At 47.5% G+C, this 51249-nt stretch overlaps 1 non-coding gene across 1 annotated transcript; it reads left to right on the top strand.

Annotated features, from left to right (window-relative positions):
* The first annotated feature begins 24744 nt into the window (after positions 1 to 24744).
* Positions 24745 to 24852, top strand: LOC126030004 (U6 spliceosomal RNA). The gene has a single exon (XR_007503064.1). It is a non-coding gene; the product is annotated as a U6 spliceosomal RNA (small nuclear RNA).
* Positions 24853 to 51249: the final 26397 nt, after the last annotated feature.

The following is a 51249-nucleotide window of genomic DNA, read 5'->3' on the forward strand; positions in this document are numbered from 1 at the left end:
TAAAATATTCTTGGGGAGTCCTGAGAAAGCAACCTGGGGTGTCGAGACAAGCTTTGGTAGCCTGGGAAACCATGTTTTCTTTCAATTTGCTAAGAGAGCAAGGCATGGGGGTGGGGTGGGGATTTCTGGAGGAAGGGACGCCAGGGGGAGAAAAGATTTTTGTGAGAGGCTTAAGGGCAAAGTTTCCGGGCTTTAATGCACCAGGACAGATGGCTGAATCAGTTCCCCAAAATGTTCACCAAAGGTGAGGAAGTAGGGAATAGAGAGCAAGTCCAGCCCTTCTTCATAGGACCTGGCGGTCTTCCCAATAAAAACAGGGCAAGAGGAGGTCAGAGTATTGGAACCAAGGAAACAGTTCCTGAGGCTGTGGAATTGTGGGATTATGGAATTAGGGGCAAGATGAGCTGGGTTCAGACTCTTGGTGCCTCTATTCCGAGGGATGCTCCTGAGCCTCTGTCTGCCTGACTGTGAAACAGGCAGAACTGACCATTATGAACGTAGGGCAGTAAATCTCACAAGCTTCTCCGTTCTTGCTTAATCCATTTAACCTTGAGCAGCTCTGCCTCTCCCTCTACCTGCCCAGTCACGACCACCCTCACCCAGACTGTGCCCTGGTTGCCCCCAACACAGGATCCTTAGTGCAGCTCTTAACCTGGGCATAGCCCCATGTGGCCAGCACTGGGCAGAGGTGCTGAGTAGGCCCTATAGGGCTTGCTGGCTCTGCCCTCCCCAAGTATCTGAACCTACCACCCCATGGAGGGGGGTTCAGAGCTCCGCTCTCTTCCCTGGGGGTCCAGGGGCCTCTAGGGGTTGCAGGGGACACAGAGACATCCTGTCACTGGAAGGCACTGCCCAGACTTCAAGTCCCAAGGGCTCCCTATCTCTGTAGCCATTCGCAGAGGCAGGAACAGGGTTGGGGGTCCGGGGCCCCCTCCTCCTCCTCCAACAGGCTTCCCCAAACGCCTTCCCAGGCCCATGCTGCTATTGAGGGGTCCCTGCCCACCGCCCTCTGCAGCCCTGCCTGGCGGGCGCCAACGTGGAGCCGGCGCAGCGGCGGAGACAGCGCGGCCGGGACGGACGGACGGAGACGCCGGCGATAAGGCGGCGGCGGCTCGGGGTCCGGAGCCCAAACTCAAACATCCGCCGGGCGGGCGGCGCGGGAAGGGGCGCGGCCAGCGCCTCTCAACCCGGGCTGTGCAGGGCGCCCCGCTGGGGCATAGGCTCCCTTTCGCCCCCAGAAGCACAACCCTGAAGACACATCCAGATGTGCAACCCTGAAGACACATCCAGATGTGCACGTGCAGATGCAGCAGGAGAGCAGAGGGAGAAGGGGGAGGAGAGGAGAGGGGAGAGGAGACTGGGGTATATGGTATACTGGGGTGCTGAAGCTGAGAGGATCTCTAGAGGCTTGGGGAGACCCCACCCCACCCCCAGAGGCTCTGTGAGAGTGCAGGAGCCCGGAGCATGACCAGGGACTGACCAATAGGTAGCCCCTGAGTGACAGATACCAGGTGTAGGGGGGAGTGCTGTGAGCCCACTATGGGCCCAGATGAGCACTAGCGTTCTTGGACCCTGGGTTGAGAGAGCAAGGCCAGAGGGTGGGCACAGCTCAGCTATGTCTGTCCCAGCCTGTCTTGCTCTGCTTTTTCAGTGCTCCTTCATCCCCTCTGCCATGTTTTCATCCCTTAATATTCCTCCCCACCAAGGCCTCCAGAAGGCATTGATGCTCACAGAACTCCACATGCTAAAGAGAGAAACTTAGGCCAGAAGGAAAGAAAGCATGATGGCTATTGTATCTGAGAGGTTCGGCTTCCATCCCTTGCGCCACCTGGTCCTAGGGCCAGGAATAACACCTGACTGTTAATGGGAGGAGAGGGAGAGGAGAGAGGAGAGGAGAGGAGAGGAGAGGAGAGGAGAGGAGAGGAGAGGAGAGGAGAGGAGAGGGAGGAGAGGAGAGGAGAGGAGAGGAGAGGAGAGGAGAGGAGAGGAGAGGAGAGGAGAGGAGAGGAGAGGAGAGGAGAGGAGAGGAGAGGAGAGGAGAGGAGAGGAGAGGAGAGGAGAGGAGAGGAGAGGAGAGGAGAGGAGAGGAGAGGAGAGGAGAGGAGAGGAGAGGAGAGGAGAGGAGAGGAGAGGAGTAAAAGGAATAGCAGGACGGAGGGGAGGAGAGCAGAGAGGAGAACGGGGTGTGAAGAGAGCAGAGAGAGAAGGGAGAGTAGAGGAGAGGGGAGAGGAGACTGGGGTATATGGTATACTGGGGTGCTGAAGCTGAGAGGATCTCTAGAGGCCAGATGGAAGCTCAGTGATAGAGCTGGTGGTCCTGAGTCAGGGATGGAGATAGAAGGTCAGTGTTTTGTTTTGTTTTTTTGTTTTGTTTTTGTTTTTGTTTTTGGGTCACAACCGGCTGCGCTCAGAGGTTCCTCCTGGCTCTATGCTCAGAAATCACTCCTGGCAGGCTTGGGGGACCATATGGGATGCCGGGATTCGAACCACCATCCTTCTGCATGCAAGGCAAATGCCTTACCTCCTTATTATCTCTCTGGCCCCAACAGGTCCGTGTTTTCATGAGGCCTGCCTGGTGTGGGGCACTGAGGGCTGTTAAAGACAAGGACACGGCAGGAAAGTGCTGAGGGCCTGAAGAGATTGCTTGCCTCCTCCATCCACGCTGTTCACTCCAAATTCCTTGTGACAACCCAGTGCCAGCCCACAACATCTTTGGCCCACACTCAACAGTGCTCAGGGGCTGCTGCTGTGCTGAGGATCAACCTGACAGTGCTCTAGTGACTGGTGCTGGGGATTCAAACTGAGGTGTCTCTCCAAACACACACACACACACACACACACACACACACATAGTACACCTTCATTGTCCACTAGGTGGCCTGGCCTGGGCTGCCCTTCTGGGTCCTATTCTCCAGGTTCAGCCTGTGCCTTTAGCTAAGACATTCCCAGTCCCTCATCCACTGTCCACCCCCTCCCACAGTCTCAGCGTACCCCCACACTTGACATAAAATCACACCCTTATACTCCCTATGCTTCTGCCCACTGGACACCCCATCTTTATTTCCTGAGGCTTCTAGAAGCACCATGTTGCCATTCTCCTGCATTTCCCCAACTGGAAACTTAGAATCCTCCTGGACTCAAATATCACACTCAAATACCCCCAACTCAGGTCCCCTTCCTGTCCCAAACTCCAACCCCCAGAATCACTGCATCACTTTCACCACTGAAATTCTTTGTTCATACTTAGTGAAATCTTCTCCTCTTCCTTGGTGGCTGTAGAAATGTGCCTGGGTCACACAGCCAGGGTGATTTATACTTGCTAACACACACACACACACACACACACACACGCACACACGCACACGCACACGCACACATACACGCGCATACATAGCTGCTTTTTCGGCAGAACTAATTTTGTTGAGTATTCTGGGATCACTGAAAAAACCGAGAGCATGAGCAAACAAAATTAAGCTCTGGAAGTCTTCATAAGACATTAACTTCAATTCACTTATTCACCCACTCATTTAATTCACTCATCTATTCAATCACCCACTCCTTCATTCACTCACTTACCTACTCATTCATTCCTTTGCACACTCACTCAACTTCACTCAGCTACTAACTCACTCATTTATTCACACATACACTTACCCATTCACTCAACCACTCACTTACTCACCCACTCCCTCATCCATTGTTTCAATTTGTTCACAGAACACTATCTAAATAAATGTAAGGCCTGCAGCTAGTGTTGAGGGTTCTGAATGAGCCAAAGAGCCTCTGCTTGCAGGCCGGGCTGAGCACTGATGTCAGATCTGAGCACAGTGAGGTGAGTCCAAAATAAAGTCTGGGCCCTTCTTGTCTGTGAGAGCAGGGCAGACTTCCCAGTAGCCCTTGCAGGTGCAAGGGGAATGGCAGGCCAGACAGAAGCAAGGGGTAGGAGGGGTGCCCTGGCGAGCAGTGGGAACAAGACTGAGGGTTGTTGGCTTGATCAGAGTGAGCCTGAGATAAGCTGCAGAGAATAGTTGTCATCCCACCCACCCTCTCCCGGAAGACTGAAGCCTGGGTATGTGAGGTTCAAGGTAACTGAACACAGCCCTGCTCTTCACAGAATCCTCTGGGGGTACTAGTTGAGGCGAAACCTGACATTGTTCAGGGGTTACTCCTGGCTGTGCTCAGGAACCCTTCTAGCAGTGCTCAGAAGGACACAACCAGTAGGGAATCTATCTAGATGTGGCTGCAGTTAGTGCAGATTCACTCTCCCTCCAGCTCCCCAGAGATAAATTTCTCTTCTTTTTGTGTTTTGGGTCACACCCAGTGGTGCTTAGGAGTTACTCTTGACTCTGTGCTCAGAAATCGCTCCTGGCGGGCTCGGGGACCATATGGGATGCCGGGATTCGAACCACCATCCATCTGCATGCAAGGTAAATGCCCTACCACTGTGTTCTCTCTCTAGCCCCTCCCCAGAGATAATTTATTTGTGGAGAGAGCCCATACCCAGAAGCACCCAGGACTGACTTCTGACTCTGCGCTGAGGGGTGATGCCTGATGGTATGTAAGGGATGCTATGTGGTGCCAGAGATTGAATTGGGGGTGGCTACATGCAAGGCAATTACCCCTACCTACATTCCCTCTGCTTTTTTTGTTTTGATCGTGGTTTGTGCCCACTCGCCCCAGCAATCCTGAGAATTTAGTTCTGACTTTGTGCTCAGGGGTTACTCCTATTGGTACCTAGGAGACCATATGTGATGCTGGGTATCAAACCAAGGTCTGCTGCATGAAAGGCAAATGCCCTATTCATCAAACTATACTGCCCTACTGCTCCAGACTCCCCAAAGACCCTTTTAAGAGGGGTGTGTGTGCTATTTCTTGAGCCTTCCTTTGATCAGCTCTGACTCCCAGTGAGGGAGTCAGACTCAAAGGCCCCTGATCCTTTGTGCACTCACAGGGACATAAGGGCAAGGGGACAATGTTCCTGTGCTTCTCCAACAACATGCTGCAAGGAGATGGAAGGACAGTGGAGAACGTCAGGGAGAGTCCCACAGACATACTTGCCAAGCACTCAGGGAGCCGGGTGTGTGAGCTCATGGACCCTCAAGAGAGCCTGAGCCCGGCTCAGCCAGGAAGGCTTTGCCTTTCCAGCTTTCTCCAGTTGCCATGGGGTGCAGAGTCCCCAGTACTATCTTTAATCCCAGTGTGATAAGAAGAGCCTCATGCTATGTGGGTCCCCACCAGTAGCTCTGTGGTTTAAGTGGCCCTAGCCACAGTGTCCTCATGAGAACAGATGAGACAGAGACAGCCAGCATGATGCCAGTGACTGAGGGGTCCCAGGCTGTGTGGTGTCCCTTCTTGCTCCTCCCTGTGTGGTCTCCAGCACACAGTGAGGACCACATAGGACAGAAGGGCCCAGAGACCTTCCTCATGCCTGGAGGTGGCTCTATCACTTCCCATGGTAGAAAAAGACACCTGAAAGGATGTTGGAGGAGACATGAGCAAAGAGGAGTGAGAATAAGCTAGGTGTGGTGTCTGCAAGCTGCCATTTCCTCTCTCTGCTTCTGTCCCACCCCAGCACCTGGCATACTTTAATATCTTGGCTCTACCTGGCACTTCCTTCTGCTCTTTTGCACCTGAGAAAATGTTACTAAGCCATCAAAATCCAAACCCAGGGGTTTGGTGCAATACTACAGCAGATAGTGTGCTGATTTGCTCATAGCCAACCCAGGTTCAATCCCTGACATTTCATATGGTCCCCTTAGTACCACCTGGAGTCATTCTTGGGTAAAGAATCAGGAGTAACCTCTGAGCATTGTCGGGTGTGACCCAAAAACAAACAAACAAACAAACAAAATCACCCTAAAAGTTCCCTCTTCTTTAGCTTGTACAAATATGCCCTGACTCAGTGGTCCTCAAACTATGGCCCGAGGGCCACATATTGTATTTGTATCTGTTTCGTTTCTTCATTGCAAAATAAGATATATGCAGTGTGCATAAGAATTCGTTCATAAGTTTTGTTTTTACTAGAGTCAGACCCTCCAATGGTCTGAGGGACAGTGAACTGGCCCCCTGTTTAAAAAGTTGGAGGACCCCTGCATGCCTCACCTGCCCCAGTGCTGTGGTCTCACCCAGGCCCACTCAGCACAAGGCCCCACCAGCTGCTGGTCCTCCAGAAGAGAAACTGGAACACAGCCCTCACCGCACCCTGACCTGAGGCGCAACTTTGTGACTTTGGGCAACTTTCCAACAAGTGATAGTTTTTCAGGGTCAAAACCTGGGCGAGTCCATGCCCAGAACTCTAGCTTTGCCTACCTGAGCCAGAACTCTGAGCCCCAGTTCTGCCCCACATTCTAGCTGTAATCACCACGGCCATAAACTGAACACTCCAAATACAAAGCAAAAGACAGACGTTTGGGTAGTGCCACCGCCCAGTCTAGTTTTGATTTTTTTTCTTTTTTTTTTTTTTTTGGTTTTTGGGTCACACCCGGCGGTGCTCAGGGGTTACTCCTGGCTGTCTGCTCAGAAATAGCTCCTGGCAGGCACAGGGGACCATATGGGACACCGGGATTTGAACCAACCACCTTTGGTCCTGGATCGGCTGCTTGCAAGGCAAACACCACTGTGCTATCTCTCCGGGCCCGATTTTTTTTCTTTCTACTTTTTGGGGGCCATACTGGGTGATGTTCTGGGTTTACTCCTGCTCAGGAATTTCTTCTGGAGGGCTTGAGAACCATAAGGGCAGTTCAGGGGATCAAACCCAGGCCAGCAACTGATGCAAGTTAACCATGTCACCTACTGTACTGTCTCTGCCTACCTCCAGTCTGTTTTTAAGATGAATCATAAACTGATTCTTGTATGTATGCCTGGAGATAGGGACATGTAGCTTTGCGTTTCAGGTTTCATCAAACCGAGGACCCTATATATGCAATGTAAGAATTCTACCACATCCCAGGCCCAATAGCTGGGCCTTTTTTTTTTTTTTAGGGGGCAGGGAAAAGGTGGCTGTAGATTGGGCCACATCTGACAGAACTTAGAATTAGGCCTGGCTCTAGGGCCGTAGAGATAGCATGGAGGTAAGGCATTTGCCTTTCATGCAGAAGGTCATTGGTTCGAATCCCAGCATCCATATGGTTCCCAGAGCCTGCCAGGAGCGATTTCTGAGTGTGGAGCCAGGAGTAACCCCTGAGGACTGCCGGGTGTGACCCAAAAAACAAACAAACAAAAAAAGAATTATGCGTGGCTCTGTGCTCCAGGATCATTCCTAATAGCATGTCCCTTACCTGTGTGCAGCCATACCTCTCCAGTGCCTCAGCCGGGTTTTTGGTTTGTTTTTATTTTTATTTTTAGACCACATCATCTGACTCTGCGCTCAGGAATCACTCCTGGCAGTGCTCGAGGTACCATATGGGGCACAGGGATCAAACCCAGCTCGGCTTTGCACAAGGCAGGCACCGTACCTGCTGTACTAAGCCGATTCTTGATTTCATTGGAAAGTGTGGGCTGGGAGAGCCCAGCTGGCAAAGGGGAAGACAGAACTGAGCTTGATCCTGACCTGGGCTCCTCAGCCTTGTGTTTCAGTCTTGCCTTCAACCAACCAAGAAAACTTTGGTTTTCTCAAACATGTCTGTCTAAAGCCGTCTATTTAATTACTGTGTTATGGTTTATGGGGGGGGGGGCAATGACCCAAGTGATGTTCTAACAGCCTGGGCCCCCACCTCCTTGGACAACCAGATGAAGTGCAAGGGCCTCAAGCGTGCACCCAGAAATGCAAGTATTGTCCTAGCATGCATTATAACCATCACACTAACCCAACCCCTGATTATTTTACTTGCAGCAGGGGTGCTTGGCTTAGGACTTACTCCTGGCTCAAACTTGGGGCTTTTATCCTCCCTGCACAACTTCTACCCCTCAGCCCAGCAGTGAGGTCACTCGCCCCAAGCTAGCCACAGAGCGGCTGTGGGGCGCCATTAGGTCCACAGGGAGCTGCAAGGGACGAGTGGGAGGCCCAGGGGCTCTCTCAGAGCAGACTCAACCCTCCTTGTCCTGTTTGCAGGGGGTGAGGAGTGTGGGGGAGTCCCACTTAGGGAGCCCTTCTCTAGCTGGGTCGAACTTCCTGCCCCAGGGCCTCAGTTTCCTTTCTGCCAGAGGGAAGTGGTGAGTCCTCTAAGAGGGAGGCTGGCAGTGGACAGTGGGACTGGTAAAAGGCCAGGCGGGACTGCTGGGGTGGCCAGGCCGGGGGAGGGGTGACCACACAGTTGGGGGCCCCTCAGACAGGCCCGCTCTCTGGCGGCCTCCCAGGGGTGCACGGCTGGGAGTCTAGCTGGCCCTGGCTCTCCCCAGGGCATGATAAAGCAGAGAACAGAAAGCGGCTGTGAAGGAAGGAAGCTCAGGCAGACAAAGGAGGGAAGGGCAGAGAGATCCCATCGGCTCCAGGCTCTCAGCCACCCTGGCGGGCTGGGCAGGGCAGGGCAGGGTAGGGCAGGACTTGCAGACAGCGGCCTGGGGAGCTGGCAGCAGGATGCAGGGACTGGCCAGCACTGTGCCCAGGTCCTGCTGCCTAGGCCAGTGACTGGGTCTAGCCACAGGGATGGCCGGCCTGCCCTGACCCAACCAACACACACATATGCTGACCCATGTCTAGGAGGGATTTCTCTGACCACAGCCAGGCTTCCCTCTGCCCTGGGCTCTGTCCTCCCCTCCCCAGGTCTACCTGGACCCAGCTGGACACCAAACCCCACTCTCACTGACCCTCCTGCTCAGTTCTCTGCATCTCTGCACATGTCACTGCTGTTTGACACATGAGTTCACTGAGGCTGGTGAGAGGGCTAACAGCAGCTAACCTGGCCCCCAGAAACCTTCATAAGTCTCAAAGGGACTAGCTGAGTGCTGGGAAGAACAAGGAGCCGCTTTCCTGAAATTCAGCAAAATGCCTCTGAGAGAAGGGAGAAGGGGGTGAAACTGGCCCTTTTGGAGACCTTGACAGACCCTTTATGCTTAGAGGCCTCCCATATGCACCCACTCACCCCTCCCCAGGCAGGAGGAAGCTGGGACAGACCATAATGAAGGCCAAACCCTGACCTGGGTCCCTCGTGCTCAGGACCACCCTGGCCACTCCCTTTCCAGACGCACAGTGGAGCCCCACAGCCCCACAGAGTGTACCCCTTAGTGAGAGCTGGGGCCCAAGACTAGAGAGCTGGAGGGGGCCTCACGCATGTCTCCTGAAGGTGATCCTTTTAAATTTATTTTGGTTTTCGTGCCTCTTCCAGCAATGCTCAACGCTTACTCCTGATTCTGCACTCAGGAATTACTCCAGGAACTCTATGGGAAGCTGAGGATTGAACCTAGGTTGGCCATGCACAAGGCATGTTCCCTACACTCTATCCTATTGCTCCAACCCTCTTATTATATATATGTATATATAATATTATATTTAATATATATAATGCTGTGATTTACAGTGATTCAGAGACAAATTTTAGGAAAAGATTCCCATTGCCAATATCAGGGATTACTTCTGGGAGATCAAAGGACCACATGAGATAAAACCTGGGTTGGTCATGTGCAAGTCAAGTGCCCTCCCTACCCACTGTGCTGTCACCCATCCCCACCCTCTCTCTTCTTCATGGGCCTGATCCAGGATTACAGAGGACAGGACAAGCCCCTCAGGGAACTCAAGCTGCTGAGGAGAGTCAGGTCCTTCTCCCCTGGATTCAGATCAACCTACCCCTGGTGCTAAGGTGGCGGCAGCAGCCTCAGCCTCAGGAACGTCTCCATTTGATGGAGAAGCACTTGGTTCCTTGAAGAATCTTCTCCAAGTTCCTGTCCAGGACCCTGTTTCTGGAGCAGGTAGGCCTCAGAGAAGAAAGGCTGCCTGGAGGAGGTGGCCCTTCCTCCAGCTCCCCACCTGGACTCCCCAAAGGCCCAGGTCAAAGGCCACACAGTTTATCAGGCAAGTGGGACTCAAGGGCTGACTCCTAACTCCTCCTATCCTAAGAAGGTGTCTGAAAAGGTTCCTGCTGGGCAGAGGGTGCCCCTGGGCCTGACCTCTCCCCAGGCTCAGAGTGTCCCGGGCCTGCTGACACACAGGAGGAGAGTCCACAGGGTGACTACATCAAGCACTGGGCTCCTGTTCTAGGCCTGCCTCTCCTTCCTTGGGGTGTCTTTAGGCGAAGGCTGTATGCAGGGAGCCTGCCCAAGACCCCAGACCAGGGCCTGGCAGAGGTAGGAGAGGGAGAAAGAGCCTGTGGGGCCCAGGTCCAGACCAAGGGGTGCCTACTCCTTGACTCCCCAGGGCCCCCTGGTGGGCCCCTCGCCTTCCAGGGTAGTGAAATCAGGGTTGGAGTTACCTGAGCCCCGGGAACCTGCAGTTCCCAGAGATCCAGAGATAGGGGCTGAGGAGGGGAATCCAAAACACGAAACAAACACAGACTCGCCCCCGGAGGAAAGTCCAGAGTCTGAATTTTAAACAGGAAGAACTAGGCGTCAGAGGCGTGGAAGAGAACAGGCCTGGCTGAGCAGAGGGACAACAGGGAGGGGGAGGAGGGCTGTGCCTGAAAGGTTGGCCACGCCATATGGGACACTGCCCAGGCACTGCTGTGCTGGAACTCTGGGGATCCACGTGGGGGGCCACCAAGGTCTGCAGTAAAGAGCCTGGAGACCAGGCTGACCTAGGCTGCATTCCTCAGGCTTGGAGTCAATGTGTCTCAGTGTCAATGACTGAAAGATCTGAGATGGGCAGAAGGCAAGACCCAGCATCCAAAGCAATCAAACAACTTCTGTTGGAAGGATGAAGAGAACTGGGGAGAGGGGGCTTGCAGTGAGTTTTCTCCTTTTTGACCATCCACAGACTGACACCAGCAATGGGCTCTTCCAGGGGCTCCAGAAGGCTTGTCCACACACAGCTAGGATATCAAAGCCAGATGGGCAGAACACCTCTAACTTGGTATCTGGCTTGGGCTGCTATGACAGAGAATCACAGACAAGCCTGCTTAAATGTGCAAGATTCATTTTCAGAGACTCAAGTGATAAGACAGTAGGTAGGGTGTTTGTCTGTAAGTAAGTCTGTAACTGTAAGCAGTTAAATTGGGTTCAATTCCTGGCATTCTATATAGACTCCCAAGTCCACCAGCACTGATTCCTGTGTGCAGAGCCAAAGGTAAACCCTTAGAGCTGCTGGGTGTGGTCCAAAATGAAAAGGAAAAAGATGAAATTAATTTTCAGACCAGAGAGATAGTATGAGTAAGGAATTTGCCTTGTACATAGCCGACCCAGGTTCAACCCCTGGTACCCTATAGTGTCCTCCGAGAATGTTCCCAGGAATGATCCCTGCAGGAGTTAAGCTCTGAAAGCACTACAAACAAACCCTCCCGCTTTAACTTTTATATTAAAGAGATAGTGAAGGGATAAGGCATTTCCCTTACATGCAGCCAACTCTGGGCCAATCGCCAGCATTTTGAGTATCACCAGAAGTGACTTCTGAGCACCACCAAAACTTGGCTCAAACCTCCCCTTGCCCACCAAAGAGAGAAAAAGAGAGAGAGAGAGAGAGAGACAGAGAGAGAGAGACAGAGAGAGAGAGAGACAGAGAGAGAGAGACAGAGAGAGAGAGAGAGAGAGACAGAGAGAGAGATCCAGTTTCTCCTCAAGCAAGCAGCTTCTGATCTAGGGATGGTGGTTAAGGATGGTTTTCTCATGAGGTCTCCTGTGCCAGTCTGGATCCTTTCCTGAATGACAGTGGATCTCCCTGGATGAGGGTCCTCTCAGATGACCTCGTTTTGACTGGATTTGCTCTTCAAACACCCGTGTTCTAGTCGAAGCACACCTGAGCAAGTGTGGGTCGGGCCTTCTACATACTGAGCTAGTGGTGGGGACAAGGCACATTCCAGTCAAATTCACGTTGCCCCTCAGTCCTCCCTGTTCAATGGGTGCAGCTCAGAAGCCTCTGCACTGTGCAGGCAGATGCTGTTTTTCAAGAGTGGGGATGTGACAGGATGCAGTGCAGACTACTGTGTCCTTGGGGTCAGAGATAGGCAGGACACCTGAGTCTCTGCCCAGATATTTGTTCTGGGTTCTTTACTCTGAGCTTCTGTCTCTGTCTCTGCCAATTAAATACCTTTGAGATATAAGACTTGGGCGAGGACCATGGAAGCCACCAGAGAACCCAATGCCTTCCTGGAATGCAAAAGGAAACTGCTAGCCCAGGAAAGGGGGATCATTGGTGGCGATTCTTCTGACACTTTTGTGCAAGTTGACTTGCTGAAACCCTACAGTCATCCTGACACAGTGAAGAGTCTTTTTCTCTTTTTCCTTTGATTTTTTAGCACCTGGAAGTGCTCAGGCCTTACTTCTGGCTCGGTGCTCAGGGATTATTCCTGGCAGTGCTCAGGATACTGAGATCTGAACTTGGGTCTGCTGTGTGACAGGTCAGTGCCTAAATACCTATACTAGTTCTCAAAACCTCTTTCTTTCTTTTTTTTTTTTTCCTGCTCTTTTCTACCCCAGGTATGGGAAGCTATAAACTCATTACAGAGGGAAATATGAAAAGCCAGTGTAAAGTAAAAAACCTGCAGGGTCTGACACATCACTCACCACCTCTCTTTGGATTGCTTGTAACACTGAGTTCTCATCAAAAAACTTACACATGCCCTATACATGCCTTTCACAGGGTAATTTTCAGCAAGAAGTCAGTCCTGTCCCATGACCAGCAGAGGCCTGTGGTCACACTACAGTGGCTATACAAGAAAGAAATGAAGATCCAGAGACAAGTTCCACCTAATTTCAAAGTGTTCCTCATGGGGCCAAAGCAATAGTACAGCAGCAGGTGAGCATTTATCTTGCTCGAAGCCAACCCAGTTTCCAACCCTAGCACCACACCCCCAACCACCACCAGGAGTGATTCTTTCTTTGTTTTTTTTTGGTTTTTGGGCCACACCTGATGACGTTCAGGGGTTACTCTTGATGATGCGCTCAGAAATCTCTCCTGGCTTGGGGGACCATATGGGACGCTGGGGGATCGAACCACGGTCAGTCCTAGGTCAACCATATGCAAGGCAAACGCCCTACCACTGCACCACCGCTCTGGCCCCTGGAGTGATTCTTGAGCACAGAGTCAGAAGTAACCCCTGAGCATCATTAAGTATGGCCCAAAACGACAAACAAAAAAAAGTTCTGTGGCTGCAAGTTACAGGGAATTCTTCTTTGCCTGAGGCCTCTGGTTGGAAGTTAGTCTCAGGGATTAAGGTGCATAGGTCTTCGCTTTGAAACCATGGGGTGCCAATAGAAGGCACTGTTGGACTCTTCTGGACCCTCATTGAGTTATTCTTGCCCTCTGACATATTCTTCCTCAATTTCACCAGCTGCAGGAAAGCAGCTGCGGTCCTATCCCCTGTGACACTCTATAGCCCGACCCTCATCTCTCCCTCTTCTCCTTCTGACTCTGGCACCCACAGCCAAGCCTTTGAATCATCAGGGGGATACGTGGCTATGCTGTGTCCTGGATGGAAACTGGGGACTCTGGCAAGACCCCTTGGTACAAACAGGCCAGAGCTGCACCTCCACAGTGAGCACAGAGGTCAAGGAGGTGAAGCCGAATCCTGGCAAGTTCTGGAAGGAGCCCTCAGCCCGTCCACTACCCAGCAGGTCCTGGCTGTACAGCTACTTTGGGTCTCAGACTTCCTCCATGGGAAACAACTTGTGATGGTCTGATTTAAAAATCTTGAAGAATGATGGGCTGGAGAACTAATAAGGCGGGTATGATGTTTGCCTTGCACATTTTTTGAGAGTAACAGTCCTGGGCCAAGGTGATGGCCAAGGTGATGGCCAAGGTGATGGCCAAGGTGATGGCTAAGCATCCAGGTTCTAGCACCAGGCATGCACCATTTGCTAGCACTGCCAGAAGCAATCCACAAGCTCTGAGTTGGAAGTAGTCCCTGAGCACCACTGGGTATAGTTCAATAATCAAAGGGGAAAAAAATAAAGTGAGGGCCAAAGAGATGATAGAAGAGATCACTGGCCTTGCACATGCAACCTGTTTGATCAACCCTGTTTGATCCCTGGCACCGCATAAGGTCCCCCACACACCTTCCCAGAGCACAGAGTAGGAGTAAGCCCTGAGCCCCGCTGAGGAGTGGTTCTCCCCATATATAAAATAAAAATAAAGCCACAGTCTTCCTCGTGCCTTTTCTGAACTGGAGCTCAGGCCAGGGTCGCACAAATAACTAGTGTCTGCTTTAGGCAGTTTACTTCCTGTCTCAGTCTCCAGCTCCTGAGCTGTAGCTTGGGGATGGGAGGGTTCTTAGTTTTGAAACGTGTGCCTGTGAATGCTTACTGTGCTGCAGAAAGACAGGTTTCCAGTGTAAGGCTTCCTAGAAAAGGTTGAGGGTTTCCTGGATGGAGGGAATTGACAGTGAGGGAGGAGAAGGAGATGGTAAACAAAGTCCCTTCTTTTCCTCCTTCTGGATCTCCAGAGCTCCAGCCATCCTCCCACTGCCTTTCCTGTCCTGTGGCCGTCATGAGCCTGATATTTGCTTCTACTTTTGGAAAAATGCAAAACTAATAACTTTCTGGGACACATTTCCCTTGTTCATTCGTTCCTCAGAGAGTTCAGAAGACCCTGGGTACTGGGGTGGAGTCCAGGGCCTCAGGGAGGCAAGTGCCCCAGCACTGTGCCATTTCCCTGGGAACTGTTTTATTTAACCCTCACATGGGTGCGTGAATATGTGACTATGAGACTTTGTGAGTATATGGAATGTTCAAATGTGAGTGTGTGAGGGTGTGTAAGTGTGAGTCTGAGAGTTTGTGTGTATATATGGAATATGTGAATGTATGAGTGTGTGTGTGAGTGGGAATGAGTTTTTTTGGGGGGAAGTCACAGCTCGTGAAGCTCAGGGGTTACTCCTGGCTATACACTCAGAAATCGCTCCTGGCTTGGGGGACCATATGGGATACCAGGGATGGAACCAAGGTCTGTCCTGGATCAGTCGCATGCAAGGCAAACGCCCTACAACCATGCTATTGCGTGCATGTGTGCGTGCGTGCGTGTGTGTGTGTCTCTGTGTGTGTGTGTGTGTGTGTGTGTGTGTGTGTGTGTGTGTGTGTGTGTGTGTGTGTGTGTGTGTGTGTGTGACCTGACTGATCTGTCAGAGACTGGGAGCAAGGTTCGGGCAGGAGAAAAGGAAACGTGGGGTGCTCTGAAAGGCAGCACCAGGAGGGAATTGTTGAGGGGGCAATATAAGGTGTTGGGAGTGAGGGAGCTTCTAGCTTGTAGGAAACTACTGCAGGTGTGCAAAGATTTAATGAGCCCACACTTGGGAGTTCAGGAGTTCTTGTTAGCTAGCTTGTCCCCCCTCCTGTTCTCCCCTCTACACAGACCCCTGTCGATGTCCATAGTCTTCCAGCTCCAAACTACTCCAGCAGTCAAACTACCTCCAGCAGTCAAACTACTCTCCCTCCCTGTACCTGTACAGGGTACCCTGTACCCCACCATTCTGAGGTCTGGCCTGCCTCGGTGAGGTCAAGTTTGCTAGTTCTGGATAATGTATTTTGAGGGCCACTTGTGTCATCAGAACAGAACATCATAAATTCACTCTTTCAAACTCCCCCCCCCCCAACAGCCCGCACAGCTCAGTTTGCTTCCCAGACTCCCCTCCCAGACTGGTCCCTGGGAGGGAGTCGCGCCTTCCAGCCTAGGGATCCCCACCCTGGCTCGGAGCTGTCCCTGGCAGACTTCTGGGGGGCCCTTTCCCAGTGAGCTCAGCCGGGAGAGACACAGTGTCGAAAGCTGATAAGGGCCTGTTTAGGTCTGTCTGCTGCGGAGGAGGGGGTGGGCGCCGACAGTGTGGCTAGCGGGGCCTCTTCCCTTTCCGGGGCCGGTCTGAGAAAGCCTGGGGTGGCTAGGCCAGGAGGTTTGTCCTTTAGGGAGGAGTGGGTTGAGCTCAGGATCATTTTATCCTTTTTCCCTTTTATTTTTTTTTAATGGCTGTTTTTTGGGTCATACCCAACAATGTTCAGGGCTTTCTCCTGACTCTATGCCTGTTGATCATTCCTGGCAGAGATCCAGAGACCCTATGTGGTGTTGGGGATTGAGCTTGGGTCAACCTTGTGCAGAGCAATGCCGTCCCCACTGTGTCTTTGCCCCAGGACAGAGCTACAGAGCCTCACTGATCTCTTCTTGTCTACAAACTGGTCCCAGGATCTACATCTTGGAATTAATTGCTTATGCATTTGGGGGGTTGAAAACAAAAAGTGCTTCTGCATTGGTTGGTCTCACTTTTCATTCCATCCTACTTCCCATCAGAAGGCTCTGCAGCTCTTTAAAGTTTTTGTTTTGTTTTGTTTTGTTTTGTTTTTTTTTTTTGGTTTTTGGATCATACCCGGCAGTGCTCAGGGGTTACTCCTGGCTCTATACTCAGAAATCGCTCCTGGCAGGCACGGGGGACCATATGGGACGCCGGGATTTGAACCACGAACCTTCTGCATGAAAGGCAAACGCCTTACCTCCATGCTATCTCTCCGGCCCCCTCTTTAAAGTTTTGTGGCCTCTGGGACCCAGTGAGGCTGTCATTCCTTCCTGTGTGGGCACAGCCACTAATGCAGCCTCGTTTATCACTGCTGGTCAAATGATAAGTAATTGACTGTAACCTAATCAATAACTGACTATAACCTAATCAATACAATAAAATAACAAAAATTAATGCAAGAATACCCACCTGCTGGGTGGGAATGAATGTGAGCAGATCCTGGGGCAGGGTGGGGTTCAGCTCATGGACTCAAGCTACGGGTCTGCTGAGCTGCTGGGATCCCCACTCCTGAAACAGTGGTGTGTGCCTATGTGCTAGCCTCAGTCAGAAGATGGGACCATGGGGCCAGAGAGATAGCATGGAGGTAAGGCGTTTGTTTGCTTTGCAAGTAGAAGGATGGTGGTTCAAATTCCAACATCCTATATGGTCCCCCGTGCCTGCTAAGAGCAATTTCTGAGCGTAGAGCCAGGAGTAGCCCTTGGCACTGCCAGGTGTAACCCAAAAAAAACCCAAAAACAAACAACAAAAAAGATGGGACCAACACCTTCTTCACAGGGCTATTGGAAGACACACCAAGATACACTCACTCCTAAGTATACATAAAGCACTGAACCTCAGAGCTGAGTGGCCTCAGGCAGGTGTGAGAGTGTTGGGCAGCAGTTTCCTCTCCCACAGAGCCACAAAGGAGAGAGGGGAAGCAATGGTGGTTTCCAGAGAAGCACCAAAGCAGAAGCCTCACCATGGAAGGGGCAGCAGACATGCTGCTGAGGAGATGCACAAGGGTTGGGATTGGCTGTATTCGTCCTCCTGTGTGGTTTTAGCTAATTTATTCGGTTTGGCTGGGTTAGGAAGAGAGAATAAAGGAAGGAGGGAAAGGAGAAAGGAAGGAAGGGAGGTAGGTAGGTATGGTTTAGAAGAGGCCATACCTGGCAGTGGGGTGGAGGGACGGAGAAAGGGAAAGAGAAAAAAGAGAAAGAAAGAAAGAAAGAAAAAGTGTGTTGGCACTACAGACAATGTCTTGGATTGGATGATCTAGCTTGCCTGGAGCCTAGACTTGGTCTTGTGCCAGGAAACTTCAGGGGTCTGGTCTCTTTGTACTTAGGCCAACGTTATTTCTTTCCATGTCCCTCATATTTTGGTGGGCCTATGCAAACAACAATTGCCACTCTAACACCATTTTTACTGTGCTCCTTTGACTCTAATCCTTAAAAAGAACTCACTTAAAATTTGAGGTTAACTTAAGCTAATATGCATGTATATGGAAATGTAAGAAAATACTATGCCTGTAATGTTTAAGGAGTTACGTAAGTTTTATGGCTTTAGATTGCCATGTGTACTGTTAAGAAATATTATAATGTGTTACAATCTGGGGACTTGAGGGACAAAGTAATTGTACATGGATTCTGTCTTATTTATCTTAATGTTCTTTGGCTGAAATTTCAAAGTTAAGATATCAGCAAGGGGACTTCTGAGAATTATGTTATGGGTGATTGTCCTTCCACTGTAACTTCACCTTGTCCTCTTTCTTTGCACCCTTGTTCTCATAATTAAAAATAAAAATTTAAAAAAAAAGAAAGAAAGAAAGAAAGAAAGAAAGAAAGAAAGAAAGAAAGAAAGAAAGAAAGAAAGAAAGAAAGAAAGAAAGAAATTAAGAAAGAAAGAAGAAAGAAAGAAAAAGAAAGAAAGAAACACAAAGAAAGAAAGAAAAGAGAGAGAGAAAGAGGGAGGGAGGGAGGGAGGGAGGAAGGAAGGAAGGGAGAGAGAGAGAAAGAGAGAGAAAGAAAGAAAGAAAGAAAGAAAGAAAGGAAGGAAGGAAGGAAGGAAGGACGGAAGGAAGGAAGGAAGGAAGTAAGGAATGAAGGAAGGAAGGAAGGAAAGAAAGAAAGAAAGAAAGAAAGACAGAAGAAAGAAAGAAAGAAAGAAAGAAGAAAGAAAGAAAGAAAGAAGAAAGAAAGAAAGAAAGAAGAAAGAAAGAAAGAAAGAAAGAAAGAAAGAAAGAAAGAAAGAAAGAAAGAAAGAAAGAAAGAAAGAAAGAAAGAAAGAAAGAAAGAAAGAAAGAAAGAAAGACAAGATCACAGAGAATAGGGCCAATGAAAACATTTCAGTGTCTAATGCTCATGTTGCCCTCAGGAGACTGCAAGTTTAATGAATGGCATCTGATGCACTGTGTGATCCGGGCACCTGAGAGCTGCCACCCACCCCAGCTTAGGGACGGCTCTGCCACCTGACTGCTAGTCCATTCCAGGTTCCAGAACCACAACTACACAAATATGTTCTCTCTTCTCCCGGATAGCTCAGCGGGCTGCAGGAGGAGCCTTCTATGAGGGAGCCCCAGGTTTACCATCAAGCCCCAAGCTGGAACTGGTCAAGCACTGTCAGGTGTGGCATAAGTTCATCAATAAGTGATCAATTAACAATGAATGATAGATGGAAACCAGTTGTAGGTTTAATGGGATTGATATGATTCTACCTCACTCAGTATACACCTTATTACTTATTAGTTGGAAACATCTTTGAATGTAGCACCTCAGATTGATGTTTAGACCACATGTTCCCACCTCCAAGAGTGGTCATTTCCCTCAGATTAAATACTCAGGTTGGGAGGAAAACACCAGACCTCCACGGAGCTGGCTGCTTCTTAGGAGCAAAGGGAAAATGTGGAGGAAAATTCAAAAAAAAATCCTGAAAATCTGTTTCTTCCTCCATGCATGTGCATATGAATTACTCTCCAGACCACCATTTGCTTCCAGACCCGAGTTTCTCCATTGTTCTGGTGTTAGAACCCAAGAATTTTATTCTATAACCAGGACTGTGTGTGATCCCATGTAAGTACAGCAAGTGAAGGGGTGTTAAACCTGGTGAAGTTTCACAGGCAAGGGGTGTATATGAGCCCTCATCATCACCACATCAACAAAGAAAAGGGGACGGGGAAGGGGTGGAAGCAGGAAGTCATGAATCTAGTAAACCTGGGGAAAAGGATGGGAGAAAAGGGTGGAACCCCCCCCCCCATTCTTATTGGAGGCTGTGGGCATGACCAAGTGTGGCCCCAAACAAAAGAAAACAACAAAAATGGCCCACATCTAAAAACAATAATAATAAGGAGGGGATTCTGCGGTTTTAACTCACGTCCTGGCTCTGGTCCACATTTCGTCCTTGCAATCTCAGTTCACAAATATCACTGTAACCTTCAGCGGGGGAAGTCTATTGTTTTGTCATGGCAAAAGTTAGAAATAAGCCTATTGTCAAAACTGCAAACAATAGTGACAAAAGCTCCTTCAGTGCCCCCCACTGCTCAGAAGTGACCTCCAACAACAGGCCACATCCTCTCCCAGCTACTACCTATACACACACACACACACACACACACACACACACACACACACACACACACACGTTCACACAGACATATATGCATTCACACACATGCACATGTGCAAACTCTCCCTAGCTTCATTTTTAGTCTAGCGTGGCTATCTTGCATCTCTTCTTTCATTGTGTATAGTCAAACGCATTGAATCGCCTTTTTAAAAAAAAAAAAAAAAAAAAAAAAAAAACTATAATACTAATACATGTTCCAATTGAAAGAGAATAACTAAAAGGTGCACCCCACTCTGCTCCATCAAGGAATGCCCAGGACTGATCCAGAAGAGACAAAACACTGCCAAGTTTTTTAGGCTGGTAAGGAAGTGTTCCTGGTCCTCACAGGAGAGACTCCAGCATGTGAAGGTCAAGCCATAGATAAGTGGTGGGGGCCTGGAGAGATAGCACAGCGGTATTTGCCTTGCAAGCTGCCGATCCAGGACCTAAGGTGGTTGGTTCGAATCCCGGCGTCCCATATGGTCCCCCGTGCCTGCCAAGAGCTATTTCTGAGCAGACAGCCAGGAGTAACCCCTGAGCACCGCAGGGTGTGGCCCAAAAACCAAAAAAAAAAAAAAAGAAAGAAAGAAAAGTGGTGGTGTGTAATTACCAAAGTTGGACATGGAGATGGAAAGTGGGGGAAAGGAATTAAAAAGTGTAAACTTCCAGTTTTGTTTTTTCCTGTTAGTATAGTTGGTTGTTAAATTGGGGGGGGGGGCGTTGGGCTACACTGACTTGTGCTCAGGGCTTATTCCTAGCTCTACACTCAGGAATCACTCCTGGCAGGGTTTGGGTAAACATAGGATGCTGGAGATCAAATCTGAGTCATCCCCATGCAAGCAAGCACTTTACCCTACTGTACTATCTCTCCAGCCCCCTCTTATTTTAGGGGGAAGCCACACCCAGCTGTGCTCAGAATTTATTCCTGACTGTACTCAGATCACATGATGTGGGTCAGCTGTGTGTGCAAGGCAATCTCCTTAACTTCTGTGCTATCTCTCAAGCTCTCAAGCCTCAATTCCAAGTTTTATTTATTTATTTATTTTCTGTTTTGGGGACCACACCTGGCAGCATTCAAGTGTCACTTCTGACTCGGTGCTCAGAAATTACTCCTGGCAGGCACTGGGGACTTTATGGGATTAGGGATCAAACCCAGGTTGGCAAGTACAAGGCAAACAACTTCCACCACCACCCCACTTCCAGCTTTAAGATAATACATCCTGGGTCTTTAAAGAACTGCATTAGTGCCTCTAGTTAGCAACACAGCACAGTGTATGTGTAAACTGCTAAGAGAATCTTCCTTCCCATAGCACTGAGGATGAAACCTAGGATCACATGTGCTCTACTTACTAATGACTACATCCTCAGTCCTAGAAAGTTTATCATTAAAGCTCTTTTTTTGTTTTTGTTTTTTATTTTGTTTGGGTCACACCCGACAGCACTCACAGGTTACTCCTGGCTCTATGCTCAGATATCTCTCCTGGCAGACACGGGGACCATATGGGATGCCGGGATTCGCCCACTGTCCTTCTGCATGCAAGGCAAACACCCTACTTTCACGCTATCTCTCCAGCCCCTCTTTAAAGTTCTTATTACAAGGAGAACATTGGAACTATGTATGCTGATGTGTGTTAACTAAAATTAGGATGTGATCCTTTCCCAAAATACATGTACAGAATTATAATCTCAACATTGCCTCAGTAAAATCAGACGTGGGAGAAGAGTGAGCAAAATTGTCTTTTAGACTTTTTATTATGGCACTGTGATATATATAGATATGTGCATATTTGTATAAAACTTTGGAAACACATGGGGCTGGAGAGATAGCATGGAGGTAAGGTGTTTGCCTTTCATGCAGAAGGACGGTGGTTCGAATCCCGGCATCCCATATGGTCCCCCGAGCCAGCCAGGGGCAATTTCTGATAGTAGAGCCAGGAGTAACCTCTGAGCGCTGCCGGTTGTGACCCAAAAACAAAACAAAACAAAATTGAAAAAAAAAATAAAACTTTGGAAACACAATTGTACACAGTGCTGGGAATATCATCCCACCAAAATCAACTTCCCTCTGCCCATGACCTACATTCCTTTCCATCCCCCAGCCTGCCTCCTTAACAAACACATTTTTTTGTAATTAATAAAATTTTGTTTTATTTTGTTTTATTTTTTTTTCTTTTTGGGTCATACCCGGTGACGCTCAGGGGTTACTCCTGGCTATGCGCTCAGAAATTGCTCCTGGCTTGGGGGGACCATATGGGACGCTGGGGGATCGAAAAGTGGTCGGTCCTAGGTTAGCACTTGCAAGGCAAACACCCCACCACATGCACCACTGCTCCGGCCCCTAAATTAAAAAGTTTTTAACTGAATCACTGTAAGGTATATAGTTACAAAGTTGTTCATGATTGAGTTTTAGTCATACCAGTACCCATCTCTTCAGCAGTGCACATTTTCTGCTACTAATGTCCCCAGTTTTCCTCCTGTCCTGCCATCCTGCTTATATGGCAAACATTTCTCTTCTTTTTCTTTTTTCTTTGGGCAGGGGGGTGTGTGGATCACACACAACGGCACTCAGGAATTATTCCTGGCTCGACACTCAGAAGTCACTCCTGGCAGGCTCAGCGGACCATATGGAATGCTATGATTTGAACCAGGATCCGCCTGTATTGACCTTGAGCAAGGCAAACGCCTTACCACTTTGCTATCGCTCCAACCCCCTCATTTCTCTTCTTTTTCTCTCTCTCCAACTTTTTCCTTTTAGATACCGTGATTTGCACTTTTAGACACTGAAGAGGTTATCATGCATATCACTTTACTTCCTTTCACTATCACACTGGGTCCTTCTAAGATCTTCTGTGTTTTCCTTAAGTGAGTCATAGTTTTCATGGTATAGGTCTCTTTCATGACACAGATCTCTCACATCTTTTGTTACATTGGTTCCTAGGTACTATAGTTTTTGGGACACTGTTTTGAATAAAGTAGACTCTGATCTCATTCTCCCTTAGTTCATTATTTGCTTATAGGAATATGACAGATGTTTTTGTTTTGGGGCAACAATCTGGTTGATGCTCAATAACAACCTGGTTGCTCCGGGTTCTGCACTCAGGAATCACTCCTGGTAGTTCTTGGGGCACCATATTATGTGGTGCTGGAGATTGAACGAGGGTTGGTTGCATGCAAGGCAAGTACCCTACCCAGAGTACTATCTCACTGGTACCTATGACAGATTTTTGACTGTTGACTTCGTAGTCAGTTATTTTGCTATATTGTTTCTGAGAGATTTTTAGTGGACACTAGTATCTTCTATATAGAACATCATGTCATCCACAGATAGTGATAATTTGACTTTTTATTTTTCCTATTTGAATCCCTTTGGTTTTTTGTGACCACATCCGATGGTACTCAGGGTCTACTCTCGGATCACCCCTGGAAGACTCGGCATATCCTTGGGGTGCTGGGATCAAAACTGTGAGAGTCATGTGTAAGGCAAGCACTTTACCACTGTACTACCTCTCCAAACCCTCGGTTCCTTCGATTTATTTTTCTTTTTTGGGTGGGGCACACCTGTGATGCTCAGGGGTTACTCCTGGCTATGCACTCAGAAATCGTTTCTGGCTTGGGGGATCATATGGGATGCCGGGGGATCGAACGATGGTCTGTCCTAGGTTAGTGCCAGCAAGGCAACGCTTACCACTCTGGCCAATGCTCTGGCCCCTTTGTTTATTTTTCATGTGAAATTTCTGTTCTTAGAACTTATTAAAACAAGTGAACAATGAGGACATCCTTGCCCTGCTGCCCTATCTCAGAGGTAAAACTTTCCTTCAGCCTATGCACCCATCTTTCTTTATTTGGTGGGGAGGAGGAAATGTTCAAGAGTTATTTATGGTTCTGTGCTCAGAGGTCACTCCTAGCAGTGTTCAGGGGACCTTATGTGGTGCCAAGTAGCAAGCTTGGATCAGCCATGTGCAAGGCAACCTTGTTTTATTTCTTCATCCTTTTTTTAGACTCATATGAACATTACCAACAGGGTGGGGGAAAGTTGAACAGACTGAGTACTTGCTTCCTTTGCATGCAAAAGCCCATTTGAATACCAAAGAATTCCAGGAATGAATCCCCAACCCCTCAGAATAGCTCCTGAGGGTGCTGGAGAGATGAAACAGTGGCTGACATGGGTTCAATCCCTGGAATCCCATATGGTCCCCTGAGCTGAGTCCAGAGCTAGGAGTAATTCCTGAGCACTGCCAGGTGTGGCCCCAAACAAACAAGCAAAAAAGAATAGCCCTTAAGCACTACTGAGTGTAGCACCGAAACAACAGCAGAAACAACAGCAAAACCTAAAAACACTAAAGAGCAAAACAATAGGTAGGGAGAAACACTACATAGGAAATACACTTGCACACACGTGATCAATCCCTGGCACTGATTATGGTATGGCCCCCAAACAAACAAAACTAAACTAAAAAAATAATGTACTCACTAACACATAATAATGAATGCTTGGAGGTAAGCTAGGAATGTACTAGGAGACATGGGACAGGACAGGACTGGGCTTAAACTCAGGGCCTAAGTGTATCAGGCAATGATATACCAGTGAGTCACATATCTGAACCCAAAAATTAACATGATGTAATCTGTCCTTTCCTTCACGATCCTGTGAGTCTCCCTACTTCCAAAGCTATGCAAGAATTTTCCTAACTATGAGTGTTCACTTCAGCGACACATAGACTAAAATTATAACCAGGGGACAGAGCAAGAGTACAATTGGGCGGTTGCTTGCCTTGCACACAGACAACATGGGTTTGATCCCTGGCATCCCCTGAACCTGCCAGGAGTGACCCCTGAGTACTGAGCCAAAGTAAGGCCTGAGCACCGCTAAGCGTTGCTCCCAACGATAAATAAATTCAATTGAATTTTAACAATACAAAGAACATTGGCATAGCTCCTACACAAAGGTGAGATGCAAATTTGTGAAGCCTTCCACAATTAAAAAAATGTTTTTTTCTTTGTTTTTCATGTTTAAATCATGTATCCAGATGAATGTAACTTTCTTTATTCACATAATGTTTATACCCATCCTCATCAGTTTCTATCAATGATCTCATTCTCGGTAGATACTGCAGTTTCCTGGAGAGATAATACAGCAGGTAAGAGATTTGCCTCTCATGATCCCTGACTGCAGAGATAGGAGTATGCTCTGAGTCAGGGGTGGCGAACAAGCGGCTCCCGGCCAAAATGAATGCGGCTCTTTGCCTCTTATCATGATTTTGTCTACTGTGGCTCTTTGCCAAGTTTGGATTTTGTTCTGCTGCTTCTGAGGAGGGACCTCTGAGGAGAGATCTCCCAGCGTGTAGTTCTGCCCCAGGCTGCATCCTCCCGTCTCCCATCCCTCGGAAAAGGGGGACCCGTGTGTCACATGTTGGGTCTCATCTTGCCATTAGTTCTTAGTGTGGAGGACGCAGCACACCCTCATCATCACTGCAGGATTTTGACCCTCACTCAAAATGGCAAAATGCTATATGTGTTTAATAGATTATTGTTAAAATTAGATGCTTTTGTGTGAGTGTTTGTTTTGTTTTAGTTTTTGGTTTTGGTTTTGGTTTTGGTTTTTGGGTCATACCCGGCAGTGCTCAGGGTTTACTCCTGGCTCTATGTCTGTTTTGGCAGATCAGTGCGTGGTATGGCTGTCTGACTCTCACTGTTTAAAATTTTGGCTCTTTGTGTCGAACTTGTTTGCCACCCCTGATAGAACTACCTGGAATAGTTTGGCAGTTTGACAGCTTGGTTGAGAACAAAAAAAATTTTTTTTTTTTTTTTTTTTGGTTTTTGGATCACACCCGGCAGCGCTCAGGAGTTACTCCTGGCTCTACACTCAGAAATTACTCCTGGCATGCTCGGGGGACTATATGGGATGCCAGGATTCAAATCACCGATCTTTTGCATGAAAGGCAAATGCTTTACCTCCATGCTATCTTTCCGGCCCCAACAAAACAATAAGCCAACAAAATCTAGGTAGTTGGGGAAGCATTAATTAAGGTTTGGGATGATGAAGGAAAACATTTATTTTGTGACAATTTTATGAGCTAAGAATTGTGGTCCTGGGGCAGAAGGTCAGTGGTTCGAATCCTGGCATCCCATATGATCCCCTGAGCCTGCCAGGAGCGATTTCTGAGCATAGAGCAGGAGTAATCCCAGAGCGATGCCGTGTGTGACCCAAAAATCAAAAAAAAATTTTTGTGTGTGTAACCTAGAGTTGATTTGCAAAGGAATAAATCAAACTAAACCCGTATCACATTTACCAGAAAAGAAGTATAAAAAGTGATAGAATTATAAATCAGAGAGGCAATTTCAACTGATATTATAAAACTCCTACAGACTGATACTTCTAATTTGCATAAAGACAAATCTTCAAAACAGTCTGTCCAAATAGAATCCAATAGTACTCTCAGAGAATCTTTTATTAATACCACGTAGGCTTTTTCCCATGATGCAAGAGCAGTTGAGCATATGCAAATTAATGAAGTATACCTTGTCAGATAAAACGAAGATAAAACTTTGTGCTGTAGTCTTTGTGACCTAACAATCCTTATAATCATCTGTTTGGGGAAGAGGAAGAATCAGTTTCAATTCTATTTTTTCAGATATTCATAACTTCACTAATTTCTGCTGCTTTGTGTTGTGTCACAAGTATATTGATTTTATCAACCTTTAAAAAAACATATTTAGTCTCTTCACTTGGGTGCTGGATACTGGTTTGTTGGGTTATTAGAAGGTTGGTCTTGATGCCTAATGGATTAAGAACTGAGGGTGAAGAGTTTTAATATGGTGGGATATCGGGGATGGGATTGAGGGGTGAAGAGATAGTCGGATTTCTGAAGGGGGAGTGGGGATAGTCCATGGGAGGGGCTATATAGGCTATAGATGTAGGTTATTTATAATTTAGGTTTGTCTCTCAAGGAGGATTCCTATCTCTGTGTGCTCCTGCCCACATATAAACATATACAAGTTAGCTTAGGTATATATTAATGAAAAGAGGTTGGGAGAGCAAGAGATACTCTGAGTACAGAAAGATAGGTGAGTATAGTACATGTAACGTAAAGAAACTAATAGATCAACTTTTGGATACGTATAGGTTTCGTGTCTCGAGTACTAACCATTGTGTTAGTGAGGTCTATCTATATAGGTGTTTACCCTTTGCAGTATTTTCCGCAGCACCCTATATATCAGCTCTCCTTTCCTATAGAGGAGGTAACTGTTTTTATTTGACATGGATTGAATTGATAATAATGAGGAGGAGAAGGTAGAAGAAGAGGGAGACAAGAAGAGTGCAAAAACAAACAAACCAAAATATAACAAAATGAACTAACAAACAACAACAACAACAACAACAAAACCCCGAAGTAATGAGAAGAGAGGATAAAAGAGCAAGGGCATGTTAGTTTGTTTGAACGTGTTCGATGCGTAGGCCCTGTAGTATAAATCTGTAGGTCACGGTTGCTGCTTCAGTGGTCTGACTAGTTATGTGCTTCAGATCCTAAAAGAGGGCATAACTTAGAGATAAAGGGTATGTTAAGGAGTTTTATCCACACACCCATTCAAACCCACACCTCGTTCCCGGCAAGAAAATACAACCAACACTCTGACTGACTCATGCAGTGTGGCCCTCCTAATCACCTCTCCCTAAAGTGGACTGTGGCTTGATACTGGACCTAGTTCCAAAAGGATCCCCACTGCAAGAACTCTACCCAAGACCTTCCTGCCGAAAATCTTTTGTCAATCTCAGGAAGGCCAGGATATGTGATGAAAAGGTGCCCTGGAGCCCACACCCCACAAGGAAATCTCAAAAGACAATGGGGAAGCCTATACTTTCATTATAAGTATAAGACCTATATAACACTAATTCTTAACCTGCTTTTCCCCAAATGTAATCTCCTGCATAATTTTGTTCCCTTTTTTTCTTGTTGTTGTTTTTTGTTTTTGTTTTTGTTTTTTTGTTTTGTTTGTGCTTTTTTTGGGTCACACCTGGCGGTGCTCTGGGGTTGCTCCTGGCTCTATGCTCAGAGGTCGCCCTTGGCAGGTACGGAAGAACATACGGGATGCCGGGATTCGAGCCACCATCCTTCTGCATGAAGGGAAGATGCCTTACCTCCATGCTATCTCTTCGGCCCCACTTTATTCCTTTAATTACTTCTTTTATTTAATTAAAAATATTTTTCTTTAGATATATGTGAGCATTTATATATTTTAGTTTTTGTCATGTTTCTGTTTTCTTCTCTCTCCATCCCCAAATCCACCAGCATTATAATGTAGCACCACTTCTTCCTGCAAAGGCATATTTTAAAAAGGAGAAATCTTACCTATAAAAACAAGCTCTTATTTACTAGGGATAAGAACTCATACTTTTTTACAACACAGGGGCATCTCCCACCTTGAACATATGTCATGTGGAACCTACTTAGACCCCAGGGAATTAGGCACCAACCGTCCAGCCTTGACTCCTGTATTCCAGATATAGAAACGACACAGTTCTCCACAACAGCTCCAGGAACCAAATCCCCTCCGGGGCATCCATAATGCTGCTCTGACACCAACATGCACCAGTTCTAAAATGATACCCTGACAATGAGGAAATGGGAACAACTTGATATAAGAGCAAGTTGTCCTTCCTCACCAGCCAACGATAAGACAAGATCAGAAGACTTGTCACCCTTTGATCTGTGCAAAAGCCAAGATCGCTACCTACAGATGACTGGCTGTTACAAACATGACTGGACAGTATGCATCCTGGACCAACAACAACAACAACAACAACAAAAAGCTCTAGCCTAGGTTTTGATCTACAATCTGATCAACAAACAAGTTCTCCAATTCTAGAGTTCTGACTGAGACAATCGCAACTGAATGGGTCTTCCGGAAACATAACGACTCTATCCCAGGCTCCATCCTAGGAGCAGCATAATGACCAAGACCACCAACTACAGAAGATGGATTAAGCTTTCTTTCTCTGATCTGGAGGCTAGATCTAGCCAGCATGGGGTCTGGGGAGACCCCGGGTCGAACTCTTTCTCCCTAGCTTGGGCATGCTGGGAGCCTTGGTAGGCCCCAGCCATCCCCTCTCCTGCCCCCCCCCCCCCCGGCCTCCAGGCCTTCCTGAGGTGGCAGCCCAGGTAGTCAGAAAAGGTGGGTCCAAATTGAGGGTGCTTAGAGCGGCTCATTTTTACTAAGACAGTCTCTGACAATTTCTTACCAGTCCACATGTTCAAAACTGCGTGGGGCCTATGGCACGGTATATATTTATAGTATATCCTATCCTTAAGTTATATTTTGTGTATGTAGAATATCCATCTGGTATTCTGCCCTTTCGCACACCCCTGTAGAGCTCATTTTAACTTCTTAACTCTATCACCCCCAACCATCAGTCCACCCCATTTACCCTTTTTAACTTCAGTACTGCACTGTCCTAATCACACACCAAAGTGGTGCACTGGATTTAACAACCCCCAACTATTTTAAAAGACTTAAAATGGACATGTATGGCTTTTGAATATTTTATGTCTATTTTGACAGCTATAACTCTTACCAAATATTCCCTTATACAGTGAAGATTTTCCCCACTTTTATTATTTTCTTCTCTTTGTGAGCTGTTCAATAAGGAATATTCGATGAAGGAATCCCTCAGTGTAATGCTTATGTTTAACAATGTCATGGGGATTTTTGGACTTGTTCTTGCAGCCCCATATGGGCCTATAATGCCATGTGGCATTGTTCCTTGTTTGCATAGGCACATTAAAATGGGAAAATACTATACATACAAATAAGTTCTTATCTAATAGAGGTAGGAACACAGAAATCTTGTAGAGCAACGGGTCCTTACACACTGAATGAACATTGACATAATGACCTGCCACAGGCCTCAGAAGAATGGGCATTCTCCATTTATCCCTGAACCAGGGAAGCTAACTATGAAACATCCAAGGTCATTTATAACATCATCTGGAAGCAATCCTTTACTAGGGAAGACCCTACCACTGCTCTGACATTGACCTGCTCAAAAGAGACTTCCCTCAACACTAAGAAGACTTGACAACAACGAGCTGCTTACAGGACAGAGCTCTCTGCATTGCCCTTTTATTGTGAGGTGAAACTAGAGGACGCTCTACACCATCCTGACTTCAATTTAGGATATGCAGATTCCAGGATCTTTAATACAGAAACCTGATGCCAACAACAGAGACTGTGTGAAAAATAAAAGTGTAATGGCATTACAGCAATGACTTGGATTGGACAAACTAGTTTGCCTGGAGCCTAGAGTTGGTCTTATGCTAGGAAACTTCAGGGGTAGGGTCTTCTTGTATTTAGGTCAAGGCTTTTCCTTTCCATGTCCCTCATATTTCAGTGGGCCTATGCAAACAATAATTGCCACTCTACCACTGTTTTTACTGTGCTCCTTTAACTCTAATCCCTAAGAAAAACAACCCACTTAAACTTTTGAAGTTAACTTAAACTAATATGCATGTGCATGGAAATGTAAAAAAGTACTTTGCCTTCAATGTTTAAGGAGTTACATAAGTTTTACGGCTTCAGATTACTTTGTGTGCCGCTAAGAATTATTATTTATTACAATCTGGGGACTTGTGGGACAAAGTAATTGTACAAGGGTTCTGTTTTATTTTTCTTAATGTTCTTTGGCTGAAAGTTCAAAGTTCGGATATCAGCAAGGGGATTTCTGAGAATTCTATTTAAGGGTGATTTTCCTTCCTCTGTAACTTTACCTTGTCCTCTTTCTTTGCATCTTTGTTCTCATAATTAAAAATAAATTTATTGTAAAAAAAAGAAAGAAGATGAATTAAAACGACACTGAAGAAGCAGAGCTGCTAGAACCACAAAGAAAGACTTCATCATAAGCTTCATTCCTTGAGCTGCACAGACACCAAGATCTCTAGATACAGAGGTCCGATTTTACCATCCATGATGAAGCAGAAGTCTTCCATACACCACAAAAGCACCAAGGGGAGAGTAAATGAACATGCAAGGAGTCTATAGTTAATCCCATGACAGTATACTTCAAGGGTGGAGAAACCCTGTATGTATCTCCTAGAGCCAAAGGAATTTCCTCTATAATTTCCTCAATGGTTACTGTGCCTATGCAGGGGGAAAAAAAAAGAAAAAAAAGAAAGAAAAAGCACAAAATAATCCTTTTATCCACTTATATATTTATTGATTGATTTTTTTGACTTCTTTATTTTGGTGTAGATATTGAAGTTGATGTCTCCAATTTTATTTTGTTTTATTTTATTATCTTTCTCTTTCTTTTTGCATTCTGGCATGGTTTTATTTCAGGACCGAGTCTATTGTGTGGTGCTTGTCTTTATTGCTGTAGTGCTCACTGGATATTTTATTTGATATTTCTTTCTGTATTGTTGTGGTGTTTCAATTACCTTTTTCCTGTCTTCTCTCAAACTAAGGATGAAAGCCTCTAGAAGGACTCCACCCATTTTCAGCTTATTTTATTTTTTACCCCATTCTATCGCTTTTCTTCCCTTCAAAACAAAACCACATAACTCGAACTATCTAGCTCCGCCTCTCAAATAGAGGGGGAAACAAGGGAGAGTACCAGGGTCAAACAGATATATGATCACTAGTAGTAAGCTAGACACAGAGGGGACCACTTACTCTAGCAGCCCCGGGGGGTGAGGGTGGGGGATATGTGTTGCAGGAAGAGAACGGGAGTGGAGGGAGGACAAATTTGGTGATGGGAATTCCCCTGATTCAATGATACTATATACCTAAAATACTACTGTGAAAGATATGTAAGTCAATATGGTCAAAATAAAAATTAAAAAAAATAAATATGCATTGGAGATATAAAAATTTTGTACTATGTGAAATCTGTGTTTAAATAAAATAATCCTTTTAGAAAAGAAACGTATTTTGGTTTTATTGGTCTTTGTCATTAATTCTGTTTCCATATTTCCCATTTAAATTTTCTGCTTAACTAGGGATTATTGTATTTTTAAAAATTGTTGAGGTACAAGTTTAGATTTTTTGCTTTGAGCTTCTTTTTTTGTTTGTTTGTTTTGGGACACACTGGTGGTGCACAGGGCTTACTCCTGGCTTTGCCTTCAGGGCTCATTCCTAGTAGTATTAAGGAGACCATATGGAAAAATGAGAAATGAACCCCAGGTTCATTCATCCCAAGTTGGCCCAAGCAAAAAAACTGCCTTACCTATTGCATTCTCAGTCTAGTCCCTTTTTACTTTTAAACTTTATTTGAAGACCATGGTTTACATGTTGTTCATAATACAGCTGTTTCTGGCATTTAATATTCTAACACCAATCCCATCACCAGTGTAACCTTCCCTCCACTCTTGTCCCTCTTGAAACCTGCCACCATCGCAGGATCAACAACAAAGTCCTTTATATTGCTTGTTACAAATGGCTAATGTAATTATTGAAAAATGCATCAGTAAAGGAAAATTTGTGAAAATGTTTTAACTTACAAATAGGGTCAATAAAATCATTGTCTGAGGGTTTACTAAGCTGTGAGTTGCTAATGCAGCCTTCTCTGTTATTATTTTTGTTTATTGAGCTTTGTTTGCTTCTATTGCTTTTACTGGGCTGGCAGTATTGTGGAATTTGGAGGTGCTGCATGGAGCTCCAGGGTCTGTAGAACGGAGCTGATGATTTGTAGTGACTTGTCTTGGCTTATATCACTCTCTTACATCACTTGGGGGTTTGGTTTGGGCCACAACTGGTGGTGCTCAGGAATTATTCCTGGTGGAGCTCAAGGGACCCTATGGGATCCAGGGATCAAACCCTGGTCTGCTATGTTCAAGGCAAATGCCCAACTCCCTGTACTATATTGCTCCGGCCCTGATTACATTTCTTTTGAGATTAGTGATGAATCTGTGAAATTGGGCCTTTGTATATCTGGTAGCTGCTGTAGGATGTGGGTGTAGCTGTGGGGGCTTCTGGCACTAAGAGTGTGTGGAGGTGCTGGGTGGGGGAAGGCTGCCTGCTTTCACTTCGAGAACACTCCTTTAAGCCTCATTAAAAAAATCAGATTTAATGCTGTAAATGTTCCTCTAAAATACTTTTATCATAATATTTAAATTTATGGGAAAGAAATATATTGTTTAATGTTGTATTCAGAACTTTTGTGGATTTCTGTTCTTTTTTTGGTTTTTTTTGTTTTGTTTTGTTTTTTGGGCCACACCCGGCGGTGCTCAGGGGTTACTCCTGGCTGTCTGCTCAGAAATAGCTCCTGGCAGGCACGGGGGACCATATGGGACACCGGATTCGAACCAACCACCTTTGGTCCTGGATCAGCTGCTTGCAAGGCAAACGCCGCTGTGCTATATCTCCAGGCCCTGGACTTCTGTTCTTGATATAAATTTTAATTCTATAGTTTCTGGGTAGTAAAGTTTATATTAATTAATGTTAATTAATTAATTCTGAGCGATAGTGATATTAAAATGCATAGGGGAAAAAGAATAGATTGAATTTGCCTAAAACTATGCCAGAATATATCGGTATAATATCATATAATATGTGTGCCATGATATTTTACCATAGGGTTTTGGTTTTTTTTTTTTAACAGTCATAGGGTATTTCTAAGACCATGAGAATGTTGTTCTTATTTGTTGCTTATTTTGGGCCACAGCTGGTAGAATTCAGGAGCTACATCTAGCTCCATGCTCAGGGGACCAATGTCTTTCTGGTGATCAAACGAGGTTTGATTTTATGCTGGAAGGTTAGGACATGAGATCTTCATAGTCAGGATGATGCTGTGTTATTCCAGGGGAAAGGAGCTCCAGAGTAAACTGGCAGGTGGAGGGCAGTGCCCTGAAATAAAGGCAAAAACACTGAGACCACATGATGGACCCCCGAAATCTCCTTCCTGTAAACTGAAATCAGGTGTGGTCAGGTCTGGGATATAAATATGGTCAAGGAGCTAAAATTCTGAGGATGAGAGAGTCTGGAGTGAGCTTCTGTATTGAGTTTTGTTATTCTTACTTTTAGGGGAACTTGAGCAGTTGAAAAACTTCAATGTAAGGTGTCTGGTTTCCCATTTCTCAGACTGAACATTGGACTTTCACATAGAGAACATGTGCTGTGGCCCTTTGAGCCAGTTGCTGCCTGCTTTCTTGTTTTAGGAATAGTCACTCAGAAACTACTTCTGAAAAAATTCAAGTCCCTCTAGAAAATGTCATCCAATTGTTTATACAAAGAGGGGATTCTCTTGTGTATTCTCAGTGTGACTATTAAGAATGCTCCCTATACCTTTTCCATAAAGGGGAGGCTATTCCTGGCCACATCCCTGCAGAGCATCTTTGTTCTCACAGACCACAGACACTCCCCAAGGGCAGCAGGTTAATGTGGGGGTACTGACCAGCATAGAGCCTGCACCAGCTGTGGGGGACAGAGTAGGTGGTTTATGAGGAGGTCAACATACACTGGGGTCATAGGCAGAGCATCCTTCCAACCCTGCCCCACACACCCTCACTTTTCATTCTCCCAGGAGGCATTGCTTCCTCCTCTCAGTTTTAGGAGTCCTGGGGGTGCAGTGGCCGCCCTCTCAGTGTTCCTCCCCTTCTCTGAAGCTGTCTCATCATGGGACAATTTCAGAATGGGCCTCATTTCTCATGAGGGGGCCCAGCAGTTTCTTCCTTTACAAGGGTGTATCTCTGTGCTCTCCCTCCACACTCAGACATTCACAGACATTCCCATGTGCAACCCGATCTCCAATTTCATCTTGATCAGGTCCCACTTTCTGCATCCTGGATGTATCTACACCCTTGGTTCTTTTCCAATAAAGGCTCTAGTACATTGGCAGATGGGCAGGATGACTGCATCACCTTTTCCTAAAGACTGATATTACCCCAAACTTCCTCAGGAAGAGGAGGCACCAGGTATTTGGCACCAGGTGTCGTGGCTCTCTGAGCTGTTTCATCTCCCATCTTCCCTGTCCCTCACACACAGTGACAGGCAAGCCAGCACAATTAAAAATAAAAAAACAATTTGTTTTCTATTGATCATGACTCATCAATGCCTCAAATTCAATGACTTGTCAGGTATCTCAAATTCAACGAGTGTGCTTTTTGGTACATCCACAGCAACACTTGCTGAGACAATTTATCAAGGTCTTTTTCAGTGACCTGAACGAGGGCTGGTGACCAAGTGGCGTGGTGGCCCTGGTCCTGAGGAGTCTTGGAGCCTGCCCTCTGGGAACTTCTGTCGTACAAGAGGGGTGTTCTTCAATCTTGTCGAGGCCTCTGTAAAAAACAGAGTAGTTCTGTTGAGGGCAGTGCATGGAGGTGTGAGGTCAGGAGTCCCTGGCAGTGTGTCATCAGGAGTGCATGAAGGTGTGTCCTCTGGAGTTTGTGGATGTCTGTTGTCCTGAGTCCCAGTTGGTGTGTTGTTGTTAGTTGGCGATGGGGGGAGGTCCGGAGTGGAGGGCAGGCCAGGCGGAGAGGGGAGCCCTTTCCTTATGTCCTTATGTCCAAGAGGCTCTTTGACATCGGGAGGTGTTTGACTAAGAAGGGATGCCTCTGAAAGGGGACACTCAGGGCTGCCTGGGTGAGCCGACCTAGCCACAGGAGATGCCGCCGCCCTGCCCATGTTGGGTGGCGTTCTGCCCATAGGTGGTGGCGGCCATGGGGCCTGGGCCTGCGTCTGCAGAGGACAAAGAACACAGGGATGTCCCTGGTGGGGGAAGGAAAAGTCCCCAGGGCCAGGCTACGGGGGGGGGGGGACCCAGAAATCCCACTCCCACCCCCTCCCAGACTAGGGTCCATGAGGTCACACTGCCCCAACTGCCAACCACTCTGGGTGTTGCATTTAATAATTAACGATGATGGTGGATAGAGAAGGATGGAGGCCTTTGTCCTTAGGCCCCGGCCACGTGGCTTCATCCCCCATTAACTGGCGGGTCTGGGGTCCAGGAAAGCAACGGGTATTGAACTCACTCACAAGCAGGCATCAGGAAGCATCAACTTTATTCATGCCCTATTCACCACATGTGTGTGGCCTATCTCATAACCTTTCAAGCATTCAGCCATTCTTAGCTACCCTGCATCTTAATTCCTTTCAGCCATCTTCCCTTTGGGCTCCCTACTGCCCAAAGACCAGAAGCAAGAGAGCCAGCCAAGCCCTAATCCCCTTTGCTCCATACCTTATTTACCTTTTCCAAGACCCCTCCCAGGAATGGGTGGGGTCTTGCAGGTAAGGTCAAGTTACCTAGGGAGAAAGGGTGGAGGATGAGGCTTCACTGGGGTCTCTGCACCCATTTCCATGACTTCCCCTCCCATACAAGACAGGCAGTCCCAGGCCCTGAATTGGTACAGAGAAAGAGAATAGTTACCCTCTCATCAGCTGCCTCCATGTTTTGTTTTTCCCTCCTCTAGAAAAACAAATCGTCCTCCCTACAGGGATAAGGGTGTACGTCAGGGGGTGACAGCAGAGCTTCTCCTCAGAGGTACAGGGTGGCCCCGGCCAGCTCTGAGGCCCCAGTTTCCCCAAATCAACACAATCACAGAGGTTCCCACTTCTGGGCAAAGGCCTGTCCAACCATCTCCAGGGTCTCAAACTCATCCAGGGAGCCCCAAGGACACAGTTCCCTCAGGGGACCCGTCATCTACTCTCAGGGAATGTGGCTAAGTCGAGGCACAAGTTACATTTACCCATGCCCTCTGGAGGGTAGCGGCCACTGCCCAGCCTGCGCTTCATGGCTAGAGATGGGCCAGCAGGACTCCCCAAAGTCCCTCAGGATCTGTCTTTTCGCCCACTGGTTGCTCCTCTCAGGGCCTCCTCTCTCTGGGGTTGCTGTCTATAATGACACCCTCAGAGTTCATGGCCTGGGACTTGATGGTAGCAGAGGAGAGTCCCCATTAAAGGGCTCAGAAATAGGCTCCTTACCCCTCAGTGTAAGGTCTCTGGCTTTGCTCCATTGCTGGGAAGAAAAGGAAGAGTGAGGTGGGGGCTCTGGGCTACTCAGAGAAGCCTCACCAGAGCATCACAGCACCACTTCAGTGAACTTGGGGTCAGATCTCTCCCTGGATTACTTACAAAGAAACTAAAACCTTTTTGATTCTCCTCAGAGACCCTTGGTACTAGCAGAGCTCTGACAAGAAAACTCCTAGAACAAGGTCCTGATCCTTGGACTTCCTCAGCAAGGACCCTGGTCCCCTCTACTGAGGTTCTCAGAAACTCATCTCCAGTGTCCTGAGCAGCTCAAAACTGTTGACAGCCCCTGCCCACCCCAACATGTGTCACAGACAACATGTGTCACAAGCCACAGGCTTGTATTCTGCAGTGCTGAGACTCCAAAGAAAAAGCCAATTCTCAAGCAGAACTGCATGTGGGAGTTTTCTCTCAGACCAAGCCACAACACCCAAATAGTCTGCACCTGAGGGGAAATTCACTTTTCTTTAATCCCTTATTCCTGCCCTTTAGTCTATGAGAAAAAAATATTCTACCCTGCTTCAGACTTCCAATCTCTATGTTTCTCTGATGTCTTCATCTTACACACTGGCCTCTTACTAAATCCCCAGGAACTCTCCCTTGTCCTTACCTGGTATTTGTAATATTTGAGCAAGAAAGCCATGAGGTAAATCATGAAAATAATGGAGAAAATTATGAAGGCACCCAAAAGGACTGGCCAGCCCATAGAGTGGCCTATGGGGAAAGTAAACGTTTGTGAGGTCATCATTATCAATCTCTCAAATATTGCCTACAGCAAATGAGTCTAGAACCCTTAGGTCTTGTTTATATAGGCTTGGTGACATCAGAGGCCAGTGAAGTCACAATGGGCTACAGGGTGGAATAAGGGACACAATAGTCATGGAAACCATAAGCCCTGGCCCACATGGGGGCCTAAGTGTTCTATTTGCTCTTCCATTTCCTTCTTTATTTTTTAGCTCCCTGGCCCCAATTCTTGTTGTCTTGTTAAGCCAGAGTTCACTTTTGACCTCAATCTTTGATGCCATACAATAATTTTAGTTCCCTGCCTAGTAAGCCTAAAAGAGCCCCTGTATTTCAGCAGGCATCACCCTCTGGCCATATCTGTATTCAGATCCTCTTTCCTATAGATCTTTATTGCCTCATGAGTGAATATATAGGGGTGGCGAACACTCAACTCTCGAGCCGCATGCGGCTCCCGGCCAAAATGAATGCAGCTCTTTGCCTCTTATCATGATTTTGTATACTGTGGCTCTTTGCCAAGTTTGGATTTTGTTCTGCTGCTTCTGATTACCTCTGAGGAGAGATCTCTGAGCATGTAGTCCCGTCTCCCATCCCTCAGAAACAACTGCACGGGCCAGCGAGCGGGGGGACCAGTGTGTCACATGTTGGGTCACATCTTGCCGTTAGTTCTTAGTGTGGAGGACGCAGCACACCCTCACCATCACTGCAGGATTTTGACCCTCACTCAAAATGGCAAAATGTAATATGTGTTTCATATATTATTGTTAAATTATATGCTTTTGTGTGAGTGTTTGTTTTGGTAGGTCACTGTTTGGTGTGGCTCTCTGACTCTCACGGTTTAAAATTTTGCTCTTTGTGTCGAACTTGTTTGCCACCCCTGCTCTGAGTACTGCCCAGTGTAACCCAAAAATTGAAATAAGGAGGAAGGAAAGAGAAAGAGAGGGGAGGGAGGGAGGAAGGAAGGAAGGAAGGAAGGAAGGAAGGAAGGAAGGAAGGAAGGAAGGAAGGAAGGAAGGAAGGAAGGAAGGAAGGAAGGAAGGGAGGGAGGAAGGAAAAGGGAGGAAGGAAAAGGGAGGAAGGAAAAGGGAGGAAGGAAAAGGGAGGAAGGAAAAGGGAGGAAGGAAAAGGGAGGAAGGAAAATGGAGGAAGGAAAAGGGGGGAAGGAAAAGGGGGGAAGGAAAAGGGGGGAAGGAAAAGGGAGGAAGGAAAAGGGAGGAAGGAAAAGGGGGGAAGGAAAAGGGGGGAAGGAAAAGGGGGGAAGGAAAAGGGAGGAAGGAAAAGGGAGGAAGGAAGGGAGGAAGGAAGGGAGGAAGGAAGGGAGGAAGGAAGGGAAAGGAAGGGAAAGGAAAGGAAGGAAGGAAGGGAGGAAGGGAGGAAGGAAGGAAGGAAGGAAGGAAGGAAGGAAGGAAGGAAGGAAGGAAGGAAGGAAGGAAGGGAGATGGGCCCAGAGAGATAGCACAGCGGTGTTTGCCTTGAAAGCAGCCAATCCAGGACCTAAGGTGGTTGGTTCGAATCCCGGTGTCCCATATGGTCCCCTGTGCCTGCCAGGAGCTATTTCTGAGCAGACAGCCAGGAGTAACCTCTGAGCAATGCCGGGTGTGGCCCAAAAACCAAAAAAAAAAGGAAGGAAGAAGGAAAGAAGGAAGGAAGGAAGGAAGGAAGGAAGGAAGAGAAAGAAAGGAAGGAAGGAAGGAAGGAAGGAAGGAAGGAAGGAAGGAAGGAAGGAAGGAAGGAAGGAAGGAAGAGGAAGGAAGGAAGGGAGGGAGGGAGGAAGAAAGGAAGGGAGGAAGGAAGGAAGGAAGGAAGGAAGGAAGGAAGGAAGGAAGGAAGGAAGGAAGGAAGGAAGGAAGAGAAAGAAAGGAAGGAAGGAAGGAAGGAAGGAAGGAAGGAAGGAAGGAAGGAAGAGGAAGGAAGGGAGGGAGGGAAGAAGAAAGGAAGGGAGGAAGGAAGGAAGGAAGGAAGGAAGGAAGGAAGGAAGGAAGGAAGGAAGGAAGGAAGGAAGGAAGGAAGGAAGATGGGCCCAGAGAGATAGCACAGCGGTGTTTGCCTTGAAAGCAGCCAATCCAGGACCTAAGGTGGTTGGTTCGAATCCCGGTGTCCCATATGGTCCCCCGTGCCTGCCAGGAGCTATTTCTGAGCAGACAGCCAGGAGTAACCTCTGAGCAATGCCGGGTGTGGCCCAAAAACCAAAAAAAAAGGAAGGAAGAAGGAAAGGAAGGAAGGAAGGAAGGAAGGAAGGAAGGAAGGAAGGAAGGAAGGAAGGAAGGAAGGAAAAAGGGAGGGAGGGAGGGAGGGGAAGGAAGGGAGGGAGGGAGGGGAAGAGAGGGAAAGGGAGGGAGGGAAAGGGAGGGAGGAAAAGGGAGGGAGGAAAAGGGAGGGAAGGAAGAGAAGGAAAGGAAGGAAGAAAGGGAGGGAGGGAAAGGAAGGAAGGGAGGAAGGAAGGAAGGAAGGAAGGAAGGAAGGAAGGAAGGAAGGAAGGAAGGAAGGAAGGAAGGAAGGAAGGAAGATGGGCCCAGAGAGATAGCACAGCGGTGTTTGCCTTGAAAGCAGCCGATCCAGGACCTAAGGTGGTTGGTTCGAATCCCGGTGTCCCATATGGTCCCCCGTGCCTGCCAGGAGCTATTTCTGAGCAGACAGCCAGGAGTAACCTCTGAGCAATGCCGGTGTGGCCCAAAAACCAAAAAAAAAGGAAGGAAGAAGGAAAGGAAGGAAGGAAGGAAGGAAGGAAGGAAGGAAGGAAGGAAGGAAGGAAGGGAGGGAGGGAGGGAGGGAGGGAGGGAGGGAGGGAGGGGGGGAGGGAGGGGAAGGAAGGGAGGGAGGGAGGGGAAGAGAGGGAAAGGGAGGGAGGGAAAGGGAGGGAGGAAAAGGGAGGGAGGAAAAGGGAGGGAAGGAAGAGAAGGAAAGGAAGGAAGAAAGGGAGGGAGGGAAAGGAAGGAAGGGAGGAAAAGGAAGGAAGGGGAAGAAAGAAAGGAAGGGGAAGGAAGAAAGGAAGGAGGGGAAGGAAGAAAGGGAAAGGAAAGGAAGGAAAGAAAAAAGAAAGGAAAGGAGAAGGAAAGGAAAGGAGAAGGGAAGGAGAAGGGAAGGGAAGGGAAGGAAAGGAGAAGGGAAGGAAAGGAGAAGGGAAGGAAAGGAGAAGGGAAGGGAAGAAAAGGAGAAGGGAAGGGAAGAAAAGGAGAAGGGAAGGAAAGAAAAGGAAAAGGAAAGGAAAGGAGAAGGAAAGGAAAGAAAAGGAAAGGAAAAGGGAAGGAAAGGGGAAGGGAAGGAAAGGAAAAGAGAAGTGAAGGGAAGGAAAGGAGAAGGGAAGGAAAGAAGAGAGGAAGTAAGGAAGAAAGGAGGAAGGAGAAAAGAAAAGAAACGAAAAGAAACGAAAAGAAAAGAGGACAAGAACAATAATACAGTGGTGGGTAGGGAGATCCAGTTTGATTCCCAGTATCCCATTGGTTCCCAGCACCATTAGGAATGATTCATGATTATAGAGCCCGGCATTAGTCTTAAGTACCATTGGTTGTGTTCCAATAGCAAAAATAAAAACAAAACAAAGAAAAGGAAAGACAGGCCAGCTTAATTCACTCCACGTTCTGTGTTTGGAGATACTGAAGTTGTTTCCAGTTTTAGAAACCATTGATAACAGTAATGAAAACTGCCCATATGCTTAATCATGGCAGGCACATCTTGGCTCATCCACAGACACCACAAACTACATACAGGGCAGTTCCCTGAGCTCTTTCCTGAAAGAGAAAACAGTCCTGTCATGACCTAAGTGGTGAGTGTAGGATTTTGAGTTGATACAGGAGGAAGAACTCAAAACAATCCTTCCCAAGTTCTTTATTACCAGATGTACTTTCTCTAGTGCTTACAAATGATTTGAAATGCCCCACATTTTTTTTTTTGGTTTGGGCCACACCCGTTTGACGCTCAGGGGTTACTCCTGGCTATGTGCTCAGAAATCGCCCCTGGCTTGGGGGGACCATATGGGACGCCGGGGGATCGAACCGCGGTCCGTTCCTTGGTAGCGCTTACAAGGCAGACACCTTATCTCCAGCGCCACCTTCCCGGCCCCAAAATGCCCCACATTTTTATTCTCAAAATTGCAAGAGAAAAGAGAGAAGCAAATACTTCTTTTTAAAAGATGTTATTGAATCACTGTGAGATAGTTCCAACGTTGTTCATAATTGAGTTTCAGTTGTATAAACTTTGAGCACTCACCGCTTCACCAGTCCCCACTTCCTGCCGTTAATGTCTCCCCAGTCACCTCCAGTACCACAGCATGTCTCTACACACACACACTTTCTTCTTTCCTTTTGGCACTATGTTCTACAGTACTTTTAATGAAGGGGTAACATACATATCACTTTGCCTCCTGTCAGCACCCAGTTCTTGCCCAGAGTAGTCTTTTATATCATTGTCATAGTGGTCTTTTCTCTGACTTAACTACCCTACCCCTATTGTGGCAAGCTTTCTACTAAGGACCAATATTGCTGGTCTTTGATTCATCTTTGGGTATTATTCTCCTACTATGACTTGCAAATGAGTGTGATTATTCGATGTCTGTTCCTCTCCTTGTCATTTCACTCAGCCTGATACTTTCCATGTCCATCCAGTATCAGCAAATTTCATGACTTAATTTTTTTCAACAACTGCATAGTATTCCATTGTGTATATGCCATGGCTTCTTTATCCTGTCATCTGTTCTTGGACACTTGGGCATTTCTAGATTCTGGCTATTATGAATAGTGCTGCAGTGGACATAGGAGTGCAGGTGCCTTTTCTACATTGTGCTTACAGCCAGTGATGATGAGTTACTTGGGGGACCTTATGGGTTTAGTCTTAAGAGTGGAATTTCTGGGTTGTAGTTTTTTTGAGGAATGTTGAAACAAATATTTCCTTTTTGGTTTGGTTTGGTGCCATACCTAGCAATGCTCAGTGGTTACTCCTGGCTCTCCACTCAGAAATTACTTCTGGTAGGCTCAGGAGACTATATGAGGTGCCAAGGATTAGAACCTGGGTAGATTCTGTGCAGAGCAAGCATCCTATGACTGTACTATTGTTCCAGTTCCAAAAACAAATAGTGCTTAACTTCTCCTCCTACCCTAAAACCTGAACTATAAACTTTCAAAATTTATCTCCAGAGCTCCAAATAAAATTTAACGAAGTAGAGTAATTATCTATCACCCATACACAGAAGCAAAAGTCTGGAAGGTTGTTTTTTTTAAAAAAAAAAAAAAAGAGGCAGTTCTGGCTTTTGTCTCAGGCAGAGATACCACACGACACAGACTGACTCCTTGGCTCTCTCCTGACTAGCTTTGGTTTATTAATTCTTCGCAACTACTCTTGCTTCAGACCCCTCTGCATGGGGGTTAGAAATATGGTTCCTGGGGTGATTTTACAATGCGGGGTTTTATTTTATGACTGGCACTTGAACCCAGAGACCTGAGAAGACCCAAATGATGATGAGTTACTTGATCCTCTAATGGATAATCACCATGATTGTTTTCTTGAACTGGACTGAGTGTGCAGTGCCCTTCACCAGAACATCAGTGCACATGGCCCCTGTTCTGAACATGGCAGTGACCCCTTCAGGCGAGACAGAAGCAGGCAGTGAAAGGGAGAGAACTGAAGACTCTGAGCAGCATTCCAAAAGTCCAGGTCCACTGTCTTTCTTCTACCAAGGTACTTTGTGCAAGGACCTTGCCCCCCAACCTGCAGCAGTTTATTGAGGTCACTAATGAGGTAGAAGCCAAAGAGAAAGCTCCATTTGAGAGGGACCAAAAGCAGGGAGAGGAGCAGGTCTCCCCACCCAGATTCCAGCTCAGGAATTGAAGGCTTTCTCATACCAGAAGACCTCAGTAGGAGCTGGAGCATTTGCCTAGCACATGGCAGATCCAGGACTAACCTGGTTCGATCCCTGGCGTCCCATATGGTCCCCCTAGCCAGGACCAATTTCTGATCGCATAGCCAGGAGTAGCCCTCTGTGTCACTGGTGTGCCCCACCCCCAAAAAAGAAGACCTCAGTAGTCTACTACAGAAGATGGAAGGTCCAAGCCCAGATGAAGAAGCCCCACTGAGGAGAAGCTGCTTTCAGAACCTCCTGCAACTTTCTTCTAGTTTAATCTCTAAATCCTATTTGCATCAGTCACTATGCTGTGCTGTTCTACTTGTATAGATCTTAATAGTTAGTTGCTTGTTTGTTCTATGTCCCACTGCAAACAGATAATTGTGTGCCCAACTTTAGTGGTTTAATATTTGCTTGCATAGTTTCAGAGAAATATATAATGTTAGATTTTTAATAGTTCTCAGCTATTCTAGTGACTGTTTCCCAATTTCTGTGATGTCTGATTGTGTATATTATTAGCAACTTATTCTCAAATTTATGTCTGCAAAAATATTTGTCCACAGAAGTCAATGGAAAAAATTGGATATGATAGACTCTTATTATAGTGCTCATTACAAGAATGTTTTAGCAAACTTATTTTCAAACTGTATATATACCAGAAGAAATGTTCTTGTGATTTTGTTTAGGGAAGTTTATGGAAAAGGAACCTGGAAGTTCTAGATTCATAATACGGTGCTTGGTGTAAAAATGTTTAAGAATTTTCAAATTGGGGCCGGGTAGGTGGCGCTGGAGGTAAGGTGCCTGCCTTGCAAGCGCTAGCCAAGGAAGGATCGCGGTTCGATCCCCCGGCATCCCATATGGTCCCCCCAAGCCAGGGGCGATTTCTGAGCACATAGCCAGGAGTAACCCCTGAGCGTCAAATGGGTGTGGCCCAAAAACAACAAAAACCAAAAAAAAAAAAAAAAGAATTTTCAAATTAAGTATATCTGCAGAAAGGTTCGGAGAAGTCTATGAAAAAATTTTGTGACTTGTATAAGACAAAGATTTGGAAAATGCTAATTGTTTTGAGACTACGTATGTACAATCTGACCTTTAATACTTTTACAGCCAACTTTTACTGTGCCTATGCAAAATAAAAACCACCTTTATAAGTTCTGATCTGGAGTTCCCGCCTCTGGCTGAGAACAGTAGATCAAAAACTTTTGTAGTTTTTCTCATTTTTTTTTTGTTTTATTTTAAACAGAAACTGTAAGATAACACCCAGCTATTAACCCAAAACAATGGTGTTTCTCCATCTTCCTCTTTCCCATAAGGCTCTTCTTTTGATATGTAAAAGCCTACCTGGATCTTAGGCCATCTCTGCCCTGCCCTGCCTGGTTAAAGAGGTATTGGCTTAAAGAAAGAGGCAGTTCTGGCTTCTAGCTGAAGCAGCAATACCATGAAGAGCAGACTGATTCCTTGGCTCTCTCCTGACTGGCTTGGTTTATTAATCTTTCATGGTTACCCTGCTACTTAAGATCCATCCGCATGGGGGTTAGAAATATGGTTCCTGGGGGTGATTTCACAATGTGGGTTTATTTTACAGGAAGTAATAACAGGCACCCAAGATTTTTGGATTTCCATAGTTCCAAGTGACCAGTGGTTCTAATGTTTCACTTAGATTTGCTCAGTGTTAGTCCTGGCCTAGCACATGTAAGGGTCTGGGTTTAGTTGCCAGTAGTGCAAACACAAAACACAAATATATGCTCACTAACTTTACAAATAGTGTTAATGAAGGGGCAAAAGACATAGTATAAGGGTTAAAGCATCTACATTGTGGTAGTTGAACTGGGTTTGATCCCCAGTATCACACAGAGTCCCTGAGTCCTGCCAGAAGCAACCCCTAAGCACAGAACCAGGAATGAGTTCTGAGAATAGTCAGGTGTGGTCCTCTCAAATATACTATTGATGAAGGGGCTGAAGAGATAGCACAGCGGTAGGGCATTTGCCTTGCATGCAGCTGATCCAGGACTGATGGTGATTCGAATCCCAGCATCCCGTCATCCCATATGGTCCTCCATGCCTGCCAGGAGTGATTTTGTTTTGGTTTTTGGTTTTTTAGTCATACCCGGCAGCGTTCAGGGGTTACTCTTGGCTTTATGCTCAGAAATTGCTCCTAGCAGACTCGGGAACCATATGGGATGCCAGGATTCAAATCACCGTCCTTCTGCATGCAAGGCAAACACCCTAGCTCCATGGTATCTCTCCGGCCCAGCCTGGAGTGATTTCTGAGCACAGAGCTAGGAGTAACCCCTGAGCGCTGACATGTGTGACCCAAAAACCAGAAAAAAAAAATACTATTGATAAATACATAGTTGGCTTTTTTTTTATACTGCTAAACTATTTCCTTGGAATGCATTCCTGGCGTGAGATTACTGAGTCAAAGGGTATGAGTTACAGCTTTCCGTCCATCCTGCCAGATTGTTAGGACAAAGGCTGTACCCGGGGTCTCTGCCACCAGCTGTGGCCAAGACTGTAGCACTCAGTTGGGACCCTAGGGGGTGCCACAGGGCACAGTGAAATACCCACAGGAGCAGAAGCCAGGGCAGCACTGGAGGGCACAGGGACACGAGGACACAGAATGGTTGCAGACCTGTGTGGTATTTTTCTCTCAGTAGAACTTTGCCTCTTGTGAAATTGTGTCAAATGTGACTAAAATGGGATTGAAGCAGTTTTGTCTTTTTTTGTTTTTTTTTTTTTTGGGGGGGTCACACCCGGCGGTGCTCAGTCACTCCTGACTCTGCACTCAGAAATCGCTCCTAGCAGGCACCAGGGACCATATGGAATGCCAGGATTTGAACCACCATCCATCCTGGATCGGCTACTTGCAAGGCAAACGCCCTACTGCTGTGCTATCTCTCCAGCCCCAGAAGTTTTGTCTTTTAATGACCCACAAATCTGAGAAAAACACTGGTCTAAGGGACAAGGGTCTGGGGTGGGGAGGAGCATGGAGGCATAATTGGGAGAGTCCAAAAAAGGATAATGTAGAAAGGAGGGTGGTGGGTGCAGAGGCATGGCAGGGAGGGTTCCCCCAATTCCTGGAACCCTGAAACTCAGCAAGCTGGAAGATAAGATGGATCTGTGGGCTTAGATTTGAGTAGCTGCTGTTGCAGGGTGCAGAAATCTCCGCACTTTCAGGCCCCCCCCACTTGGTGCTCAACTCTAGCCCTCTGTTCCAGTGCCAAGACAATACCCCTTCATGGCCCCTCCTGCAGGTGAGCAGGTCTCCTCCCCTAAGGAGAGGACAGGGTTCCCCACTAAATCTCCCTCTGAAGGAGAAGTAGGACAAGGGCCCTGACCTGAAGCCTCACTCTTACTTCCACTGTCCTTAAGTTTAATTCCCCTTCTGCCTTTCCAGTTCCTCCAGTTCCCATGCACAGAACCTGGTGGCTGGCCACAGAGGCAGGAGCAGGGCTGGGAGGAGCAAGTGGTAGCTGAATCCCCCACACTGGCCCCAGCTCTCCTGGAAATCCTGGGGAAAAGTCACACATATGGGGAACCACCCATTAGTCGTCCCACTGCCTAGCTCCAGTGCTACAACATGGTCCTGAATTCTCCTGTTGGTATTCAAGGTTCCACCCTGCCTGGTCTGGCAGCCAGAGCACCCATCACAGGCCAGGGACCATGGGGCAGCCAGTACAGCAGGACCCTGGAATCATCATCCTTCTTCCCAAAGTAGCATTCACCCTCAAGACAGAATCTTTGAGGGGAGTTTGCTGTTTGTTATTTGGCATTAAGATGCCTTGGAAACTGGGGCCCAAGCACTCCAGATCCCCTGTGACAGGCCGCTACTGTGGGCACACCTGCATGTGCCCAGCCCTCTGGTACCATATCAGATTTCATCAGTCACTAGAGGAAGCAGGAGCAGCTGCAAGGTTCACTCACAGTCAAAGCTGCACTGAGTTAGGGCAGACACTGGCTGCTCAGTGAGCCTAGGCAATGCCAGGAGTCTGACCAACGACACCACAGATCAGACAGAGCACAGGGAAGCAGCAACTCAACAGGACACCTTGGCCTGGCTCGGGCTTCTGGCCCTGGACTCTCCCTTCTCCTCAGGGCTCTGTGTTCTGATTGGGTGGAGGGAGTCTGTGAACCACTGTAAGGGTGTGTTGACCTCTGTGACACAAGGCAGCCTCTTGGTGTGCAGACTGTCTGTCAGACAGGGGTCTCCGGCAGCCTTGTCAGTGCATGCCCCCAACCCTCTCGCCATTCCCCCAATCACTATTTCTCTGCTTCTTCTGCTCTTGGGATCTTGGGTTGGCGACTCTTTTCTCCTGTCCCACTCAGTCTGGTTCAAGGCCCATTCAGTTTCTTCAGTCCACGGAGACTGGAGATGGTGCTCTGTGAGTGCATGAGGACAGCAAATGGGATTTGAAAATGCTGTCAAGGCCCCCAGAGCCGTGTTCAACCACAGTGACCATCCCTGGGAAGCACAAGATTAGGCCTTGTGGGGGCCGGGCGGTGGCGCTAAAGGTAAGGTGCCTGCCTTACCTGCGCTAGCCTAGGACGGACCGCGGTTCGATCCCCCGGCATCCCATATGGTCCCCCAAGCCAGGAGCGACTTCTGAGCGCATAGCCAGGAGTAACCCCTGAGCGTCACCGGGTGTGGCCCAAAAACCAAAAAAAAAAAAAAAAAAAAAAAGATTAGGCCTTGTGGCCACGGTAAATTATTGCCACTGCTGGGACTCAGTTTCCTTGTCTGCAAGCTCAGAGAGGGCGACCTTCACACAGACCCACCAGAAACCACAGTAGTCATCTCTCAAGGACTGGAACTCTTCTCTGATGGCTGGTCCTGCGTGGGGCCCGTACTGCACAACTCCAAGGACCTAGAGGCTTCTCCTGCCTTTTTTCCTACCTCTGTGAAACAGACGAGCAGATAGATGATGGATGAAACCAGAAGAAGTAAAGGCTGTTTCCTTCAGGGGTGTCCAGTAAGGGGCATCTGTGAAAGCCCCTTGTAGGCCATCGTGCCCACAGTTCAATGAGCATGCGGAGACCTTAAAAGCCCAGCTCTTGGGGCCTGGAGAAATAGCACAGCGGTGTTTGCCTTGCAAGCAGCCGATCCAGGACCAAAGGTGGTTGGTTCAAATCCCGGTGTCCCATATGGTCCCCCGTGCCTGCCAGGAGCTATTTCTGAGCAGACAGCCAGGAGTAACCCCTGAGCACCGCCGGGTGTGGCCCAAAAACCAAAAAAAAAAAAAAAAAAAAGCCCAGCTCTTGGCTGTCTGTCATCATAAGAGCATGAAGGGACATGAAAGGTCTCTCCAGGACTGCTGTGAGCAGCAAAGTCTACATGTGTGAGCCTCTGTCTCTTCCCTTACAAAGGAGGAGAGATATGTGGGCTGAAATAGCACAGTGTGGAGGGCACTTGCCTTGCATGAAGCCAACCTGGTTTCTATCCTTGCCCCTCCCTATGGTCCCCGAAGCCCCACCAGGAGTGATCCCTGAGCGAACTACCAAGAGTGAACCCCAGCAAGATCAGCTATTTCAAAATTCCCCTTAGCGGCCTGTCCACAACTGAACAGGGAAGATGGAAACCCAGGCCCTCAGCTTTATTTTTTGCACTAGTCCAGATTTTGGGTTCTTGGTGGGAAACATGATTCTGGCCATAGCCCTGCTCTCCCTTGGGGCGGGCACCTTCTCTGCAGGCCTCTCTCCAACCTCCCTGTCTGTGGGTGCCTGGGCCGCAGTACAAGGCTGAGGTGGGGTTTATTTATAAGTTCCCACTGATTATGAATCACTGCAGGGACTGCCCACAGGCTGGAGACAAAAGTCTGGGGCCGCCTGACTGGGAGGAAACACTTTACATTCGACTTTCCCCTTGGCACTGGCCTCCCCCTGCCTGGCCTGGCCTGGCCGTGCTGCCAGCCCCTTCTGTTCTCAGAGGCAGAAGCGCATTTTGCCGCCAAGCCCTGCCGGTCTGTCGGCCTTGCTGAGTAAACAGGACCCGGCCCCAAACTGGAAATGAGCCGGCCTTCCGCAGCCAGGACGCTTCCTCCTCACATCCGGAGACTCCTTCGGAGTTCAGAGCTGGAGGCGACGGGCTTCCTCTTTGGTGGAGGGTCCTGGATGGGGAATGCACAAGAGGGGACTTCAAGGTAGCTGTCAAGTCCCAGAGTGAATGATTCACTGCCCGGCATCTTCTTCCTATTTTCAGTCCACAGCTCAATTGCAATCAGCGGTTCTGGCTTTTAATCAGGCTCTGCAAAACACTATCCATGTGGCAGTGGACACAGACAAAGCTTCCTCACACCGACCTTCACTCTTCTCACTCATTGGCACACTTCATTTTTTTGGGGGGGTGCATACCCGGTGGTACTCAGGAGATTCTCCTGGCTCTATGCTCACAAATTACTCTTGGTAGGCTCTGAGGACCATATGGAATGCCAAGGATCAAACAGGGACAGCGTGTGCAAGGCAAATGCTCCATCCCTGTGCTATCGCTCCAGCCCCTCACTGGTACATTTCTTTTTGTTTTTGTTTTTGTTTTTTTGTTTTTTTGTTTTTGGGTCACACCCGGCGGTGCTCAGGGGTTACTCCTGGCTGTCTGCTCAGAAATAGCTCCTGGCAGGCACAGGGGGACCATATGGGACACCGGGATTCGAACCAACCACCTTTGGTCCTGGATCGGCTGCTTGTAAGGCAAACACCGCTGTGCTATCTCTCCGGGCCCTCACTGGTACATTTCTAATGGGCACAATTAATATCTAATTCTTTCTGTTTTGTTTTGGGGAACCACATCCAACTATACTCAGGGATCATTCCTGGCAATGTATGTGGTGCTGGGGCTAACCTGCATGCGAGGCAAGTTGCTTTCTCTTCTCCTATCTCCAGCCCTGATTTTATTGGGGGGGCTTTTATTTATTTTATTTTATTTGGCTTGGGGGTCACTTTTGACAATGTATGAGGACCATGTGATGCTTGGAACTCAACCCTGACCTCTGGCACAATGCAAAGCATATGCTCTGCCCTTTGAGCTGTCTCTCCAACCCTTTTTTTTTTTGGAGGGGAGTTAGTGACCAGAGCCATCAGTGCCTGGGGGAGGGCACTCCAGACTCAGTGCTTGAGAATTGCTCTTGCAAGTGTTACGGAGACCTGAACTCCTACAGTGGGGAAGGCAAAGCCTCAAGAAAGCCAACCTGGTGGCCAGCAGCTTCTGTGCTGGATGGTAGAAGCTACAAGAAAATTAATACAGGATATGAGTCCAGGAGTTTGGGCACATGACTGACATGTGGCCAACCATGAGGCAGTCCCTGGCCCAGCATGTGGTCTCCTGAGCATGGCCTGGAATGACTCCTATGCACATAACACTACTGGGAATAGCCTCAAAACAAAACAAATCCATTAGATCAGCCCTATGTGGGGAGAGAAGGTGAGGGCTGGAGCAGGGTCCCATACCTAGCACTGCCAGATGAGACCCCCAATGCAAAACAAAGCAACAGACTAGAGCAAGAGAGCATGGTCCTACAATCAGGGGTGCAGGCCCAATGTTTCTATGCCATTGTCTAATTTAGCAGGACTTCTGCCCAGTCAAAGGCAAATCCCCTCATTTCTGGAGTGGGGACCCACTTCTGCACTTTCTCTAATGCTCTCCATGAGGCATCGAGGTGACCAAGAAAGACTGAAGTCCCTTCCTTGCTAACTCAGGATCAATGACCTCCCCCAAGTCAATGAGCTCCACTGCAAAATGGGGCTACTTCGAGCGACTCATGACACTGCCTTTGCAATGAGACAAATTAAGAGCCAAGCCCTCTTTTTTGGAGGACATGGGGTGGAGGTGTTGGGACACTCCCAGCTGTGCTCAGGAGTGAC

The sequence above is a fragment of the Suncus etruscus genome, chromosome 1 (genome assembly GCF_024139225.1).
Source record: "Suncus etruscus isolate mSunEtr1 chromosome 1, mSunEtr1.pri.cur, whole genome shotgun sequence".
In the NCBI taxonomy this organism is placed as follows: Eukaryota; Metazoa; Chordata; class Mammalia; order Eulipotyphla; family Soricidae; genus Suncus; species Suncus etruscus.